The 70,400-nt window shown below is 48.3% G+C and overlaps 4 protein-coding genes and 1 long non-coding RNA gene across 6 annotated transcripts; 2 read left to right on the top strand and 3 right to left on the bottom strand.

The window, feature by feature from the left end:
* Positions 1-30,277: 30,277 nt before the first annotated feature.
* Positions 30,278-32,861, bottom strand: LOC123160547 (uncharacterized). 2 transcript variants are annotated; one of them, XR_006480249.1, is made up of 5 exons: positions 32,493-32,861; positions 31,605-31,710; positions 31,149-31,261; positions 30,991-31,054; positions 30,278-30,738 (listed from the first exon to the last, which is right to left on the bottom strand). XR_006480249.1 is itself a non-coding variant. In XM_044578352.1 (3 exons), exons 1-3 carry the CDS (start codon positions 32,669-32,671, stop codon positions 31,151-31,153), a joined length of 396 nt encoding a protein of 131 aa, XP_044434287.1. In that variant the 5' UTR covers positions 32,672-32,861; the 3' UTR covers positions 30,278-31,150. The 2 variants fall into 2 exon arrangements, 1 of the variants encoding a protein (XP_044434287.1); XM_044578352.1 differs by having other exon boundaries at positions 30,278-31,261.
* A 3,925-nt stretch (positions 32,862-36,786) lies between these two features.
* On the bottom strand, positions 36,787-38,379 carry LOC123160050 (uncharacterized). Its single transcript, XR_006479963.1, has 2 exons — positions 38,222-38,379; positions 36,787-37,659 (listed from the first exon to the last, which is right to left on the bottom strand). It is a non-coding gene; the product is annotated as an uncharacterized lncRNA (long non-coding RNA).
* Positions 38,380-38,452: 73 nt separating this feature from the next.
* On the bottom strand, positions 38,453-39,910 carry LOC123158204 (uncharacterized). Its single transcript, XM_044576285.1, has 4 exons — positions 39,878-39,910; positions 39,304-39,595; positions 39,018-39,148; positions 38,453-38,908 (listed from the first exon to the last, which is right to left on the bottom strand). Exons 1-4 carry the CDS (start codon positions 39,908-39,910, stop codon positions 38,837-38,839), a joined length of 528 nt encoding a protein of 175 aa, XP_044432220.1. The 3' UTR covers positions 38,453-38,836.
* Positions 39,911-40,335: 425 nt separating this feature from the next.
* On the top strand, positions 40,336-42,908 carry LOC123157866 (probable xyloglucan endotransglucosylase/hydrolase protein 23). The gene is made up of 3 exons (XM_044576056.1): positions 40,336-40,941; positions 42,028-42,221; positions 42,327-42,908. The coding sequence occupies exons 1-3, from the start codon at positions 40,351-40,353 to the stop codon at positions 42,742-42,744; spliced, it is 1,203 nt and encodes a 400-aa protein (XP_044431991.1). The 5' UTR covers positions 40,336-40,350; the 3' UTR covers positions 42,745-42,908.
* Positions 42,909-63,402: 20,494 nt separating this feature from the next.
* Positions 63,403-64,663, top strand: LOC123162241 (xyloglucan endotransglucosylase/hydrolase protein 24). Its single transcript, XM_044580018.1, has 3 exons — positions 63,403-63,753; positions 63,848-64,041; positions 64,137-64,663. Exons 1-3 carry the CDS (start codon positions 63,472-63,474, stop codon positions 64,516-64,518), a joined length of 858 nt encoding a protein of 285 aa, XP_044435953.1. The 5' UTR covers positions 63,403-63,471; the 3' UTR covers positions 64,519-64,663.
* The last annotated feature ends 5,737 nt before the right edge of the window (positions 64,664-70,400 follow it).

The following is a 70,400-nucleotide window of genomic DNA, read 5'->3' as shown; positions in this document are numbered from 1 at the left end:
ATGTGATAAGATTGTTGCTTATGTTGGGGCCCTGGTGGGAATCACTTTAGAGGTGGATATGTCAACCATTAATCGTCCCACATCAGTCCGTGCCAAGATTGGTTGTAGGCTGGTGGATAAACTTCCCAGCTCTGCCGAGGGGGTGTTAGGGGGCCGTTTTTATAGATTTACCTATGAGGTTGAGGAGATTTTGGTCAAGAACCCTGTTGTGGAGGATATTAATGCTCACATCCCCAACAATGAACCTACTAAGCATGAACAAACCCCAAAGAGGAAACGAGATGATCCTAAAGATGGTGATAGTCGTTCTGAATCCCCTGATCATGACAGAAGTGGCACTTCCCGCGGTGGCAAAACCTGTCGTTTGCTGCCAGTTGAGAATGAGAGGTCTGCCTCCTCTGAAAGTGAGGTGGACGGATCTCTTCTCATTGAAACTTTGGCGAGAGAACAGGGCATGTATGATCTGGAGGATACACATGGTGCCTCGAGCTGGTTGGTGCTAATTGGCCCAGCTGTGACCAGAGGAGGTGGGACACCTGGGACTGATTCCCACATGGTGCAGGTAAAAAACAAACCTGTGGTTAGTCGCAGTTTATCATATGTTGTGGCTGTTACTAATATTACTCAGGTCGTGGAGGTTGATGGAGAGGTGGACCCGAAGCTGAAGATATCTACTGATTATGTGGTACAACTCCCTTCGCTTGACTGCATTGAGGAGATCATTCTCACTCCACCTCTCATCCCAGAAGGCATACACAGATTCAGCAAGCGTAACGCTCGGGGCATGCAGGAAAATGTGGAAGCTAAGGCTATGAGGATGGCCAATAGAAAGATGTGGCAGGTAACAAACCAAAACCGAATAAAAATTCCTTTGCACTTCTCTCTGATAATGATTTGATGCTAAGAGCTTCTAAAATGGGGGTGAATATTCCTGACAATGACTTTACCTGCATTGATGTGATTCGGGAGTTGGAAATAGTTAGAAGGAACTTAGATGAAAAAAATAGTATAGAGGATAATAGGCAGAGTGATAATGATGACATCATCGTCACCAATGAGTTGGGAAAGAAAGCCCCTGTCAACCTTGATTGGCTTGAGCAGGATGAAACTATGAATGAACAATGTTCTGCTGGCAGATCCAATAAGAAAAAACAACATAGATCTGCTGTTAAGCTCTCTAGGCCTGTGACTAGGAGCCAAAAGAAGAGGAACCCCATAGGGGATGAAGCCTGTGACCCTACATTGCTTCCTAGTAGGGTTGTTAGGGCCCAACATCATAAAAACATTCTAAATGAAAGGTGTCATATGGAATTGCAGGGGGGTAGGCAAGAAGGGAATGGCCACCTGCCTCTCTGATATGATTATTGACCATTCTGTGGATTTCCTGGGTCTTCAAGAGACCATGAAGAAAAACTTTTCTACTGGTAGTTTGAGGAGAATTGATCCCTTTAGTATCTTTAGTTGGAATTGGATTCCCTCTGTTGGGAAGTCTCGGGGTATCTTATGTGGTGTTAGAAGTGATAGCATGGACATCATCTCCTGTGATAAGGGCAAATACATTTTGCAGCTAGTTTTGTTCGATAAGAAAAAGAAAACTAGCTGGGGCTTGTTAGTAGTCTACGGATCTGCTCATGAGGAAATGAAGGAGGAATTCCTCATTGAGCTCGCTAATATGTGTGGCTGTATGCAAGTCCCATGCATTGTGGGTGGGGACTTTAATATCCTTAGACATCCTGGGGAGAAAAACAAGAACATGGCTAGTCACAAATCTTCTGATATATTCAACTCCATTATTAATATGATGGCACTTAGAGAAATTCACATTAGTGGTGGAAAGTACACCTGGACTAATAACCAATCCCATCCCACTTTGGAGAAGCTTGATCGCATCCTGATGTCTGAATCCTGGGAGGATTTGTTCCCTTTGGTCTCTGTCAGAAAGTTGGTTCATGAGATTTCAGACCATAATCCCATGTTGTTATCCACGGGTGAGGAGGGACGTCAGGCTCCAAAACCAAGAGAGTTTCGGTTCGACCTATCTGTCGGATTTAGGGTTCCGGCAGACCCTTGAGGTTCGAACACTGGGGTGCACACAGAGGTTTTGCCTTCTACCTACCTGTTCCTCGCCGAATCGCTAGGATCTAAGCTACGAGAAGAACAACACAAGAGACACAGGGTTTATACTGGTTCAGGCCACCATTGTGGTGTAATACCCTACTCCAGTGTGTGGTGTGGTGGATTGCCTCTTGGGCTGATGATGAACAATACAAGGAAGAACAGCCTCGCGAGGGTCTGTTCTTGTGGTGGTGTTGCCCCTTTGGAAGGGTTGATTCTAGATGCCTATCTTATCTTCAGCTTCCTATCCAGCTCTCTTTCTCTTGCCGGATCGATCCCCCCTGCTACCCTGTGGGTGGCTAGTCCTATTTATAGGCGAAGGCCCTGGGCCTCTTCCCAAATATTGAGCGGGAAGGGCGCCAACAATTGGCCAATTTGAAGGGGAACATCTAGTACACTTATCCTGACTAAAGTTGGTCCTCGCCTGTCAAAGGCTCTGGTGGTGACGCCGTCTTGGGCTCCACGGTGACCTCCATCCTGCCGTTGGACTGGTCTTGGTCTTGTTGCACTGAAATGGATGCCTTTGCTTGATGCTCTCGCCTGCGCTTGCTCCCCTTGCACCAAAGAGGAAAGAAGGACACTGCACGGGCTGGCGCCCTTGGTTGTCATGGCTTGCGTCACGGGCACCTCGCGAGGTACCCTGTCTTGAACTCTTCGCCTCCTCGTGAGCCAGCCCGACGGGGCCGTGCCTGAGGAAGCTCCTTGTCGTCCGCCCCACGAGGCTTGGCCCCTCGCGAGGGTCTTGAGCTTATGCTGATGAAGATGGGCCGTGCTGGGCCCCCTTTGAGCCACGCCGCAGGCCGCAGGCAGGCAAGTCTGGGGACCCCCGTTCCCAGAACACCGACAGTAGCCCCCGGGCCCAAGGCGCGCCCGTACTTGGCCGAGCAGAGAGGCGAAAGGGCAAGTGCGAAGCGTCGCGGGCCCTAACAGCCTGCAGCCTTGGGCACCGCGTGGCGGTTGATTGGACGTGGGCGGCTCCGCTCCCCCACGACGCCTCGGCAACTGCACGAACTGACAAGTCCCTACATGCAAAAATGGGTCATGATTACCTGCGATCGTGGAAGCCGATGGTTGGCCTCCTCCGGCTATAAGTATGGAATGGCGCGAGCCATTCTAGTTCATCTTCCTCTGCTACTCCCCCTCTTCTTCATCTTCACCATTGCTCCGTCTCACGCTGATGGCGCCCATCCGCCGGTTCTCCATAGGAGAGAAGGGAAAGGCCCCTCGAGAGGGTCCTGACCCGCTTCCGCCGAAGAAGCGGTTGGTCCTCTGCCGCCGAGATGAGGGCACGCGGCAGGAGGTGTCGAGGCCTTGGTGCGAGCGACCGCCGCCGGGGTTCCCGCTGCCTCTGTACGCCCACCATGGGGGCCCTGCTGGAGCTGGTGTCGAGCGCCATGGACGACGCCGCCGTCGGCGTCGGCGAGTCACGGCGGTGCGCGTTGTCCCTCCTGGAGTCCACGCCGAGGGCTCCTCCCGAGAGTTTGTGCTCCACGCCGCCATGCCTCCTCGATCTTGGATTCGCCTTCCTCCTTCCTTCGCCTTCGAGATCCCGTCGAGGGGGCCTTTTAGGCTTTGGCTGCAGCACGCCGATTGCCAGACTCCAGCGACCGATGCGGATGTCGAGGTCGTCGCCCCAGGTAAGGTCTTCATGACCCGGGACTGGAGCGAGATCACCCGGGTTTGCAGTGCAAGGGGCGCCCCCGTGATCCACCTGGAGTTCGATGGCGCTTCCGTGATGCTCTTCAAGGTCTTCAATGAAGAAGGGCGCCGGCTGGAGTGTTGTCCCAGAGGCAGCGGCAGGAGCTCTGGAGCGGCGGGGACCAGGCCTGCCGCCACGCTTTCTTCCAGCAGCTCCTCAAGCGGCGGGGGTGCCGGAGGATCCAACGACTCCGCCGAGCTCTTCGCAACTCCTGAGACAAGCGATGACAGCTATGAGCCCCCGAGTCTGCGTCGGTCTCGGAGCAGGACGGCCCGTTAGGCCGCCGTCGTCCCTGATCTGGATGAGGCTGGCGCCGAGCCTCACGCGGCCCACTGTTGATGATGGCGTCTGCCACGGCGGTTCCTGTAGTTAGGACTCCTTAGGATGTGCGTATTTTGTCCCTCCGAGGAGCCAAGAATACACCCCGTGGGGGGCTTGTAAGGTGTCTGTAGCTCTTTTTGTCAATATGATCCTCATTATGAAGCAGTGCGAAATGGTTATTCCGTCTTAGCTTAGTTTCTTCCTGTCAGACCTCATGAGGGCTTGGTGCTCTGCGCTGACAGGTCCCAGTGCCAAGGCGGCTTCAGCCGTCGCTGGTATGCCAGGTTGTGATGCCATGGTCAAGGCCAGGAGGTGAGCGGCCCGAGGCCCGATAAGAGCCCCTGAGTCGCGATGCTCAGGAGGTCCCCCTTGGCGCTCAAGCAGCCATCATTCGGTGAGAAAGGAGAGCGACGTTGCTAAGACGGAATGGTATTAGGTGCGGGGGTGGTGCTGCGATAGCTAGTGTTCCCGGAGAGTGACTTATCTCGAGGGTCAGGAATGCTTCCTGGTGCGGCGCTAAGTCCATGTCTTGGCCGTCGGAGGGTTGTTTGGCGAGGTCATCACGTGCTTCTCTCCTCTCGCCTCCGCTCCCCTTTTTGCTCTACGTCCTCGGGTCCTGGCCCTCGAGCGAGTCTCAGCCGTCGCTAGTATGCCAGGTCGCGATGCCATGGACACGGCCAGAGGGTGAGGGCTGGAGAACCAGTAGGAGCCCTGAGTCATGATGCTCAGGTACCCCCCCCCTTTAACGTGCAAGCGGTTTGCGTGTACGAGGGTGAAGAAGACACTGTGGGGGCCTCGCATGATGATGTTCCTGGGGGGAACCCTTCGCCTAGAGTAGGAGGACGGCATGAAGGCTCGTGAGGCGGCCGTCAAGGACTGGGACGCCAAGCTCAAGAAGCACCATGACCGCCTAGGCGCGCTGGAGAAAGAGCTGGAGGCGAGGAAGGTTGAGTTGGACGGCAAGGCACGGGTTCTTGCCGAGGATCGTGTGGCCTTTGCGGAGATGGAGGAAAAGGCCCGAGCTTCACTTAAGACGCTTTATGAGAGCGGCCTGGAGAGCCCGCTGGCCGGTGAGGAGGACGGCCCCGCCAAGCTGCTTCCTTTCCTGGTTCATGCCCTTGACGATGTCGCCCTTGGCCTCGGCCCTACGGCTGAGGCTGAGGCACGCGTCTTGTCTTCTGCGGCGCTGACGCGGGTGTTCACCCACATCTATCTTCGGGACCCCAACGTCGACCTCGACAGCCTGCTGGAGCCGGCGAGCAGCGAGCATGCCGCTACCGTTGCTGAGGCTGTGAAGGGTCGTGCAGAGGCTCTGATGGGGAAGTTCCGGGCCTTCAGCACCAGGCCGAAGCGGAGCGCTGCTAGCCCGGCAGCTCCACAAGGCGAACCCACTCCGCGCAACTCCACGGCCGGCAAGTGACTCCGTTGTGGCTCCCGCCCTGCTTTTTGTTTTTGCACATGTATCAGGCCTCGGGGAGGCGTTAAGACTTGCATTTGGTGTTGTGATAACAGTATGGACTGTAATATTTGCTTTTGAATTCCTTGAAATTTGCACTATTTCCTTCCTACTTGCTTGTGTCCTACGCCGGCAGAGCCCGGCCCCACGCATACCTCAGCCGCCGTTAGCCCCGACCGGAAACCAGGACGGGACCAAGGAGTGAGGGGCTACGGGACAAGTTAGGCTCCTGAGTCGCGATGCTCAGGAGTCCCCCTTGGCGCCCGAACAGCAAGTAGGGAGGTGAGATGTGGGGGTGGATCTACCGTTCTACGTCTGCAGAGCCCGGCCCCGCGCATACCTCAACCGCCGTTAGCCCCGACCGGAAACCAGGACGGGACCAAGGAGTGAGGGGCTACGTGACCAGTTAGGCTCCTGAGTCGCGATGCTCAGGAGTCCCCCTTGACGCTCAAACGACCTTCATACCTTGGCTCTGCTCGGGGAGGGACACGCGACGAACCAGGCCCGGGGGGCCTGGCTGGGTGGCGTGCGCCTAGGCGTGACCTAGGCGTAGCCCCCGTGCCCAGCCCCCTTGCGCGGCACTCCTGAGGGGAGGCGTTGCGATGAGGCTGGACACTAAGCTCTGGGCTCCCTGAGGTTGATGCGGCCCGGGGGGCCACCCTCAGTTGTTTATCACCAGCGCGGAGCATAGCGCTTCCGTATGCGTACGGGCATAGCCGCTCCTCGGCAGTGTCGTCAGCCAGCGCGGAGCATGGTGCTTCCACTGGTGCGTGGGAGGGGGCTCCCCTCTGGGAGGAGCCCCCGGGGCGTGTACAGCCCCGCCCTGACACGTGGCCGGCATGGTAGGGCTTGACGAGGTGTATCTGGGCACCCGTGAGCCAGCGCGGGACTCACGGGGCCCTACCTCAAGGCGGGTTGCGCCTGGCTCTGGGCCTTATCTTGGAGTGTGTTCCTGCAAATTTGGCTAGATGCCGATGCTCTACGTCCTCGGGTCCCGGCTCTCGGGCTGGTCTCAGCCGTCGCTGGTATGCCGGGGCGCGATGCCGTGGGCAGACCAGAGGGTGAGGGCCGGAGAGCCGGTAGGAGCCCTGAGTCACGATGCTCAGGCAACCCCCCCCCCCTTTAACGCGCAAGCTTGTGACATCCAGGAAGAAAGAAGGTACCATGGACCGGCACCAAATAACAAGCATGACGGGTCGAAAACACGGCCCTAAGATAAATGCAAGAGGGGTACATGCCACTGGGTCTGACCCGAGCGGCTTGGGGATAATGCAGCCCGAGGGGCGCCCCCAGCAGAGTGAGCTAAGAACATGAAATAAAAGAGATACATGCCACAGGGACGGACCCACGCGACCTGGGAATAATGCAGCCCTGGGGGCGCTCCCAGCTGGAAATGAAACTAGAAAGATGTCACCTGATGACGCTGAAGACGAAGGGGTGTTGATGCAGCAGACTCGGTGGGCTGCGGGAGCAGATCCTCACGAGCCCCCAGGCCCTGGGGCCTTGGGAGGCTCCGGAGGCGCTGGTGGCTCCTCGCGGACCGTCTCCATCTCCACCAGGGCTGCGGAACGCATGACCTCTTGGGGCTCCAGGATGGCCCTCATGACGCGCCGGTACGCAGCAGCCGCGTTCGGCGAGCCGTAAGGCATGCGAACGTAGCTGTGGGGCGTGCCCTCGCAGCGTCCCACTCGCGAAGGCCAGAGGCGCTCCTGAGACGCGGCTTGGTTGAGCCCTGGTATGTCGATGCAGACGCGTAGCCCACCATCCTCGCCTGGATGGGGGGCCACAGCGGGTAAGCGGCGGCTGCCTCTCATGACCCTTGACTCCTGTAGCTCCTGAATGGCCTTGCTGACGAACTCCTGAGGGTTTGTCCCTCCTTGCCTTGCTCCTTCTTGATGGAAACATGCTTCGAAGCACGCCTCCACGTGGTGCCCAAGCGCCTCCCTCGTGACCTTGGCGAGGTCGACGGCCCTCCAGGGGAGAGCCCCCGAGCCCTGCATGAGGAGGGCGCCGAGCGTGCTTCCCTATGCGATGGCAGGAGGTTCCCCCTGAGCAGGCGCGGGCCCAGAGGGACCTGCCTCCTGAGGGACCGAGCCGGTCGATGTCTTCTTCTTCTTGGGGGCGGCCTCGGGAAGCCTCCTACTTCCGCGATCCGGGTCTTCCAGTGATGCGGCCTGAAAGGCTCTCTCCAGGGAGCAAACTGCGTCTCTCTCTTGGCAGGGCACCGTGATGACCCCGCCACTTCCTGGCATCTTGAGGACGTTGTAGCCGTGGTGGGTTATGGCCATGAACTTGGCCAGTGTTGGGTATCCGAGGATGGCGTTGTACGGCAGGCGAATGTGGGCGACGTCGAAGTCGATGAGCTCGGTGTGGTAGTTGTCGCGTGCCCTGGAGGTGACAGGGAGGCGGACCTGCCCAATCGGGACCGTGGAGCCGTCGGTGACTCCGGAGAAAGGCTTGGTGGGCTGAAGCTGACTGTAGGGTACTTGGAGATTGTTGAATGTTTCCATGGACAGGACGTTGAGCCCTGCCCCGCCATCGATGAGGGTCTTGGTAACTAGCACGTTGCTGATGATTGGGGAACAAAGCATCGGGAGGACTCCGGCTGTGGCCGCGCACTTGAGTTAATCCGCTGAGCTGAACGCGATGGCCCACGCCGACCAGCTGAGAGGGCGCGTGGCCTCGAGCTTGGGGAGGACTGCATTCACTTCGCGGGTGAACTGCTTGAAGATGCGCTGAGAGGCTGGAGCTTGAGCTCCGCCTAGGATGCAGGCGATCGCACGTGGTTCCTGGAAGCCCCGGGCCCCTTCGTCCTGATGACGGTCCTCATTTCTCCTTGGTTGCGGCAGTAGCGGAGGGAGGCCTGCGTTACCTTGCGGGCGATCCTCGCGAGGCTGATCCCTCCAGCCTCCCTCGCAAGGCGGGTCCTGCCAGCGATCCTCGCGAGGTTGGTCGCGCCACCCTTGACGTGGGCCGCGGTCTTCCCAGCGTCCTGCGTTCCTTCCTCCTCCTCATCCGTAGCCCCGATCATTGCGGTCGGGACGCTGGCCAGTCCGTCCTTCACGCACGGCCCTGAGCTCTTGGCATTCATTTGTGTTGTGGGTGTGGAGGTTGTGGTGCACGCAGTACCGACTGTCCTTGGAGGATTCGGGCTGATCTCTGCCCCGCTTGATGTCTGGTTCTGCCGCGAGCACGGCAGCCCCCTTGCGCTTCACATCCTTGGCCTTGGGCTTCTTCTCTTCAGGGTCTGCGGCACGCAATTCGAGGAGGGAGAGACGCCCTTCCTCAGCCCTGGCGCACTTGGTCGCCAGGTTGAACAGCTCCAAGGAAGTGCACAGATCTTCATGCATTGCGAGCTCCTCCTTCATTTTGACATCACGCACGCCGTCAGAGAAGGCTGAGATGATGGCCTCCTCGGTCACCTTGGGAATCTTGAGGCGCGCGTTGTTGAAGCACTGGATGTACTTCTGCAGGGTTTCCCCCGGTTGTTGCTTTATGCGGCGCATGTCGCTCACGGCGGATGGCCGGTCGCGAGTACCCTGGAAGTTTGCGATGAAGCGGGTGCGCATCTCATCCCAGGAGGAGATCGTGCCTGGGGCCAGGTTCAGAAGCCAGGTGCGGGCCCCGTCCTTGAGAGCCATGGGAAACCAATTCGCCATGACCTTCTCGTCTCCGTTGGCAGCCTCGATGCCCAGCTCGTAGAGCTGGAGGAACTCTGCAAGGTCTGCCGTGCCATCGTAGCGAGGAGGCAGGTCTGGCTTGAACTTCCCGGGCCACGCGACGGTGCGTAGCTCGATGGTGAAGGCGTGGCAGCCCGCTGTGGCCACAGGAGGCCTTGGAGGACGAAGAGCTCGGTCTTGTGGGTCCCCGTGCGCCGCAGCTGGGTGCAGCGCGGGGTCTTGACGTGCTGGAGCAGGAGCGTAGTCGGGACGAGCCGGAGCAGGGAGCGCTCGGGCAGCTTCTCGAGGGCGTGGGACCTCTTGGCAGCTCTGCTCCTGCCGCGCTGGTTCCTGACGGGGCGGGTTCCGCCCAAGGGCCGTGCGCCTTGGAGCCAGGGCGCCTTCTTGAGGGGGAGGCGGCTGAGGCGCCCCAGGAGCTTCATTGCCCGTGCATGGCGGGGCGCGGTGCAGCGAGAAAGTTGGCGCGGGGGAGCCCCCAGCGGCGCGGACGAGTTCGGCGACTCGGTCGAGCCACTCTTCGTAGACGTCATCGACTGGGCAGTAGTTCAGGAGCTTGTTTGCCGCGATGAGCGCAGCTCGGGCCACCATGGCCGTGCGGGGCGCGCGGGATAAAGAACCAGCGGGGGTGAGCGAGGGCGTAGCGGTGCGGCCGTCTCGCCTCATGGACGGGTGCTGGGATGATGCTTGCTGCTCGTTCCCCGCCGGGCCGGTGGCGCCGTTGACGGCAAGCGACGGGGAACGACGAGGGCGCCCGCCGACGGGAGCCATCTGGGCGACGCGGGAAGCAAGGGCAGATCGGCGCTCGGCGCGAACCCGGCGTGCGTCAGACATGGTCGCGACGGTCGGAGAAGAACAAGGCGGCGGAAGAAGAATTCCGGCGCACCCCTACCTGGCGCGCCAAATGTCAGATTTAGGGTTCCGGCAGACCCTTGAGGTTCGAACACTGGGGTGCGTGCGGAGGTTTCACCTTCTACCTACCTGTTCCTCACCGAATCGGTAGGATCTAAGCTACGAGAAGAACAACACAAGAGACACAGGGTTTATACTGGTTCAGGCCACCATTGTGGTGTAATACCCTACTCCAGTGTGTGGTGTGGTGGATTGCCTCTTGGGCTGATGATGAACAATACAAGGAAGAACAGCCTCACGAGGGTTTGTTCTTGTGGTGGTGTTGCCCCTTTGGAAGGGTTGATTCTAGATGCCTATCTTATCTTCAGCTTCCTATCCAGCTCTCTTTCTCTTGCCGGATCGATCCCCCCTGCTACCCTGCGGGTGGCTAGTCCTATTTATAGGTGAAGGCCCTAGGCCTCTTCCCAAATATTGAGCGGGAAGGGCGCCAACAATTGGCCAATTTGAAGGGGAACATCTAGTACACTTATCCTGACTAAAGTTGGTCATCGCCTGTCAAAGGCTCTGGTGGTGACGCCGTCTTGGGCTCCACAGTGACCTCCATCCTGCCGTTGGACTGGTCTTGGTCTTGTTGCACCGAAATGGATGCCTTTGCTTGATGCTCTCACCTGCGCTTGCTCCCCTTGCACCAAAGAGGAAAGAAGGACACTGCACGGGCTGGCGCCCTTGGTCGTCATGGCTTGCGTCACGGGCACCTCGCGAGGTACCCCGCCTTGAACTCTTCGCCTCCTCGTGAGCCAGCCCGACGAGGCCGTGCCTGAGGAAGCTCCTTGTCATCCGCCCCGTGAGGCTTGGCCCCTCGCGAGGGTCTTGAGCTTGTGTTGATGAAGATGGGCCGTGCTGGACCCCTTTGAGCCATGCCGCAGGCCGCAGGCAGGCAAGTCTGGGGACCTCCGTTCCCAGAACGCCGACACTATCTTGGGTGAAAGATGACAGATTCTTACCGTTAGTCCAGAAAATTTAGTCTCGTAGGGTTTTTTCTTCTGATCCCATTGATGTTTTAAACATCAAGCTCAAGAGATTTAAGTCGTACTTTAAAGGATGGGGTTCGGATAGATTTGGTCATGATAAGAAAAGAAAGGAAGACCTTCGAATGGAGTTGGAGATGCTGGAAGAAGTAGAAGAAGATGCCCCTCTCTCCCGTGAGCTATATAGTAGAAAGATTGATATTTGTTTTGAGCTTCATGAGTTGCTTGTCAATGAGGAAATTTTCTGGCTACAACAATCGCATGAGCGGTGGTTGCTCAAAGGGGACTTGAACACTGATTATTTCCATCGTATAGCGAATGGACATAAACGGAAAAACACGATCCACTCCCTTAAGGTCGGTGACATGGAGATAGAGGGCACTGGTAAGCTGATTGAGCATGCCACGAAGTTCTATAAAGAACTGTTTGGTCCTGCTCCTGGAAATCAGTTTCATCTTGACCCTAACACCTGGGCGCCTGAGGAAAGGCTGAGTGAGGAGGATAACAATGACTTGTGTAGAGAGTTCTCGGAGGAGGAGGTCAGGGAGTCTCTGTTTGACATGGCATCCAATAGGGCCCCAGGTCCTGATAATATCCCGGTAGAATTCTATCAGGTATGTTGGGATATAGTTAAGAAGGATATCATGGCCTTGTTTAGACACTTTCATCAAGGAAAGTTGGATGTTCAACGGTTGAACTACGGGATTATCACGCTGCTCCCGAAGCTCTCCGGGGCTGACGAAATCCAAAAGTTCGGACCCATATGTTTGCTTAGATGCCCATATAAGCTCATCACAAAAGTCCTAGATCGCCGGGTTTCGGTGTATGCTGACAAGCTAATTAGCCCAGTCCAGAATGCCTTTGTCAAAGGGAGAAGCATCATGGATGGTGTTCTCTCACTTCATGAGATCCTAAACTACACACATGTGAAAAAAAGGGTTGGCGTGGTGTTGAAACTGGACTTTGAAAAGGTGTATGATAAGGTTAACTGGGACTTCTTGCTAGAGTGTCATAAGCTGTGGGGATTCAATGAAACCTGGTGTGGGTGGATTAACCAGATCCTTCGAAATGGCATGGTTAGCATTAAATTGAATAATTGTGTGGGTCCGTATTTCCAAAATGCTAAAGGGCTGCGGCAAGGCGACCCCCACTCCCCATTCCTGTTTAACTTAGTTGTTGAATGTCTCACGAAGATGATTAAAAATGCACAACATAATAAGTTGTTGGTTGCCTTAGCTGCGGATCTGATCCCTGATGGAGTTGCGGTTCTCCAATATGCGGATGACACAATTATATGTCTCAAGCATGACATTGACAAAGCAGTTAATCTGAAGTTGATGTACATGTTTGAAATGATGTCAGGTTTGAAAGTTAATTTTCAAAAAAGTGAGATTTTGACTGTTGGGGGAGACGATGCTGTAATTAAGCAATATGCTGACTGATACGTCTCCAACATATCTATAATTTTTGATTGTTCCATGATATTATATTACCTGTTTTGGATGTTTATGGGCTTTATTCTACACATTTATATCATTTTTGGGACTAACCTACTAACCGGAGGGCCAGCCCATATTGCTGTTTTTTTTGCCTATTTCAGTATTTCGAAGAAAAGGAATATCAAACGGAGTCCAAACGGAATGAAACCTTCGGGAGCGTTATTTTTGGAACAAATCTGATCCGGAGAGCCTGGAGTGCAAGTCAAGAAAGCTCCGAGGGCCCCGGGAGATAGGAGGGCGCCCCCCCCCCCCCTGTAGGGCGCGCCCCCTGTCTCGTGGGCCCCTCGGGCGTCCACCGACGTACTTCTTCCTCCTATATATATCCACGGACTCCGAAAACATTCAGGAGCACCACGAAACACAATTTCCACCACCGTAACCTTCTGTATCCGCGAGATCCCATCTTGGAGCCTTCGTCAACACTCTGCCGGAGGGGGAATCGACCACGAAGGGCTTCTACATCAACACCATAGCCTCTCCTATGAGTTGTGAGTAGTTTACCACAGACCTACGGGTCCATAGTTATTAGCTAGATGGCTTCTTCTCTATTTTTGGATCTCAATACAATGTTCTCCCCCTCTCTTGTGGAGATCTATTTGATGTAATCTCTTTTTGCGGTGTGTTTGTCGAGATCCGATGAATTGTGGGTTTATGATCAAGTTTATCTATGAATAATATTGGAATCTTCTCTGAATTCTTTTATGTATGATTAAGTTATCTTTGCAAGTCTCTTCGAATTATCATTTTGGTTTGGCCTACTAGATTGATCTTTCTTTCCATGGGAGAAGTGCTTAGCTTTGGGTTCAATCTTGTGGTGATCTTACCCAGTGACAGAAAGGGTTGCAAGACACATATTGTATTGTTGCCATCGAGGATAACAAGATGGGGTTTATATCATATTGCATGTGTTTATCCCTCTACATCATGTCATCTTGCTTAAGGCGTTACTTCGTTCTTATGAACTTAATACTCTAGATGCAGGCAGGAGTCGGTCGATGTGTGGAGTAATAATAGTAGATGAAAGCACGAGTCGATCTACTTGTTATGGATGTGATGCCTATATACATGATCATGCCTAGATAACGTCATAATTATTCGCTTTTCTATCAATTGCTCGACAGTAATTTGTTCACCCACTGTAATACTTATGCTCTTGAGAGAAGCCTCTAGTGAAACCTATGGCCCCCGGGTCTATCTCTTATCATATTTGCTTTCAATCTACTTTTATTTGCATCTTTACTTTTCTGTATCTATATCACAAAATACCAAAAATATTATTATCTCTCTATCAGATCTCACTTTCGTAAGTGACCGTGAAGGGATTGACAACCCCTTTATTGCGTTGGTTGCGAGTTCTCAGTTTGTTTGTGTAGGTGCGTGGGACTTTTGAGGAGCGTCCTACTGGATTGATACCTTGGTTCTCAAAACTGAGGGAAATACTTACGCTACACTTTGCTGCATCACCCTCTCCTCTTCGGGGAAAACCAACGCTAGCTCAAGACGTAGCAAGAAGGATTTCTGGTGCCGTTGGCGGGGAGGTCTTCGCGCAAGTCAAGACATACCAAGTACCCATCACAAACCCATCTCCCTCGCATTTACATTATTTGCCTCTCTTTTTCCTCTCCCCCACTTCACCCTTGCCGTTTTATTCGCCCTCTCTTTCCCAATCTCCTCCTCTCTTTTTGCTTGCCTTTTCCCATGGCCCGTGTGTTTTCTCGTTTGCTCCGTCATTATGGCTAGTCCTCCTATCCTTGTTATTACTCCCGAACATGAAATCCTCAATTTTAAACAAAGGGAGGGAGAAAATTTAAAAGATGCTTGGCATAGAATTTGCAATGCTCAGAATAGATATACTAGGAAGCTTTCCACTTCCGTTCTTCTCCGCAATTTTTATGTAGGAATCACTCCTTGGAATAGATGTGTTCTTGATACTATCGCCGGAGGTGATTTCTTGAGTAGCCATATGTTTGATGCTTATAATGCTATGTTAGATTTGTTTGGCTCACCACCTCTTTTGGTCAATGGAACTGTTTTAAGCTTAGAACACGTTATGCAACGGCTTGATATTGTTGAAAATAAAATCGCCACTTTTGAGTTGGTTGAAAATTTGGATAAAAAGATTCATAATCTTATCACTCAATATGAATCTAGGGTTGGAGTCACTTTCAAAAATCTTAAAGAGAAAGAACCTATAGTTAAAGAAAAAATAGATCTTGATTCTGCTAGAATTGGTAAACTTGAGGATATAATTACCAACTTAGGTTCAGCGTTTTCTCCCATAAAAAACACGCCAAAACCCCCTACAAAAACCACCAAGTTTATATACGTTCCTAAAAATAAGAGTGAAACCTCTAGTAAGGAAGACACGGACCTCAAATCCATAAGTGTTCATCCCAATTGTCTTTCTATCGTTAAGGAACCTTTTGCTACAACCGAATTTCTTGAATTTTTCCCAAAGGTTTAATCATTTCTGAAAGGGGAGAACCTCCTAAAGATTATAAGTGCTCCATTGAAAAATCTAGTGCCAAAGATCGCACTAGTTAAATATATCCTTCCTTTTTTGCCTAGCTAGGGGCGTTAAACGATAGCGCTAGTTGGGAGGCAATCCAATTTTTCTTTATCTTCTTTGTTTTTGTTCCTGTTTAGTGTTAAATTTTGCATCTAATCTCTGTTTAGATGTGTTTTTATCTTTTGTTTAGTGTTTGTGCCAAGTAGAACCTATAGGATAAACTATGATGATAGTTGATTTGATTCTGCTGAAAAACAAAAACTTTGCGCTCACGAGAAAAGAATTCAATAAATCACAGAAACGTGATTTTGCATTGATTCTTTTTGCTGCTGATCAATAGACAAATTTTCCAGTACGTCCTATTTTGGTAGGATTTTTAGAGTTCCAGAAGTTTGCGTTAGTTACAGATTGCTACGGACTGTTCTGTTTTTGACAGATTCTATTTTCCCTGTGTTGTTTGCTTATTTCAATGCATCTATGGCTAGTAAATTAGTTTATGAACCATAAGGAAGTTGGAATACAGTAGGTTTGACACCAAAAGAAATAAAGAATGAGTTCATTGCAGTACCTTATGTGGTGGTTTTGTTTTCTTTCACTAACGGAGCTTATAAGATTTCCTGTTGAGTTTTGTGTTGTGAAGTTTTCAAGTTTTGGGTAAAGCCTTTATGGACTATGGAATAAAGGGTGGCAAGAGCCTAAGCTTGGGGATGACCATGGCACCCCAAGATATTCAAGAGTAGCCAAAAGCCTAAGCTTGGGGATGCCCCGGGAAGGCATCCCCTCTTTCGTCTTCGTTCATTGGTAACTTTACTTGGAGCTATATTTTTATTCGCCACATGATATGTGTTTTGCTTGGAGCGTCATGTATTATATTAGTCTTTGCCTTTTAGTTTACCACAATTATCCTTTCTGTACACACCTTTTGAGAGAAGCCTATTTGATTAGAATTAGCTAGAATACTCTATGTGCTTCACTTATATCTTTTGAGCTTGATAGTTTTTGCTCTAGTGCTTCACTTATATCTTTTAGAGCACGACGGTGGTGTCTTAATTTTGAAGAAATTGCTAGTCTCTCATGCTTCACTTATATCATTTTGAGAGTCTTTTAGAACAGCATGGTATTTGCTATTGTTACAAAGTTGGTCCTAGAATGATAAGCATCCAAGTTGGGTATAATAAAAACTATCATAGGAAGTGAATTGGACGCTATGATCAACTTGATACTTGATAATTGTTTTGAGATATGGAGGTAGTGATATTAAAGTTATGCTAGTTGGGTGATTATGAATTTAAGGAATGCTTGTGTTGAAGTTTGTGATTCCCGTAGCATGCACGTATGGTGAACCGCTTTGTGATGAAGTTGGAGCACAACTTTATTTATTGATTGTCTTCCTTATGAGTGGCAGTTGGGGATGAGCGATGGTCTTTTCCTACCAATCTATCCCCCTAGGAGCATGCACGTAGTGCTTTGATTTTTGATGACTTCTAAATTTTTGCAACAAGTATATGAGTTCTTTTGATTAATGTTGAGTCCATGGATCATATGCACCCTTTCACCCTTCCACCATTGCTAGCCTCTTTGTGCCGCACAATTTTTGCCGGTACCATACACCCACCATACTCCTTCCAAAAAAAAGCCACCATACCTACCTATTATGGCATTTCCATAGCCATTCAGAGATATATTGCCATGCAACTTTCCACCGTTTCGTTTATTATGACACGTTTCATCATTGTCATATTGCTCTTTGCATGATCATGTAGTTGACATCGTATTTGTGGCAAGGCCACCATCATAATTTTCATACATGTCGCTCTTGAGTCATTGCATATCCCGGTTCACCACCGGAGGCATTCATATAGAGTCATATCTTGTTCTAGCTTTGGGTTGTAAATCCATAAAAGTGTGATGATCTTCATTATTAGAGCATTGTCCTCGTGAGGAAAGGATGATGAAGGCTATGATTCCCCCACAAGTCAGGATGAGACTTCGGACTTTAAAAATAAAAAAATAAAAAAGAGAAAGGCCAAAAAGAAAAAAAAAGAAAAAAGGCCAAAGAAAGAAAAAAGGAAGAAAAAAAGAAAAAGAGAAAAAAAGAAAATGAGAGAAAAAGGGAGAAGGGACAATGCTACTATCTCTTTTTCCACACTTGTGCTTCAAAATAGCACCATGATCTTCATGATAGAGAGTCTCATATATTGTCACTTTCATATACTAGTGGGAATTTTTCATTATAGAACTTGGCTTGTATATTCCAATGATGGGCTTCCTCAAAAGTGCCCTAGGTCTTCGTGAGCAAGCAAGTTGGATGCACACCCACTAGTTTTCTTTATTGAGCTTTCATATATTTATAGCTCTAGTGCATCCGTTGCATGGCAATCCCTACTCACTCACATTGATATCTATTAATGGGCATCTCCATACTCCGTTGATATGCCTAGTTGATGTGAGACTATCTTCTCCTTTTTGTCTTCTTCACAACCACCATTCTATTCCACATATAGTGCTATGTCCATGGCTCATGCTCATGTATTGCGTGAAAGTTGAAAGAGTTTGAAATTATTAAAGTATGAAACAATTGCTTGGCTCGTCATCGGGGTTGTGCATGATTAAATACTTAGTGTGATGAAGCTTGGGCATGCTTGATACGTCTCCAACGTATCTATAATTTTTTATTGTTCCATGCTATTATATTACCTGTTTTGGATGTTTATGGGCTTTATTCTACACATTTATATCATTTTTGGGACTAACCTACTAACCGGAGGCCCAACCCGTATTGTTGTTTTTTGCCTATTTCAGTATTTCGAAGAAAAGGAATATCAAACAGAGTCCAAACGGAATGAAACCTTCGGGAGCGTTATTTTTGGAACAAATCTGATCCGGAGAGCCTCGAGTGCAAGTCAAGAAAGCTCTGAGGGCCCCACGAGATAGGAGGGCGCGCCCCCCTGTAGGGCGCACCCCCTATCTTGTGGGCCCCTCGGGCGTCCACCGACGTACTTCTTCTTCCTATATATATCCACGGACCCCGAAAACATCCAGGAGCACCACGAAACACAATTTCCACCGCCATAACCTTCTGTATCCGCAAGATACCATCTTGGAGCCTTCGCCGGCACTCTGCCGGAGGGGGAATCGACCATGGAGGGCTTCTACATCAACACCATAGCCTCTCCGATGAGTTGTGAGTAGTTTACTACAGACCTATGGGTCCATAGTTGTTAGCTAGATGGCTTCTTCTCTCTTTTTGGATCTCAATACAATGTTCTCTCCCTCTCTTGTGGAGATCTATTTGATGTAATCTCTTTTTGCGGTGTGTTTGTCAAGATCCGATGAATTGTGGGTTTATGATCAAGTTTATCTATGAATAATATTGGAATCTTCTATGAATTCTTTTATGTATGATTAAGTTATCTTTGCAAGTCTCTTCGAATTATCAGTTTGGTTTGGCCTACTAGATTGATCTTTCTTGCCATGGGAGAAGTGCTTAGCTTTGGGTTCAATCTTGCGGTGATCTTAACCAGTGACAGAAAGGGTTGCAAGACATGCATTGTATTATTGCCATCGAGGATGACAAGATGGGTGAGGGAGTCCTGGATTAGGGGGTGTCCGGATAGCCGGACTACCATCATCAGCCGAACTATCATCGGCCGGACTATCATCATCGACCGGACTCCAAGACTATGAAGATACAAGATTGAAGACTTCGTCCCGTGTCCGGATGGGACTTTCCTTGGCGTGGAAGGCAAGCTTGGCGATACGGATATGTAGATCTCCTACCATTGTAACCGACTCTATGTAACCCTAGCCCTCTCCGGTGTCTATATAAACCGGATGGCTCTAGTCTGTAGGACAACAACCATTACAATCATACCATAGGCTAGCTTCTAGGGTTTAGCCTCCTTGATCTCGTGGTAGATCCACTCTTGTAAAAATCCACAATATCAATATCAATCAAGCAGGACGTAGGGTTTTACCTCCATCAAGAGGGGCCGAACCTGGGTAAAACATCGTGTCCCTTGTCTCCTGTTACCATGCGCCTAGACGCACAGTTCGGGACCCCCTACCCGAGATCCGCCGGTTTTGACACCGACATTGGTGCTTTCATTGAGAGTTCCTATGTGTCTTCACCGATAGGCTTGATGGCCTCTTCAATCGACAACGACGCAGTCCTGGGTGAGACTTTTCTCCCCGGACAGATCTTCGTATTCGGCGGCTTCGCACTGCGGGCCAACTCACTTGGCCATCTGGAGCAGATCGAAAGCTACGCCCCTGGCCGTCAGGTCAGGTTTGGAAGCCTAAACTTCACGGCCGATATCCGCGGGGACTTGATCTTCGACGGATTTGAGCCACAGCCGAGCGTGCCACGCTGTCACGATGGGCACGACCTGACTCTGCCGCTGGACAGCACCTTGGAGGCCGCACATGAATCCGCTCCGACCCATAGTCTGGAGCCGATCGCTCAGATCGAGGACGGATGGCTGGACACCGCCTCGGGAGCTGCAACTTCTACGGCGATGGAGCCGAACACTTACCTTGTCCCGCATAAAGCTCATGACTCCGAGGTGCCGGACTCTCTGCCGGACTCCGAACCTCCTGCGCCCCTGCCGGTCGAATCTGACTGGGCGCCGATCATGGAATTCACCGCTACGGACATCTTTCAGTACTCACCCTTCGGCGATATCTTAAATTCGCTGAAGCATCTCTCGCTATCCGGAGAGCCCTGGCTGAACTACGGCCAGGATGGTTGGGATGCGGACGACGAAGAAATTCAGGGCCCACCCACCACCCACTTCGTAGCCACCGTCGACGATCTAACCGACGTACTTGACTACGACTCCGAAGACATCGACGGTATGGACGACGATGCCGGAGACTATCAAGAACCAGTGCCTACAGGACACTGGAAGACCACCTCGTCATACGACATATATATGGTGGACACCCCAAAAGATGGGGACGGCGAAGAAGCAACGGAGGCCGATTCCTTAAAGAAACAGCCCAAGCGCCGGCATCAGCGGCGCCGCTCTAAATCCCGCCACAGCAAGAATAGAGATTCCGGCACTAGAGATAATAACATCCCAGAAAGTGCCGAAGACAACCCCCTCCAGCACGATCCAGCGCAGGAGGAGGCGGAAGCAAGCCCTCACGAGAGGGCGGCAGACGAAGATGTCGAGGATGATAATTACTTACCTCCCTCCGGAGACGAGGCAAGCCTCGACGACGACGAATTCGTCGTGCCTGAGGATCCCGTCGAACAAGAGTGTTTCAGACGCAGGCTAATGGCCACGGCAAACAGCCTAAAGAAAAAGCAGCAACAGCTTCAAGCTGATCAAGACCTACTGGCCGACAGATGGACCGAGGTCCTCGCGGCCGAAGAGTATGAACTCGAACGCCCCTCCAAAAGTTACCCAAAACGCAAGTTGCTCCCCCGACTAGAGGAGGAAGCGTACAAACCTGCATGACCAGCGCACAATACGGCAGACCGACCACCTCGTGGCCGTGACAGAGAGGCATGCAAGCCCTCCACCAAAACCGTACCCCGGCATCGCTCAAAAAGCATGAAGCCACGGGGGAACACGCCGGACTTGCGGGATATATTGGAGGACAAGGCAAGACAATCCAGATCTATCTATGGATCACGTGGGTGCCCCAAGACCCACGACGAATACCGTCGCGCCGGATACAACTACTCCGGTCGGGCCGAACACAGCAGACAACGCTCTCTCGAGCTACATCGCGATAGTGCTTAATACAGAGGCGCCGCACACCCACTATGCTTCACTGACGAAGTAATGGATCATCAAATCCCTGAAGGGTTTAAACCCGTTAATATCGAATCCTACGATGGCACAACAGACCCCGTGGTTTGGATTGAGGATTACCTCCTCCATATACATATGGCCCGCGGCGACGATCTTCACGCCATCAAATATCTCCCGCTCAAGCTTAAAGGACCAGCTCGGCATTGGCTTAACAGCCTGCCCGCAAAGTCAATTGGATGCTGGGAAGACCTGGAAGCCGCATTCCTCGACAACTTCCAGGGCACGTATGTGCGACCACCGGACGCAGATGACCTAAGCCACATAATCCAGCAGCCAGACAAATCGGCCAGGCAATTCTGGACACGGTTCTTAACAAAGAAAAATCAAATCGTCGACTGTCCGGATGCAGAGGCCCTCGCGGCCTTCAAACATAACATCCGCGACGAGTGGCTGGCCCGGCACCTAGGACAGGAAAAGCCGAAATCCATGGCAGCCCTCACATCACTCATGACCCGCTTCTGTGCGGGAGAGGATAGCTGGCTAGCTTGCAGCAACAACCTTAGCAAAAACCTGACAGTCTGGATACCAAGGACCGCAATGGCAGGTTGCGTCGAGACAAAAACAAACGCCGCATTAACGGCGATAGCAATGAGGATACGGCAGTCAACGCCGGATTCCGAGGCTCCAAGCCCGGTCAATGGAAGAAGCCATTCAAAAGAACCACTCTGGGCCCGTCCAATTTGGACCGAATACTCGACCGCTCCTGTCAAATACATGGAACCCTCGAAAAGCCAGCTAACCACACCAACAGAGATTGTTGGGTATTCAAGCAGGCAGGCAAATTAATCGCAGAATACAATGACAAGGGGCTACACAGCGATGACGAGGAAGAGACCCGGTCGCCGAACAACAGAGGACAAAAGGGATTCCCCCCTCAAGTTCGGACGGTAAACATGATATACGCAACGCATATACCCAAGAGGGAGTGGAAGCATGCACTAAGGGACGTATACGCGATGGAGCCAGTCGCCCCAAAATTCAACCCATGGTCCTCTTGCCCGATCACTTTCGATCGAAGAGACCATCCGACCAGTATCCGCCATGGTGGATTCGCCGCATTGGTTTTAGACCCAATCGTCGATGGAATTCACCTCAAAAGAGTCCTAATGGACGGCGGCAGTAGCCTGAACCTGCTTTATCAGGATACAGTGCGCAAGATGGGCATAGACCCTTCAAGGATTAAACCTAAAAAGTCAACCTTCAAAGGCGTCATACCAGGTGTCGAGGCCAGTTGTACAGGCTCAGTCACACTGGAAGTGGTCTTCGGATCCCCGGATAATTTCCGAAGCGAGGAGTTAATCTTCGACATAGTCCCGTTCCGCAGTGGCTATCACGCTCTGCTCGGACGAACCGCGTTCGCAAAATTCAACGCGGTGCCGCATTATGCATACCTTAAGCTCAAGATGTCAGGCCCTCGTGGAGTCATCACGGTCAATGGAAACACGGAACGCTCCCTCCCAACGGAGGAACATACAGCGGCTCTCGCGGCAGAAGTACAGAGCAGCCTTTTAAGGCAATTTTTGAGTCCGGCCGTCAAACGACCGGACACGGCCAAACGCGCCCGGAGCAACATCAACCAAGACCACCTGGCACGTTCCGAGCACGCGTAGCAATGCGGCCTCAACCCCAGCCCTCGCACAATTGTAAGACAAACTCTCCGCGTACATAATTACGCCCTGGAGATACCATGGGCATAGGGGGAGAGGCACAACCACAACAGACCCAGAGTGCGGTTCGACCACACCAGGGGCTCCCAAGTGTGTCGCTCTTTTTATCTTTTATTTCTCTCTTTTTTATACAGAACTCTGTCCGGCGGCGAACCTGCCGAACTCATGATGCAACAGCCAGGGAGGGACAAAGGCCGCGACGAACACTCAGGTGGTCTCCATTACGAGCATTAAATTTGTTAAATACACCATTCCGCGGCCTACCCCTGGAGGGAGACGCCTTTAATTCATCCAATCCCTTGCTTTTCGCACTATTTGTATCATTCCGCACTCATAGCAGATCTTCTCGAATAAAATGCAGCACTTTTTGCCCATAATTGCATTTCTTTATATATATATATGTTCATTTACGACATGTTGCATCCGTACATTTTGGTACGGCCAAATACACCAGGGGCTTATGTTCCCCGCATTATGGTGTGATAAAGTCCGCACACTTTCACAAGTGCAGCACCCCGAACTTATAGCATTATATGAATCGGCTCCGAATCATGTCTTGGGTCAATAGTTGGGTTTGCCCGGCTCCCAAGTTTGGCACCTTACGTTCCGTTCTATCGGCTAAGGTAGCACTGGGAGAACCATTGCGATTGCGCCCCGGTTGAGCCGGGTTAACGCCTCAGTGGAGAAAGCTAAAACTGACTGTCATGATAAGGTGAGAGACTGGTCGTTGTTCGAGAGGTCTTTTCGGGTCCTTAAAGACCTGCGCCGCTTCGAGCGAAGTTCCGGATAATGTCCGACGAAGGCGTGGATAGCGCCCCGAATTCAGTCTTCCGAATACTAGGGGCTTCGCCGAAATTTAAAATTATAGAATTCTATGGCTAAGTGAGAGTGTTCAAGCACTATAAGTCCGGTTGCCTTGTTCGTTGTGTTGAGCGCCTCCCTAGATGGACCCAAAAATGGGAACAAGAGTGCTCAAGTTTATCCCGAACACCCCAGCACTTGTGGCATGGGGGCTGAAGCCGACGACTTGCCATCTCTCAGATTTAATAAACGGCCGCACAGAAGGTAATACTTTAAATTAACAAGCATTGCTTAGCGCATATGAACAAAGTTTTCAGCGCACAGGATAACACATTGCGAATTTACTCAATAATTACATCCCTGGGGCACTCATCCGCAATCTTGCGGGCACCCTTCAGAACAGTCTTATAGTACATCTCGGGCGTACGATATTCCTTGCCCACTGGTGGCGCATCAGTGATTAGCTTCTCCGCATCCAGCTTGCCCCAATGCACCTTTGCGCGGGCAAGGGCCCGACGAGCACCTTCAATACAGGCGGAGCGCTTGATAACCTCCACCCAGGGGCACGCATCCAACAACCATCGCACGAGGCCAAAGTAGCTCCCAGGCATGGCCTCTCCAGGCCACAGCCGGACTATGAGGCCCTTCATGGCCTGCTCGGCCGCCTTGTGGAGCTCGACCAGCTGCTTCAGCTGGTCGCTAGGGGGCACCGGATGGCCGGCCTCAGCATACTGAGACCAGAAGACCTTCTCCGTTGAGCTCCCCTCCTCGTCTCGATAGAATGCGGCGGCATCAGACACGCTGCGAGGCAGATCTGCAAACGCCCCTGGAGAGCTCCGAATTCGGGTAAGTAACACATAATTTACATTCACATGCTTGCTTTGCATGAAAAATGCCTTACCCGCCGCTATCTTCCTCACCAACTCAATCTCCTGAAGGGACTTATGGGCATCGGCCTTGGCAGTCTTGGCACTTTCGAGAGCCGAGGCAAGCTCGGACTCTCGAGTCTTTGAGTCATGCTCCAAACTCTCATGCTTTTCCATGAGAGCCTGGAGCTCTTGCTGAACCACCGCCACCCGCGCCTCCTGCTTTTCTCGCTCTGCCCGTTCCGCGGCCGCATTGCGTTCGGCCGCAGACACGGCCTCCTTTAGGGTCGCCACCTCGTTCGTGGCCCCTGTAGTACCCATGTTATCCTTGTTATTTTTGTTGCAACCTAAATCCTTTTCTGTAAGGTACAAGTTCAAAGTGGTGTTACTCACCTTCTTTGTCCTGGAGCTGCTTCTTGGTGCGGCCGAGCTCTTTCTCGGACCGCTCGAGCTCCTGCTTCAAAGCACCAACCTCCGCAGTCAGTGCGGCAGAGGTCAGCAGCGCAGCCTGCAACCCATATTGACATAATTTTTTAGCAACCCTGCGTATATCTTCTTTTTTTTCAGATCCTCAGTCCGGCTTTTCTTTCCGAACACCGAACCGAGCATCAGGGGCTACTGTCTATGCGGTATTACATTGCATATTTTTATCTTCTTACCTCAAAGCCTGATAGAAGGCTACTGCAGGCTTCGGTCAGCCCGCTCTTGGCGAGCTGTACCTTCTGAATCACCGCACTCATAATAGTGCGGTGTTCTTCCTCGATGGAAGCGCTCTGGAGCGCCTCCAACAAATTGTCCGGCGCCTCCGGTTGGACGGAAGCCGCCGGCATCACGGTCTTGCCCTTCGTGCGAAGGGGCCGCCGGCCGGACTCCGGAACCACTACGGGTTCTGATGTGGAGTCCGGCGCAAAGTCCGGGAAGCTGCCTTGTAGCGCCTCCGGAGCCTCCCCCTGATGGGTCCCTTCTTGGGATCCCACCTCGGCGTCCTCAGTGTCGCGAGGGGTGAAGGCAGTCGGGATGGAGTCTACATCCGACGGAGCCAACCACCCGCTCGATGAAGCGGGGAGATCATCATTGGCCGGACTACAGACAGCATGCGACATCAGAATGACATTATGTGACGCAGAAAAAGAAATTATAAATCATTCAGGAATCCGGATACTTACGATCTCGCCGGAGGCCTGGCCCTTGAAGGCCATTCTTCCTCGCCAACATTGATGTTGGCGGAACTGTCCGGGGGAATAGTCCTTCCCCTCTTGGACCCTTCGGCCTCCCCTGTTGGGGAAGCCTTCCTCTTCCTCTCTCCCTCCTCTGGGAGAGATTCCTCCTTCTCCTCCTCGTTTTTGGGGGAGGAGTCCGCCCCGGAGTCGTCGGACACCTGAAAGCGGGAACTCTTTCGAGCAACCGTGGCCTCCTTCTTGGCCTTCTTCTTCGGCACCACGTGCGGTGCCGGAACCAGCAGCCTCGCTAGACGGGCGTCTACTGGGTTTTCTAGCATAGGAGCCGGGCAGATAATCTGCTCCGCCTTCCTCGTCCAGTCCTATCAAAGGAAAAGGGGAAATTAAAACCCGCATAGAATCAAACTATGAAAAGCAAGTGTCCCGTAAAGGGATAGAATCACTTACCTCGTCGGCTTGGCGCTACGAGCGAAATCCGCGATCTACAGTCGCGGATGCGGGGGCTTCGGCGCCCTTAAACAGCACCCTCTAGGAGCCTTCGTACGTCGTGTCGAAGATCCCGCTCAGCGCCTGGTGCTGTTCCGGATTGAACTCCCACAGATTGAATGCCCGCTCTTGGCATGGGAGAATCCGGCGGACGAGCATGACTTGGACCATGTTAACCAGCCTGAGCTTCTTCACCAGCTTCTGGATACAGGCTTGGAGTCCCGTCACCTCCTCCGAACTACCCCACAGCAAGCCCTTCTCTTTCCAGGAGGTGAGCTGCGTGGGGATACCAGATCTGAACTCGGGGGCCGCCGCCCACTTAGGGTCGCGCGGCTCGGTGATATAGAACCACCCCGATTGCCACCCCTTGACGGATTCCACAAAGGCCCCTTCGAACCAAAGGACATTGGGCATCTTGCCCAACATGGCGCCTCCGCACTCCGCTTGAGTGCCTTTCACTACCTTCGGCTTGACATTGAAGGTCTTGAGCCACAACCCGAAGTGGGGCTGGATGCAGAGGAAGGCCTCGCACACGACGATAAACGCCGAGATGTTGAGGATGAAGTTCGGTGCCAGATCATGGAAATCCAGGCCGTAGTAGAACATGAGCCCCCGGACAAAGGGGTGAAGTGGAAAACCCAGTCCGCGGAGGAAGTGGGGAAGAAAAATGACCCTCTCATGGGGCCTGGGGGTGGGGATGAGCTGCCCCTCGTCGGGCAGCCGGTGCGCGATGTCGCCGGACAGGTAGCCGGCGCTGCGCAGTCTTTCGATGTGCTCCTCTGTAACGGAGGAGGTCATCCACTTGCCTCCCGCTCCGGACATAACTGGGGAAGGTTGAGACAGGATGTGCGGGCTTGGGCGCTGGAGCTCGAGTGCGCGGAGATGGATAAGCAAAGGAGGAAGAAGGTGTAGGTGAAAAGGTGAATCCTTATCCCTTATATGGGCGGGCGAAGTCTACGCGTCCCCCACCGGCCTGATAAAACTCGCTTATCCCCCAAGCATCACCATCAATGGCGCGGTTGGGTTACCCACGTCCGTATTGATGAGAATCCCGGATTAAGGGGGAACACGATCTCTGCTTCGACAAGACGTGCCAAGGAAACCGCTTCGCTAAATGCGCCGAGGTGGTAGAGTAAAAAACGATTCAAGTAATGGCTTGGTAGTGGCGTGACGTCATGCCGTAAAAACGTCAGTAGATTGAACTTGTGTATATATTATTCTCTCTACGGTGGAATGTGGAATTTATTTTGCAGAGCTGGACACTATCCTGGTGTCCACAATCTTCTATTATTCGGAGGAGGAACCTGCCTTGCAATGCCAAGCAATATACGCGCCGGACTTATTGTCATTGAAGCCTGGTTCAGGGGCTACTGAGGGAGTCCTAGATTAGGGGGTGTCCGGATAGCCGGACTATCATCATCAGCCGAACTATCATCGGCCGGACTATCATCATCGACCGGACTCCAAGACTATGAAGATACAAGATTGAAGACTTCGTCCCGTGTCCCGATGGGACTTTCCTTGGCGTGGAAGGCAAGCTTGGTGATACGGATATGTAGATCTCCTACCATTGTAACCGACTCTATGTAACCCTAGCCCTCTCCGGTGTCTATATAAATCGGATGGCTCTAGTCCGTAGGACAACAACCATTACAATCATACCATAGGCTAGCTTCTAGGGTTTATCCTCCTTGATCTCGTGGTAGATCCACTCTTGTAAACATCCACAATATCAATATCAATCAAGCAGGATGTAGGGTTTTACCTCCATCAAGAGGGCCCGAACCTGGGTAAAACATCGTGTCCCTTGTCTCCTGTTACCATCCGCCTAGACGCACAGTTCGGGACCCCCTACCCGAGATCCGCCGGTTTTGACACCGACAATGGGGTTTATATCATATTGCATGTGTTTATCCCTCTACATCATGTCATCTTGCTTAAGGCGTTACTCCATTCTTATGAACTTAATACTCTAGATGCAGGCAGGAGTCGGTCGATGTGTGGAGTAATAGTAGTAGATGCAGGCAGGAATCAGTCTACTTGTTATGGACATGATGCCTATATACATGATCATGCCTAGATAACGTCATAATTATTCGCTTTTCTATCAATTGCTCGACAGTAATTTGTTCACCCACTGTAATACTTATGCTCTCGAGAGAAGCCTCTAGTGAAACCTATGGCCCCCGGGTCTATCTCTTATCATATTTGCTTTCAATCTACTTTTATTTGCATCTTTATTTTTCTGCATCTATATCACAAAATACCAAAAATATTATTATCTCTCTATCAGATCTCACTTTCGTAAGTGACCGTGAAGGGATTGAGAACCCCTTTATTGCGTTGGTTGCGAGTTCTCAGTTTGTTTGTGTAGGTGCATGGGACTTTTGAGGAGCCTCCTACTGGATTGATACCTTGGTTCTCAAAACTGAGGGAAATACTTATGCTACACTTTGCTGCATCACCCTCTCCTCTTCGGGGAAAACCAACGCTAGCTCAAGACGTAGCACTGACCTCTTCAACTGTGATGTAGGTAGCTTCCCCATCAAATACTTGGGCATGCCTGTTAGTTATACCTCTTTGAGAAACGCTGACTAGGAGTTCATTATATGCAAATATCTGAAAAGATTTGAAGCTTCGGTGGGCAATGTTGCCTCCATGGGAGGGAGACACACCCTTTTAGACTCTGTTGTCACCCAGTTATCATTGTATCATATGTCTATGTGGTTGATGAACAAAACATTCATTAAAAAACTGGATAAGCATAGAAGAAGATTCTTCTAGCAAGGTTGTAACAAAAAGAAAAGATATTATCTTGTGAAATGGAGCAGAATTTGCAGATCCAAAGAGAAGGGTGGCCTAGGGATTAAGGACTTGCATAAACAGAACATCAGTCTGATGGTGAAATGGTCGTGGAAGCTCGAAACACAAAGTGGGGTATGGCAAGATATTATTCGTGCTCGCTACTTGCGGAATAGGACAGTAGCGGATGTTGCCCCAAGGTTTTCTGACTCTCCGAGCTGGAAAGCCCTACTGAAAGTCAAGGAAATTTATATGGCTGGTAGAAAAGTTATTGTTGAATCACAGAACATTGCTAGGGTGTGGAGCGATCCTATTAACGGACTGCTTACGTTCAAGGATCAATATCTGCAGCTCTTTAATGTTTGTAATGTCCCTAAGTGCACCATTAAACAAGTGCTAAGTGTGGAGACCGACTCCTTTTTCAGGCGCAGGCTTAATCCTGCTCTTGCTGAACAATGGGGGGCAGTTTTAGATACAGTTAACAAACTACCTCTTACTAAGAAAGAAGATCGAGTGGTTCGAAGTTTGAACCAGAATGGTAAATTCAGTACCAAATCTGTTTACAAATGGCTTGAAAAACCTCTCAATGGGTGCCATTATAAGTGGATTTGGAAGGCCAAAATCCCTCTCAAGATCAAAATTTTTATGTGGCAGCTTTCGCAAGACACGGTGTTGACTAGACAAGTGATGCGCCATAGGAATTGGCCTGGGAATCCTGTGTGCTCTTTTTGCAATAAGATAGAGACTTCCCAACACTTGTTCTTTACTTGTTCTATTGCAAGAGTGGTGTGGCGATCTATTGGGGTGGCCATTGGCACCGATAAATGTCCAGATAACTATTGGCAATTCTTTGCTTGGTGCCACTCCTTTCTTCCAGGAGGGGGCAAATTCTATATGGTTGGACTTGCAGCCGCGTGCTGGGCAATCTGGCTCGCTCGCAATAAGGCTACGTATGAAAAAAAGCAAATCAAGTCTCCTTTTGAAATCGTGTTCTCCATGTGCTCTTCTCTTTTGTACTGGACAGGACTTCAGAAAGGTGAAGACGCCGACAAGCTTCGATCAGGTGCCGAGATGATCAGGGCCGGCACAATGCAGCTGATGAAGCTTTGCGGGGTTGCCGCCCAGCCAATTGGAGGAGCTTGAAAGTACGTGGTGGACTCGTGCTGCTTTTGAAGTGAACGAAGGTGGCGTGCAGTTGGGAGGGCCTTCTTCCTTCATAGTGGCTTTTAGTGTGCGCTTTGTGATCTTTTGTTGTGTTAGCCTGTTTATCTCTTTGGGTGTACTAGAGCTTGATGCTCATGAATTGTATGTGTTACCAGGTTTTCGCCCCACAGCGTTCGGGTTGACGGCGATCAAATTGCAGTGGGTTTCCTGGTAATGCCTGAACTCGGCTTACCTCTTTCCCTCTTCCTGACTCTGTACTCGGAACTGGTTGTATTTCCGTTGTTTGCAATGGAAAGGGGTAATGCCCGGTTCAAAAAAAAGCTAGTGAAACAATGGCCTACTTTATTACAGTTCCTCCTAGCAGAAGTAAAACGACACACTTCAAAGTTTTGCTTTAGATATTTCTTGAGCTCCTCTAAGCCTAGGTAGACAGCATAGAGACCACATTCATCATTGTTTAACTCTTGCTTCAACAACACTGAATATGTTTCAAGGCCAATGGCTCTCACTCCTTTATCCATTCCTAGCTAGGCACCCCGTATAACAGCCTGATCTCGGCATGTAAGGGATTAATAATATTCTCCAATCTCCCTGCTCCACATACTTTTACCTCTCCCCCAACCACCAGTGTTTGGTTCAGGGTGGAAAGCGCCATCAATATTAATCTTCAGTTCATTCTCCATTGGAGGGATCCATCTGATGTGTACCCTCTCCAGTTTGTTTTATAGGTTGTTTTTAATCTTACTTCAAATGTCAGCCAAAGAATGATTGTTTTAGTTATCACCTAGTAAACCTGTGAGAGCATATTAATTCAGTTAGAACCTAATAAATTGGTGGGGCATATTAATTTAATTAGCACCTCAATTCATCTAGTTGTTCAATGAGATTAAAATTGTTTATTTGATCAGCTAGGGAGAGAAGCAAACTGTCATCAAAATAACCCATATATTTGGCAAAATCACTACTGATTTGTTTTCATATAAATTAATTAGCCCAGATGATGTATTTATGCAAAACTTAAGGTCTAGGGCTGGGCAACATTCACCATGCACCAGAGTCCATCAGCCTTGCTAGGAAGATACAGGAGCTTCCATCAAAAGGCTTGAAACCTGCAAAGTAATGTACAATGAAACTCTAGCTCATGCATAAGCTTTGTCAGTGTCACACTGTTACTACAAAAAACATTATTTACATACTTCCTACCATTATATCAAGAATGCCATGTTCTTCACCGTCCGAGGTTTTTCAAGTGCATGAATATTGGCACTGCCCGCAATATTCACAAGCAATAGTTCAGATGATTGGCAATGCCATATCTGAAATATTATAGGTAATTATTGGAGAAGCTTACAGAATGAAATGAACTTATAGAAACAGAGAGCAGATCTATTGTCATTTGAGATGAATAAAAATTTATTTCTTGTTCTGTTACTGGTTTGCAGATGAGAGTCTTCACTTTTCACTTCTTAAAACGACTCATATTGGAATACCAGAACCAAATTTATTTTCTTGCATCCATGGCTCTAGAATTCTTGAGTACAAACCGAATAAACACAAGTAAAATTTAATGCTAGGAAAGGAAATCCATAGACAAAATCTACTTTACTTGAAGAACTCATGAAAACTTATTTTCGAAAGTCAAGCAGAGCAGGCACAAACCAGTGCACAAGGCCGCCCTCGCACCGTCAGGCACCGAGCGGGTACACTGGCGGCCACAGGCCACTGAGGCTCGCCATGAGAGGGAACATGTCCAATGAGGCAAGGACTGCATATACGCATGGCATGGAGTGGTCAGAGGAGCAGATGAACAGAGGTGCAACGATATTTTGCATAAAAACTAAACTGATATCTAATGCAAACACTAAATACTCCCTCCATTTTTATATACAAGGCCACTATCAAAATAACAATTTGCAGATATACAAGGCCACTAACACTAATCGATGCAATATTAATGGTGTTTGCTTCGTAATACTAGCAAAGGAGGACATTAACTATCCTTTGCATGCATGCGGGAGTAGGAGCATTGGCTCGATGTGCATGAAAGAGAAGAATACACATTAATTTACACGGCAAACAAGGAGACAAGCTGGCTTGCAATATTTGACTTAGAAGACATTAACTTTTGTCTTGGTACCTGTAATATGAGTTTGTGGCCTTATATACAAAAATGGAGGGAGTATGTAATTAATTAGGTCGATTAATTGTCTGTTCTTACCGCTCTGCCCACTGCAAAATTCTGTCCTGCAAAATAAATCCCATATACTAAAAAATAAACAACATGAGATCAACCTCTTCTAACAGTAAGAAACAGCAAAAATCATCAGATCAATCAAACTTATCTCAATCAACATATTTCACTGGAACCACATGAAAACCTTGTAATTTTAAGAAACAAATTAGTCACACCACACATCCATCCCGGAAACTGTGTAGATCGAAAACTTTAAGCAGGAGTCTACACCCAACCATGAAGCTCATAGCACAACACTGGTGGAAGCAGCGTGTCATGCGATCGGAGTCTAGTACTGCTCGGATATGGGTTACCTCCGTGACTTCCATGATGAACCGGACCTTGAGCAGCCACATCGCCCCCTGCCGTGACGACTGACGACTGGATGCCCGCGGTCGCCTCCAACCGCTCCCGCCGCCGCCGCCATGCCAACGCCTCCTCCGGCCACTGCACCATGCCCGCTCCTCCCCACATCCATATCGCACCTCTCCATCACTGAGGCGGTGAGATGGGTAACTGGGGCGCCTCCATGCCTCGGCAACGACCCTAGCCTAGCCAAAGCCACAACTCCCTCCGACGTCCGACGACGACGTGGGAGAGGGCTCCGATGGTGAGGGTCACTGGCGGCATGGGCGGGCGCATCCGCGAAGAAGAGAAGGGGATGGGGATGGGGATGTGGCAGGAGGGGGCACAGAGAGATGATGCGAGAGTCTGTCTGATGCCCTTTTATATTGGGAAAGTGCGGCGTAGCGGTGTCACGGAATTGGGCTCGAGGCTTCGAGAGAGAAAAGAAAAGTATCTACGAAAATCGCAGCGTAGGACACGTAAAGCCTAGAAGGTCACACGCGTCAAGTCCACACGGTGGGATAGAAAGTGGCAAACCAAGGGCACGAAACACTTCGGTCACACGCGTAATTTTTACAGCTACCGTGAAAAAAATTCCAAAAATATCAGGTAAATCGAACCCTTACGGGCCTAGTATTCTAGTTATTATTGTTATATGTGCATCCTATTTTCTTTCTGTTAACATTTCTAAAAATCATGAGATAATTACTTCACATTATATAAGTATTCACTCTTGAAAAAAGCTGAAGAAAAAAAGGGTAAATACATTGAGTGCCTAAACTTGCGGTCACTTTAATACTAAACTTGCAGAATACACGAAACGCGTGCTCGAACATGACTCAACGTGTAAATACGATGCCTCCTCATGTATCCAATCGTATGACCTGCTCGCATGGCGCGGCAACACAACAATGACCCACACGTTAGTGGCTAGGAGAGGGGGTGGCGTTGGGTGAGAGCGTGATGTTTTTTTGTATAAAACCCCCTTACTATGTATTTAGTTACCCAGAAAAGCCTCAGAGTTAACTTTGACTAGGTCAATCATGGAAGAGGGGCTGGGTGGAGCGCGGTTCTTTGTTCCTCCACAAGTGGATGGGTGGGGCATTGTTGTTTCTCCTCGAGGGGGTTGGGTGGAACGCAATTGTTCCTCCACGAGTGGCTGGGTGGCGCATTGTTGTTTCTCCTCGAGGGGGATGGGTGGAGCACAGTTGTTCCTCCACAAGTGGATGGGTGCGGCGTTGTTGTTTCTCCTCGAGGGGGGTGGGTGGAGCACAATTGTTCCTCCATGAATGGCTGGGTGGGGTGTTTTGTTTCTCCTCGAGGGGGCTGGGTGGAGCGCAGTTGTTCCTCCACGAGTGGTTTGGTGGCACATTGTTGTTTCTCCTCGAGGGGGATGGGCGTTGTGCTGCCACTCCTCCATGAGGCATTGGCTTTGGACGTGTGATTGTTGTTGCTTCACAAGGTATTGCTACTGGGTGTGTTGTTGTTGTTCGCATCAACCTCCTGGATTTCCGCCTCGAAAGCGTAAACATGGGGCCCAATCCCTTGCTCTTATTGTTTCTCATCTTCCTAGGGTGTTGTTCTAGGTTTGTTGATCCTTTTGTTCTTCCATGTTGTTTGACCCTGGTTAGGTGATAGTTAGTTTTCCTTATCTGAGTACGTCTGGAAAGGTCTCGAAACACAAGAAACAGATTAGGGGGTACGCATTGACTTGCGTCGTTCTTGATATGCAAGTGTGTGTTTTAGATTGACGGTTGTTGGTTATTTGGATGTACCTTTGCATTATCTTATTAGTTTCCGCATGTTGTCTTAACGCATACTGTCAAAGGACCCCGCCAAGAAATTGGCAAGGTTTTCCCGTTGCGTTTGCTAAGTCCCTTAAAGGTATATATAGGCCATGCCTATGTCGATTTGATTAACGTAGTTGTCTTAACATGTTCATTGTCATGTGCTTTACGTTTCTATCTCCGTATTCTTGGGGTTGCTTGCTTCATATGCAGACATCTACGACCCTCCTATGCTGATATTGTGGCGCCTCTTTCTGGTTTGCCAATAGGTTTAAAGGAAAGTCATCTTGGTTAAAACGTGAAAGCATTTACAACCTTAAAGGTCCTCGGGTCTACATTCCTCCTTCAAGGACTGTCCACCTTATTTGTGGGAGCTCCTCCTTTTCGATGGAACTTCCAATGAAAAAAAATCCTCCGGAATATACATTAGTATGTATGTTCGCTTTCACTTCCATGGATGGTATCCTCAGCAAAAAAACGCAACTCCAAAAAACGTGAATAGTAACTTTTATATAGTATCGACCCGCAATTTCTTTTTCTCAAATACGCATAGCAGCGTATCATTGCATTCATAGGGGAAGTAGAGAGTATAGGGGGTAGCACCACAACCATGTACAGAAAACTGGCAAGCCTATGGCGCCAAAATGAGTAGAAGACAGGAGGTTGCTCAGCCCCCAAAGCTAACAATCAGGTTACATGTATACACGTGTTCATTCCTTGAGCTCCTGTCGCGGCCTAGGAGCGAGCTTCATCTTTGATTGCCCCGATGAGAGATGAAGAAAAAGGAGCGATTTTGTCGAAGATGACGGCGTTCCGATGCTGCCAGAGAGACCAAGCCGTGAGGGAGGCGATGGTGGCCAGACCGCCCGCCGTGGTGCCGGTGTAGCCAGAAGAGTCGCGGAGAGCTAGTAGAAGATGCCATCCGGAGGAGTGGTAGTCAATCATTCAGAGTCATATTTGGTAGTACAAAAGAAGTTTTAGATTTTTTTTGACTCTTTCTGATATGATTTTAAAAAAAATTCCAATTGGGGTGCAATGGGACCCGAGACCCATTTGTGATTTCCGTCGTAGCTATGACATATTTTGGCATTGTTACGATCGATCACCGTTTCATCCGGCCCGCATTCACAAATTAGCCGCACCCGTGCATGCCCGGTGTCACACGAAGGAAGAAGCTAGCTCTTTCGAGGTCAATAATCAAGAACACGGTACACACTCGAAAATGCTAAACCTACGAAGGCTCATAAACTTACAAAATATGCCAAACTAATCTAAACATCCCTCTTCGCCCCAATGGGGTGGGCCCCACCCTCCCTAAAAACCACTCCTAATCTTTCACATTGGCTGTTACGTAAACATAAGTAGCTTCCTTAGGTAAGTCTAGCATAGCCGTACACACTGGCGCAGCCATGTGAGATGCAAAAATGCTACACCTAAGTACCAGCTTTTTTTTAGGGAAAGGCCTTACGGCTAGCTTTATTAACTTTTAATAATGCTTACATCATCCGCAAGTAATTCAAGGATAAAGCCCGGTGGGGAGTCCAACCACAACGACGATGGATCATCCGGACCATGCTGAGCTAGCGTATAAGCTACCATGTTTGATTCTCTATTACAAAACTCAAAAAAAAAACTTCCCGAAATCTGCGCATAATTCCCGACACTCCTTCAGTATAGGGCCAGCCACCATAGAGTGACCAGTATGGTCCGCCATTGCCTCCACAATCGTCATGTTATCCGCTCAGGCGACTAGTGAGTTTGCTCCCACCAAAAGCGCAAGCTTCAATCCCTCCAGAAGTGCCGCCGTCTCAGCTGTTTCAACTTCACCCACATGCTCTAGTTTTGCCGTAGAGGCCGCAATAAAGAAACCAGCACCGTCACGAATAATTGCACCACATGCTCTAGAGTAGCTTTCGTAAAGTCACGTACCAGCTTACGTAAAGTTACATTTCCTTTCTTTCTAAACTACTAGTAAGCATGCACGTGCAACGCATGTCTAAATCAAAAGCAACCTATAAAATTCATGTGGGTATTATTCTTAATTCATATTGAAACTAATTAACTTCCATGTTACGGAAGCTCTTCTGGGTGAAATGAAGCTTACTGTATACTATTCTCTTCATTTAAAAATATAAGATGTTTGTATATTTCAATATAGACTATACAAACTAAAATGAGTGAACAAACACATAAAACGTGTCTATATACATTCAATCCGTACAAAAGTTAGAATATCTTGTATTTGTGAATGGAGGGAGTGCTAAGCGTGTATGTATGTTGTCTTGATCAACGCATTCTGAATTCATATTCCAAAATTTTGGTGAGGGGTGGCGGTGGGGGTAGAATATATGTAGTGTCTGATGATCCCCATGTCTCATGAGGTTTAATACAAACCCCATGACTTATCTATTGATGATGTCATGTAAAGTGCTAGTAGACAAGGAAATCCCAAACCAAGAAATCATAGTCAGATAGTAAAGTATGCAACATATCTAATTTCTTGTGTGAACTTGGAAGGACATATAATAGGTATAGTCATTGTCCAAGTGAACATGATAGAGATGCAAACTTTGATTAAAGATACTAAAAGAGGTGCATATAATTTGTTCTCTCCTGGGTTCAGCCTACATGTTATCTTCATAAGTTGAATTGCTGGACTCGAATACAAAGGGAGTCGGTGAGATAGAAGAGTTCGCCAGTGGTCAAGACCATTTTGCCCCCATCCTGAGTTTCTCGCATCACCTGTAGTGCGACATTTGTGACCAAAAATGAAGGGAATTTAACATTTCTACATGACATACATGGTATTCAAAATTAGTTATGTGAAGATTAAACACAAATTAAACTTGTCATATCAACATCTCAACTGTAGAGGACTGTTGATGGGCATATCTTTCCCCGATTGACAGGTTTGAATTGTTGTCAGTGATAGGACCAAATGCACGGGCAAATTCATGTAAAAATGTAAGTAAAATGAAAGAAAAACAGACTCACCTAATTGAGCAACGCGCGACCAAGAATACAATTGCAAACATGGTGCTGGGACCGTGGGGGCAAGAGTACGTTACTCTATTCAGTATGAAAATACATTAGACATGCATACAATAAACAAGGCTCTGTCATAGTTCTTCACAAGTACATATTGCATACATAAGTTGAAGGGGTTTCTTAAAGAAAAGCAGCATGCTGTACTTTGTCACTCCTGAGTGGCAAGCACGTTGTTGAAGTAGGATAATCACAATCGGCATCCTTGAACGAGCTATCACTGGCTTCAAGTACAACTTGTACAAAGTTTATTAATTTGTCTAGCTTTTTGCCTGAATCATGGGTGCTCTCAATACACGCACCTCTGAAAATAGAGAGCACCCATATAAGCTTAAATTGCTTGGCTGTGGTAGGATATTAAAAAACAGACTTGTTCCTTGTTGTTATAGAAATGCATGGCATGAGCTGCAGTTATTTTATATCTTCTATTTTGGATTGCCGGGGTTCATGTTCCCGTCCAACCCGCATTAGCAAAATATGTAGGCCTTATCGGTATAGTGGACAACTCTAGAGCTAATGGAAGTGCATAACCTCCATACATCTGCATCAGGCTTGCTTACCAACTACTCGGTAGAAGTTGAAACCGAGCTCAACATAATGAAAAAAAAGTTCAGGAAATACACCGTGCCCTTGTCGACAGTATGTAAGAATCATACCTGAACACTATATGCAGACATGTAGACCACAAAGCAGCTAGTCATTCCTATTGTATAGATTTCTAAGTCTTAGGATGTGGTAAAATTATAGGTAAGCAGGTTAGCCCTGTCATTTGGATCAAGATGGTTGTTATACATCTCTCACCTCCACCTCAGTCCATCAGTTATAAGCAAATCATGCAAGGCTTTATTTATAAGCAAGGCACATACCTGCTTCACACCAGCATGTCAACTGCTCACGTACATGCTAAAAATGAGCTCATAAGCTTTACTGCCATTGCACCTACTGAAGAGGCTAGGCTGTACTATCCCCGCAAACACCAGTACTGGGCATCAGGCAGTCGAATAGAACATGCATATAATTAATTTTCCTGCATGTAAAAAGCAAAAATCAGCCTAGGCAGCGTGGTGCTAGTATTGGTAGGGCGTCAGAATCATGCCTGAAGGATAGCCACATAGTGGAGGGCAGTAGCGTCGGCTGAGGGGTGTGGCGAATACGTCCGTGGGGCAGCAGCCGAGCGTCAAAGCCACGGATGGCTATGGCGACCTACGCTCCAGGAGTGGCCAGAGAGTAACACAGGTGGGTTACACATCCGCCTAGCCGTCGATTCTATCTTTCTCACCATCCCCTGCGAGTAACAGCAAGAGGCGGCGGCCTTGACAGGGACCTTCTTGTTTACTGGCTGCAGGGCTGCCTGCGCTGCTGGAGGAACAGCTACGCCGTTCTGAAAACCACCAGAGCAATTTAGAATCCATCATCAAGAAATTGCTTTAGAAGGCATGCAAGAAGAAACGGGATGGTATCTGTGCCTTGGATGGATTGGTCTAGGCCTTCTTCAAGAGTTGAGCACCAAACCTCTTGATGATTGGACGATTGATCCCTGTCGGTAGCTGGATCTTGTTGTTGGAGCAAACAAGACAGGATCCAGTTCAACACGAAGAATGGACAAAGAGGGGAAGAAAGTAAAACAGGATGGGCCTTCGATCCTTGTGTTGATTTTCTTACCTGTCGAAGACCTGGGCGTGGACGACGCTGCCAATTTCCCCGAGGCCCGAGCACGTGCATGTTTCCTCCTGCACCGGGGCGGCCGACGTCGGTGGCGATGGCCTTGAGCTTCCCTGCGGGTAGTGCGACACCTGAACATCACCAAGAGAAACATGAGTAAAGATCAAGGAGTTGCTTGTTTGACGGACGAATCCGGCAAGAAACTCGCTCTCATCAGTCCGCCCTGGTTGGATACGTAGATAAAATCCGATCTTGGCAAATTATTAGAGTCGTATGAACAACATACTGAGAGAGAAACCCAATGGCGCAGGCGTGACCAAACCGAGAGCCACTACAGAGGTGTTCTTGACGCGGCACGGTGGGAAAGATAGAGTCGACGGCTCGCTAGATGTGTAACCCACTTGTGTTGGCCGCCGGCTGTGGAGCGGCCATTGGTGCTTGTTGTTTCGGCTCCTGAACGGAACATGGCGGAGCGACGGCCTCCAATTCCTCTGATCTAGGCGGCATCGCGTGGGCGTGGGGAGCGAGAGGAGTGGAGGAGGTTGGTGATGACTCCGTGCGGCGGGCGTGCATGCCTCCTATTTGATTGGAAGAGATTTTTGGTAGGGGAGGAATTAACAGATGGAATAACGTGATTAGTGGGAAACGGCATGTGGAATATTCCTATGCGGGTGGAGTACGGTCAGTCATTCTAAATTGCTAACTACACACATGACTCGGGATTAAGTTAATCATAACCATTAGATTTTATTCAGTGGGTTTAATCTAGCGGTGCTAATCAATCTGGGTACAATTGTTGTGTGGCGTTAAGAAAGAAATTGTTCGATTGTTTAATAGTAGTATAGATATAGATTAATCACCTCTCTGATTTTAATGGGGTGGGCCTGGGACATTATTTGCTTCCAACCAGATCTAGCCACGTGAGCTCGTGCCTAAGTTTCGTAATACGTAGATGTAGCAAAGCTCATGTGAAAGGTGCCGTAGTACTAGCACGTACCACTGCCACGCGAGGCCGCCTACGCCGTTCCCGCGGATCGCCGTCGATGGGCGTCCAGCCGCCTCTTCCTACACCGCGCACGTTAATGCTTGCCACAGCTCGATCGACCCGGCCGGGATGATATTCGCATTCAAAGCTCCGAACTAACCGGCCGCGGCCGGCCCGCCGAGACCTCACCCCCCGCTCGCTTCGTGCTGCGCACTCATCTCAGTCACGCAGCCTGCCCGCCCGCCCGTTTTCAGCATGCCACCGTGAAAGATACGAGTAATCATTTACGCGACTGCCACGTCGTATCGCACAGCAGCCACGTCGTAGTACCTGCCGGCTGCCGGAGAGATGAGCCAGCGCGACCCATACAGCCACGAGCACACAGCACGTCCCACAGATCCGATCCCCCGCTGCCGTCGACTCTGTAGCCCCGTCGTGTTGCCGAGGCACGACGTCCCGGCCACACGGCCGTGGCCACATAAAAGCGACGCCCATGCCATGCTCGTCCCGTCCCCGCACCCGCTGGCACTTGGCGAAAGCAACCACGACGGTGCCCATAAATTGGGCGTGAGCCCCCGTCGCCCCACTCCTCTCGCTTTCTCGCGACATCTCGCCGTCGATCGCCACCCCATTTCAAAAACCACAAGAGAGATGCTGCGCGGCTCGCTCTGGTGGCTGCTGGCCGTGGCCGTGGCGCTGGCGGCGACGCGGGCGGCGGCCGCCATGAAGACCGGCGGCCAGAGCCTGCACCGGGACTTCGACGCCGTGTGGGGGAAGCGCAATGCGCGCTTCTTCGACGACGGCCGGGTGGTGGAGCTGGCGCTGGACCGGGAGACCGGGTCCAGGCTGGAGTCCAAGGACCGGTACCTCTTCGGGCGGTTCGATCTCGACATCAGGCTCGTCGCCGGCGAGTCCGCCGGGACCATCACCTCCTTCTACGTAAGTGTACATGGATCTCTCTGCTGGTCGACTGCATTTTCCTTCTCGTTTCCGCCTGCCTGTTTAACCGGCATTGGGCATTTCGTTAACTGGGAGTGGTAAAAAAAGAGCTGGGACTGTTCAGACAACAGCTACCAGTACCCACACGAGTTCGACCCTTGTCATTCCTAGAGTGAATTTTGGTTCAGAAAGCAACGGGTAAAAAATCTCAAGCAAATTAAGGTGAAAATGACTTGTTTGGTCCCCTGCATTTGTCGCTAACGTAGTCCCCGGAGGGAACAAGTGTGGATTCAGAAGCACGCAGCTTAGCCGATTGGGAGGTTAACTGACGCCCAACTGCAGTGAATTCTGTTCTGGTTGACGCATAAATGGAGTAGTAATTGATGAATTAAACTGGGTTTCTGCAATGAATTGGGGCGCGAAGTACTACAAGTAGCTATACACAGATCTGCCGTGCTACACTTAATTTTGTGTATGTACATGTCCTAAAGCATAAGGATACGACAGAATTTCATTTTCTTTTGAAAATTGTGAGAGCGTCACCTTAAGAAAAACAGAGAGAGCATCGTCCTCTGCCAGCAGTTAATACGTGATGTACAGTGGCTTAATTAAGTCATGAATTGCATTAAAGAAACGTCCATGGTTCCCCTCAAAAAAAAGAAGAAGAAACGTTCATGGTGAACTAGCCAGGTCTGTCTTAGACGTGAATTCCACTAAGCCCGACTAGACACCATCTGGATAATGTATTCTTCAGGTGATAGAGTCTGAATTCTGCATTATTCAGGAGACAGAATCAGAAATTATTCTGCCGTTTTGAGGAGGGAAAAACAATAATTTTCCTGAGCATATCTAATCATGTGAACTAGCCAGGTTTTTCTTAGACGTGGATTCCACTAAGGCCGGCTAAACACCATCTGAATACTGTATTCTTGAGGAGATATAATCTGAACTCTGTGTTCATCAGGCCACAGAATCTGGAATTATTCTGCCCCTTTGAGGATATGTAGTCATGGTGTCCACGTTTTTTAAATCTTATATCTGCGTTCCATTTTATTATATAACTAAGAATGAAGATCGACGGTGCAGATCTGCACGGGTGGCGCGCGGCACGACGAGGTGGACTTCGAGTTCCTGGGCAACGTGAGCGGCGAGCCCTACATCCTGCACACCAACATCTTCAGCGACGACAAGGGCGAGCGGGAGCAGCAGTTCGTGCTCTGGTTCGACCCCACCGCCGACTTCCACACCTACTCCATCCTCTGGAACCCGCTCAACATCATGTACAGATCTCTTCTCCACAGCACCATCGTCGTCAATGATCCATCTCTCCATCCATCCATCCTTCCTGACATGCATGATCTTGTTGATTGATTGATTGAATGCAGCCTGTACATCGACGGGACGCCGATCCGGGTGTTCAAGAACAACGAGGCGAACGGGGTGCCGTTCCCGACGCGGCAGCCGGTGCACGTCTTCGCCAGCATCTGGAACGCCGAGGAGTGGGCGACGCAGGGCGGCCGCGTCAAGACGGACTGGTCGGAGGCGCCGTTCGTGGCCGCGTACCGGCGGTTCGACGCGACCAGCGCCTGCGTCTGGCAAGGCGGGGCGTCGCCCACGCGGTGCGGCGGCGACCACCTGCCGTCGTCGGCGTCGTCGTGGATGGCGCAGCGGCTGGACTGGTGGAGCTGGATGACGCTCAACTGGGTGCGCATGAACTACATGACCTACGACTACTGCGCCGACCGGAAGCGGTACCCCCACGCGTTCCCCACCGAGTGCATCATCCCCATCGGGAGGATCTGATCAGATGGCGTCCATCAATTCGTTCATGCGTAGCATAGGCTGTAGAGGGTACGCTTTGTCTCGTGACTCGTTTGCGGGGATTGGATTTGCTGCCAGCAGAATGTAAAGAACTTCTGTGGAAAAACATGATCGGAGAATTGTAGGTCGCAGTTTCTTGTTTTTAACCTGAGTTTGCCCCTTTTCGTTTTTTTTCCCCACTCGTGACTATTGCCGGCTACTATCACCGAGCCCACGGATTCACCTAGCCTCTTCCTGCCGCTCAGGCAGCCGTTGGCGGGGAGGACGACCACAGTGCTTCACCTCCAGCTTTTCTTTTGGGAAAGGAGGCTCACCCCCGGCCTCTGCATTCGAAAAATGCATGCGGCCATATTATTAAAAGGTTTGAATGAAAACATTGTCTTAGATTCATTACAACTCGTAAACGGAGCTAAAGAAAAAAAATTAAAACTCATTGCCACAACCGGCGGGATAATAGGACAAGATCACGAGAAGCACATCTCATTATGAGACCGTCATCCAAACCGATTGAATATAGCCCATGCTATCCTCTTCCACTGGTTGCACTTAGTAACCAAAGGCTACCTGAAGTTCGTAGGAGTGAGTAAGGACCACGTACGGATCCATGTCGTAGCTCTGAAGACAACCTGCAAGAAAGTTAAAATATTTTGTCTGTTAAAGATCGTATCGTTCCTGCAATTCCATATAGCCCAAATAAGCGCACATATTCCAATCCGTATACAAGCCGTAGTAAAAAGATCTACTCCAGCTAGCCACGTCCCAAATAACACGCTTCAATGCTAGCTGAAGGGGTAATGTTAAAGGCTATATAAATCGTTCGCCAAAGTAATTCCGTGAGAGGGCAGTCTATGAATAGGTGTTGTATTGTTTCGTCATGATCACAAAAACAACATCACGGACTACCTACCCATCGTCGCTTTAGTAAATTATCTTTGGTAAGGATCACTTGCTTGTGGACAAACCACATGAAAATTTTGATACGCAAGGGAACCTTAATTTTTCAAATATGTATCGATCTCGAGAGCTAGAATTAATTAGATTCGTATACATAGATTTGACTGTGAACACTCCGCTTCCAGATAAAGGAGTAAGGTTGGTCGGATAATTGAATCTCTATCAACCTCCGCAACAAGTGTAGCTAGGAATTCCAATGCTCCCCAATTAACGATCTCCTAAACTGTATATTTAAGGGCACCACATGTAATACTGTAGCCACGTAATACTCCTTACGTTGTATAATATCATATAAGGTGGGGTACTGTAAAGCTAGAGGCATCTCCCCTAATCATGTATCCTTCCAAAACCTTATTGTCATCCCATTGCCAACAAAGAATTTGGCCCTACAAAAGAACATACCTTTCATTCTCGTAAGCCCCTTCCAGAATGGCGAATCATTAGGTCGTGCGGTAAGTTGGGCCAGAGATTTAGATTGTAAATACTTGTTTCATAATATATGCGCCCACATACCATCAGTCTCTACTGATAACCTATATAGCCATTTACTCAGTAGGCATTTATTTTTAATCTCCAGGTTCTCAATTCTGAGACCCCCCTGGTCCTTGGGTCGGCAAATGATATCGCATCTTGCCAGACGATATTTTGTCTTAACATCATCTGACTGCCAAAAAAACGAGATCGATAGAAATCTAGTCTCTTCCATACCCCTTTAGGTACTTCGAAGAACGATAACAGGAACATCGGCATACTAGTTACCAGTTAGTACTGAATTAACGAGCACCGGACGACCTCCATAAGACATAAGCTTGCCCTTCCAGCAGCTTATTTTTTTTTTCAAATCGATCTTTGATGAATTTCCATTCTTTGTGTGTAATTTTACGATGATGAATCGGGATGCCCAGATAGCTGAAGGGCAGAGATCCCAATTCACATCCGAACAAGTGTCTATATGCATCTTGTTCCTCTTTGGCCCCACCAAAGCAGAACAATTCGCTCTTATGAAAATTAATTTTTAGTCCCGACAGTTGTTCAAAGAGACACAACACCAGTTTCATATTTCGAGCCTTCGCAAGATCATGCTCCACAAAAATAATAGTGTCGTCGGCATATTGTAAGATGGATACGCCCCCATCGACCAGATGGGGAACGAGTCCACCAACTTGGCCGTTCTCCTTGGCCCGGCTAACGATGACATGTACCTAGGGTAGGGTCCTAGGCTCGACCTACATACCCTACCCAAGGACACTACACCAACGTGGACCCTAAGTCGCCCGCAACCAGGTGTGTGGCCGAAGTTGCGCAACACGGCATAAGCCACTCCATGTTCGCTCAATCGAAAGAGGCGCCAGCCTGATGGAGGCCTGGGCCAGCGATCGACCCATCGACACCCCGGAGACGGCTGCACGGCGGCGCAGCCGCCTCAACTAGGAGCCTGCCAAGATCGGCGAGGACTGGTCGCTAAGCAACAACCAGGACACCGTGGTTGCCTTCGGCATTGGTCGAAGCGGCCCTCCGCATAGAAGAAGCGGAGCGGCTCCTCTGCAAGCGCCAAGCGGTGGTCTATGAGAGTATGTAGACACACTCTCCCCTCTCGTTTCTATGTTTCTCCTAGATAGATCTTGTGTGTTCGTAGGAATTTATTTGATTTTCATGCTTCGTTCCCCAACAGGTCTAAGGAACGAAGACTTGACATGAAGAAAGTTGTAGCAAATAACTAACTGATCTGATGCTAAGCTTAGGGTTGGGTCTATCCATCACATCATTTTCCTAATGATGTGATCCCGTTATCAAATGACAACTCATATTTATGGTTAGGAAACCTTAACCATCTTTAATCAATGACCTAGTTTAGTAGAGGCTTACTAGGAACACTGTGGTGCTTATGTATTCACACATATATTTAAGTTTTCGGTCAATACAATTCTAGCATGAATAATAAACATTTATCATGAACGGAAAATATGATAATAATCATTTTATTATTGCATCTAGGGTATATTTCCAACACGGGTGGCTCTTTGTTGGTTTGGGGATTTATGTGAATTTGTAACGCTATAATTAGGTCAAATGGAGTTGTGTAGGACCCATGAGCGCGCACCCTGGGGGCGTCGTCTGAGCTCGTGACTCTTCTGTAGATCTTCTGGCCTCCTCCTGAACGTTCTAGGGTCCTTCCTGGTCCAGAAAACACCGTAAAGCTTCATCGTGTTTGGACTTTGTTTGTTACTGCTTTTTCTAAAAGTCAAAAACAAACAAAAAAAATTGTCACTGGGCACTGAGTTAATAGGTTAGTCCTTAAAAAATAATATAAAAGTGCATATCGAAGCACATAAAACATCCAAGATTGATAATATAATAACAAGAAACTATAAAAAAATATAGATACATTGAAGACGTATCAGGTATCCGTGGGCTATTTGACACGAGCTCCTATACGCCAAGCGATTGCAACGATAACTTAAACCACGTTCACGTGTGTTTTGTTTCTATTCCTTGTATTTTCCATTTTGTATATATTGTAGCTAGTCAGAGAACTGTAGCGATCAAGCCACTCTAGCATGTGGGGTTTTAAAGTCAACATTTTTTAAACGTAAATATTTTCTAAAATTATTTTTTTTGAAATTGCAAACATTCTCCGAAATTGCTGAAATATTTTTTAAAATCCAACATTTTTTAAAATTGTGATTTCTCTAGAAAATGCAAAAAAATTGTAATTCTTAACAACTTCTGAAATTCTGAACATTTTTTGGACAGCATAACAATTTTGGACTTTGTGATTTTTTCAATACACAATTTTTTAGAAATTTTATTGTTTTATAAATTGCAAATAATTAAAAATGCAAAATCTTTTTGAAATTGTGAATAATTCTAATTTTATGGAATATTTCGAATAATTTAGAAAATTTTAAACATTTCTAAAAATGTAAAATTATTTAAAATTTTAAAACTCATAAAAACTAAAAAGGGAAAAAGAGAAATAGAAAAAAATTGAAACCTTTTGGAAGGTTACCAAAACTGAAAACTGTAGACGTATAATGGACCAGCCCGTCTCACCGTTTATGCCCCGGCTACTTGTGCGAAACAACGACATCTTGACACATAATGAGTCAAATTGGAAATACCCTAGTTGCCCCAAAACAAGGCTTTGGAAACATATAAAGGGCGTCCAGTTTTTGTTTCTTTGTATGGAACGGGCATCAGCTTTTCATTGGAGTTTCAAAACATTGAGATGTCTGATATGATAATGATGAGTTGATGACGATGAGCGAAAGGCAATGCCCACGTGACATGGATATCAATATGAGAGATATGGTCATTCTTTCCGTATAGGAAAAATGCATCCTACTACCGGGTGTAGCTACACCCATTTCTTATATACTACCATGTGGTAGTATATACTCTAATTTATTATTTTTATTATATTCATATAGTATATCTAAGATACTTCAAAATGAGTTATATGAAAAAAAATTGCAAGTGAGCCCATAGTTTTATTGTATTTGTGAAATATGTACATATTTGTACGCGAAATGAAGTATGCACAAAATATGGTAGATACTACCCCTAAACATTCTTATATACTACATACTACGCGTACATACTCTCCGATATAATAGATACTACTTAGAACGTATGAAACAAAAGTGGGAGTAACTACACCCGGTAGTAGGGGTCGCGATGTTAAAATAGAGGAGGGTGAAGAATAACTATTCCTCACCCAGGGTTACGTATAGCGCGATATATATATGAACATTTTTTCATATATGTGAATGTTTTTTCTTGCAACACATGAACATTTCATTCCACATACAAGAACATTAATAATTTATAGGCACTATTAAATTGCATAAACCATTTTTATTTGTGTGACCATGCATTTCCTGAAACACATTAATATTATTGCTTATTTATTACTCCCCCGTCCCAAAATAAGTGACTCAACTTTGCACTAAATATAGTACAAAGTTGAGTCACTTATTTAGGGACGGAGGGAGCAATTGATAAAGATTATTAAACATAATATATTTTATTATGAATATTTATATAAAGAAAACAAAATTTACTTGCCCATGGGTACGCTGAAGGCCAGCCCATGTATGTAAAAGGTAGGCGAGCTAGGTGTTTTTTTTTTTGAACTCCTGTAGGCGAAGCTAGGTTTATTGCTCGCTACAAGCAACACGAAGAGGGAACACTTTTCGGGATGACATTCGACCATGAAAACATGTACTAGGTCGAGACATCATATATCATGTGGTTTGTGGAGAAGCAGTGGCGGAGCTAGCTCCCGGCGACCTAGGGCAGCCGCCCGGACTGCTCCAGCCATTCTTTACTAAACAATACAAAGAAATCATAAAAAATCATAATTAGCATTACTAATTACTTGGGCAAATGCTAGGCAACAGTGCTGTGTAAAGACTTTGCCCCGGCTTCTTTAGCTCGCTGGCTCCGCCAATGTGGAGAAGATGGAAACTACCAAACAAATTGATCTCTGGACTCTACATCCTCTGCGAATCCTATTTTACACTCACTTCCAGTTTACGCTTGACCAACATACCCATCCGTATTGGGGCTCAACTCAATTTCAGTTACGCCGCTCTCTTTTTTTGGGTTAGCTTTTCTCTTTTTGTTTGTTTAATATTTTGTTTAATTCCGTTTAGTTTTTCATACATATTTTCTTTTCAATTTCATTTTTATCATCGAATTTATTTTCCATGTTTTTTCTTGCTTTTGTTTTCATTCACATTTGTTTTACCTTTTACTTACTACCTCTGTCCCAAATATTACTGTTCATTAATATATTTAGAAAAATCTTATATTTTGAGACGTACTCCCTCCGTCCCATAATGTACGACGTTTTTTAACACTAGTGTAGTGTTAAAAAGTGTCTTATATTATGGGACGGAGGGAGTAGTTCGTAGTAATTAAAATATTATATTCTCTTTGGCTCATGCTTTACCTTCTGATAATGTGGGAAAACATACTATTGTTCACTGATATGTATTTTTCACTATTAATATATGTTTTTGATAAGAAAAAATCTCTACCTAATAATAAAGCGAGTAGTGCTTCTGCCCGTCTATCGCTCATTTTATGACCCCCACCCCCCTGTTTTCTCAAAATCAACCCGCAGTCCGGACTTAAGTGACAAAAATGAATCATTTTTTGTAAAAAAAAGAAGCAGAAACCCCCTTCTGTTTTCGTGAAATAAACCAGCGGTCCGGACTTAGATAAAAAATGAATCTTTTTTCATATTTTTCTAGAAAACCCCCTACCATTTCTATTAATTAATACACAGTTCAATTATAAATGGTAAATGCTTTTTAAAAATCATATATTTTAAACCGTTACTCCAATTTTAAATTATTATATATGAAATTCGATTAGAGAAATGTTTAGAATCTGACTTGATGCTATTTTACCTATTTAAAAAAATTCACGATTATATTTATGGTGTAATTTGAATCAATAGCGATGTGTACAATCTGAATATGATGTTATTTTACCTATTTCACATTTTTTAAATTCTATTTATGCTGTAATTTTAATCAATAGTGAATCCATCTTTTTCCATACCGAGGCTGATTCGTGTTGCGATTGAACACCGCATCAAAATTAGATTGAAGACAAAAGAAAAAATCAATAACTACACATGCATGCCTCGGCAAAACATCACATGGAAGAGAGAGAGAGAGAGAGAGAGAGAGAGAGAGAGAACATAGATGGGATGCCATGTTTAAATAAATGACATGGATCTATTGGGGTCTTGAGTCATGATTATTGGGTTAGGGGCGTCTCGTATTGTTTCCTCCCATTACAACGCACGGGCTCTTTTGCTAGTAAGTCTAACCTATGGTGGAATATATTTAATTTGTTTTATTTTCATATGTAGCACTTTAGTGATTGAAACAATTATTAAAGGCAAAATAGATATTTTATTTGACACACATAACATATTAGTTGACACAAGGTCATGATTTCTTTTTCTAAAATACATGAACACGTACATTCCATGGACATTGGTGTGATAAAAGGTTTTAGTTCAGATGATTATGTTCCTTGTGGTGGTGTCAGCCTAGTCCCTAGTGTATGTGCGTATATGTGAGCATCTATCTTTGTATTGTATTTTTTGAAAAGAAAAGAACATGGAGATATTTTCACCATTTCTAAGAAGTTTCATCTCCTCTCCAACTCTACTGTACAGTTCGCAGCAATATAAATAGTTAATTTACTCCTGTGCTTATCCAGATTATACAGTACCTTTTTCTGGTCATTCCAGCGAAAATCCAAAAACAAAGAAAGCGTCATGTATTCATGCGCGACCATACACTTAGTCCGAGTCGCGTCTGCACAGTACACCATGTCTGCCTGTCCATCCAACGTTCCCATCAAAGGCATCAACTCGCCACCACACTTGACCAATAAACAGAAACGGATGTGCAACAATTCAAGAATTCTCTCAGCGTGAAAGGGCGAGGGCGAGCAGGTCACAGAAGCGGCGATTGCAAAATTCGCACAGATGTTCCAAGGCCAACTGCCAGATATTGCCGTTGCGGCCCTCCGCGCGCTCTTCCAGCTGGACTGCGACCTCTCCTCAGCAGTGGAGGAGGCGCTGGTGCAGCATGGTGGAGAAGGAGGTCCAGAGCTGGACGAGACTGCCTCCACGGGTGCCTGATCTTGCAGCTTTCTCACTGTTGTAGTTCAGTTCCTGATGATAGTACACCAAATCCCTTTTAGATGTACGCCTGTTTGTAGCTGCTGTCACATGACGCTGCCCCTGGTCCTGGCGAGACCTATGATTATGTGGATGCTGTTATGTTTGCTCCCCATTTGTAATCCTGATGTATCTTTGGTGAACCAATGTTAGATCAAAACATCTCTATTCTGTGCTGGAACGTCCGTGGTTTAAACTGCCCTGAACGTACAGCCACCGTCCATGAAACAATTGCTACATCTTCCTGTCATCTGGTCTGCCTACAGGAAACTAAGCTTCAAGTGATTGATCCTTTTACAGCTGCTTATCTGGGTGGCCAACGTCTGAAGAATTTCGCCTACAAGCCTGCTGAGGGTACTAAGGGTGGCATCTTGCTGTTGTGGGATGAAGCTGTGATCGAAATATCCAGCGTCCAGCTCGGATCATATTTCCTCTCGGCGTTTGTTGCAATCAAGAGTGCTTCGGATAACAAATCTTTCAAGCTTACCACCGTCTACGGGCCAACTAGAAGCATTCACAAAGATGCTTTTTTCCTTGAGCTATCATCTCAGAAGCCATTACCAGGAACAAAGTGGCTGGTTAACGGCGACTTCAACCAAATATACCGGACTCGAGATAAAAACCGCACAAATGTGAATCGCAGCCGCCTAGTTAGGTTTCGCAACACCTTAAACTCTTGCGAGCTCAAGGAGATCCATCTACAGAATCGAAGATTCACATGGAGCAATGAAAGAAACAACCCAACACTATGTAAACTAGACAGCTTTTTTTGCAATGAGGACTGGGATATCGAATTCGCCAATCACATTCTTCATGCCCTCTCCTCCTCACTTTCAGACCACTGCCCACTTTTACTCGCTAATGAGGATGGGCCCAAGCGACCGAAGTCCTTCCGGTTCGAGAACCATTGGACCAAGATGCCGGGTTTCCAAAAGACGGTCAAGGATGCCTGGGATGAAGAATCAATGCACACCGAGCCATACCAGAGGCTGTTTCATAAGCTCAAAACTACTAGCAAAAGACTACGCTCCTGGAGCAAGTCCCTTTTCGCCAAAGCCAAGGTCCAATTACATATGGCGCTGGAAGTCATTCTACATCTTGACCTGGCTATGGATCAAAGAGTGCTTTCCCAACAGGAATATGATCTTCGGAAAAGACTAAAGAGAAAGATCATCGCGTGGGCTGGGCTTGAGAAATCTAGGAAGAGGCAAAACTCCAGAATCACCAATCTGAGGGAGGGTGATGCTAACACCCGTTACTTCCATCTCCGGGTGAACCATCGGAGGAGAAAAAACTTCATTCATCGTCTCAAGAACAATTCTGGTTGGATCACGGAACACAACCAGAAGGAGCAAGTGATACATAGTCATTTCAAGAACATTGCTAAAAAAGGTCCCACACGCAACATTGACATTAATTGGGGGATCATTCCAACTCCAATTTGCGACCTTCAGGAGTTGGATGCAGCCATCACTGAGGAGGAGGTCAAAGATGCGGTTTTTGCCTTACCTTCTGACAAAGCTCCGGGCCCGGATGGCTTCACCGGTGCTTTCTTTAAATCATGCTGGAACATTATCAAGGAAGATCTCATGTCGGCCATTTGTCGCTTCTCTGACTTGCATGCCACCCATTTCCATTGGCTCAATTCCGCGGATATCGCCCTCATTCCTAAGAAAGATGGGGCTGAAGATATATCGGACTTCCGACCCATCAGTCTTATCCATGCCATCGCGAAAATCATTGCCAAAGTGATGTCCAACCGGCTCGCCCCACACATGAACGACCTTGTTTCACAGGCGCAAAGTGCTTTCATCAAACGACGATGTATACATGATAACTTCACGTATGTGCGCAATCTTGCGAGGCGTCTCCACCGAAACAAAACACCGGCGTTGCTTTTCAAGTTGGATATCAAGAAAGCCTTTGACTCGGTTCGCTGGGACTATCTCCTCGACCTTCTCAAACACCTTGGAGTTCCTCCGCGCTTTCGTGGTTGGGTCTCGACTCTTTTAGCTTCGGCATCTTCGCGAGTCTTGCTCAACGGTATTCTGGGCAACCCTATCAAGCTTGGGAAGGGCTTGAGGCAAGGAGATCCTCTATCCCCCCTTCTTTTTGTTCTGGCGATCGATCCTCTGCACCATATTCTCAAGAAGGCTACTGCCCAAGGAAAGCTGCACCCTCTTGGTAACGCCATGACGATCAGGGCGTCCCTCTACGCGGATGACGCGGCTGTTTTTCTTGCTCCCATCAAAACCGAAGTCAAGTTCTTTGTGGACACGCTGGCCCACTTTGGAGAGGTTACGGGCCTGCATACCAACTGTTCGAAAAGCCTTGTTGCCCCAATCCGATGTGACAACTTGGATCTGAATGATATCCTCCTCTTCTTCCCGGCCAACCGCTCATCATTCCCTATGAAATATCTGGGTCTGCCGTTGTCGATCAAAAGATTGAATAGAATCCACTTCCAACCTCTCGAGGATAAGATTGCGGCACAACTTAAGCCTTGGATGGGCAAACACGTTGCATCGCCAGGAAGGGTTGTTCTTGTCAAGTCGGTTGTAACGGCGATTGCTATATATTACCTGACGGTGCTAAACATCCCTGTGGAGGTACTGAAAAAGATTGACTCCCTGCGGCGTGCATACCTCTGGGCTGGTTGTGACAAGGTTTCTGGGGGAAAATGCAAAATCAACTGGGAGCAAGTGTGCAAATCTAAACTGCATGGTGGCCTAGGTATTCTCAACTTGGAAAAATTTGCTACTGCCCTTCGCCTCCGGTGGTTGTGGGGAGCTTGGACGGACCCAAGCAAGCCTTGGGTAAACTTGGGGAACCCGTGTGATGACAAAGATAAAGACATATTTGCTGCTGCCACCAAGGTTCTGATTGGAGATGGGATGAGGGCCTTGTTCTGGGAGTCTGCTTGGCTGAACGGTATGAGACCCAAAGACATCGCGCCAAATATTTTTGCGATCTCTGCAAGAAAAAACTGCACTGTCCAGAAGGCCTTACATAATAACTCATGGGTCTCCGGAGTGGACATTGGCGGGAACCTTGATGTGAACCACATAGCAGAGTTCGTCAACCTTTGGAGTGAGCTATCACGCATTCAACTCAACCCCGATGTGGCTGATTCAATCTCCTGGAAGCTCACCAATGATGGCCAATATTCGGCGGCAACGGCATACCGTGCACAATTTCTTGGCCTTATCGACTCAGATATGCCTCTTTTGGTGTGGAAGAATTGGGCTCCTTCCAAATGCAAATTTTTTGCTTGGTTGGCCATCAACAATAGGATTTGGACGGCGGACCGGCTTCAGCGCAGGGGCTGGCCCAACTGTAACCTTTGCCCGCTATGTAAACAAACGCAAGAATCAGCAGCTCACCTTCTCTTCCAGTGTCGTTACACGGTTAGAGTTTGGGGAATGATCAAAACATGGCTCGGTTTACATGATGTCCATCCTACAGATTGGGGAGGCATGGTTTCCGTCAAGGAGTGGTGGCGCAACATAGCTTCCGGGAGGTCAGAATCTCGAAGGGCGCTTCTTTCCCTTATGCTTCTTATCTCTTGGGAAATTTGGAAGGAGCGAAATGCACGTGTGTTCCGCAGCACGGCAATTCCGGTAGGGGTGCTTGTGACTCGCGTCAAAGCGGAAACTTCGCTGTGGTGCCTCGCGGGGGCGAAATATTTGTGTAACATAATGCCGCGAGAGTGATGCTTGTAACCTGGTCTTTTGGCCAAGACTATTAAACCTTCTTCTTATTCAATGAAAATGGCAAGCCTTTTGGCTTGTTTCAAAAAAAAAAAGAATTCTCTCAGCGTTATCTTCATCAGTTCACCACCCTCCTCAAAATTGAGCTCCCCACGGTTCTCCCACGCTTCCCTTTCGGACAGTGCTGGCGATTTACTTGCACGCACGGCGACCACCACCAAATACCACTGTTGGAGACCAACGGAATTGGTCGACGACAGAGAGGGTCTAGTCCCGGCCAGCTGCCTCCAGCTCGCCTCCTGAATACGGCGTACAGAACGTCGTTCTCGTGATAGGTCGGTATACGGCTTGTCATGCATGCAAGCAAGCACGGGAGAGATACAGTATTAGGTCTGGCAGGAGCATTCATGGGATGGGACGGACGTTGGGCGTGCCTCCGTCCAATCCAAGCCTCTCGTGAACTCGACGTGTGTGCATGTCCTGGTTGGCGCACAGTCCGGTTGATGGCGCGTACATGAAGGATTATGAATGGTCTGGCCGGGGTGTCATCTCCACACACGCATGCAGATATGCTTCACAGATTAGGGTTCGCGTGACCGGGCACGCGACGTAGCACCGGTAGGCCAGGGTTTGATTAATATGGTCGGGCGTTGGAGGCTGGTCTTCCATTCCGACAATTGATTTGGTGTGACACTCTGACAGGTGCATGAACAGAGCACGCTTTCGTTCACGTCCTTCCTTCCTTCCTTTCTGCCAGGTTAACTTCAGCTTTGCCTGGACATATGCAGTACATTCGTGCGCTGCTCGAATGCGCAGAGCATCTAAAAGTGTAAGGTTTTGCACCGCCGAGGCTGAGTGGAAATTGAAGATAGATCTTTGCTAGAGCCTACAAGATGGTGTTTGTTCCAGCCTAGAGGAGCAAGTGCGAGCGAGCACCATGGAGAAAAGTTGACGGTGATGGCCGGTAAGAAAATGGCAAATACACAGGGAGACAGGTCGACAGTGATGTTTAATTCTGGAGGTGTGGTCTAGTGATTTGAGTGACCACCAACGGCCGATCGAGCCGCCCTTCGCCCCATCGGCTGCCCATGCTCGACCGAGCTCATCAGCATCACCCAACAATCATTCTCGATTTCTAGCTCATGTGTTGGGAATTGGGCGGGATGCAGCTAGCCTGCTACGCATAACGTGCACAAATTATTCCTCTGTCTCTGCCTACAAACGCATCTGATGTCAGAGATGCCCCTCCAAACTACTCCCTCGTCCCAAAATAAATGTCTCAACTTTGTACTAGCTCTAGTATAAATTTGTACTAAGCTCAAAACATTTATTTTAGGACCGAGAGAGTACAAAGCATCATGAGCCGTGAAATTAGTAGATGGTAGACGTGAGTCGTCATCAAGTTATGAGTTTTCGAGCGGCACGGTTGAAAGGAGGCACTAAAGCATCTCCAACAGCCGCGCTATATAAGCGCCGCGCCGCAAGTTTGTCGTTTTTAGCGCGCTCGCAATCGCTAACCGAGCTTCAGCGGAGGCGCAATAATCACACGCGCGGCATAAGTAGTTTAGCGCGCGGGCGAAAACGACATCGCGCGCCGTTTATTTCCTGCGCCCGCTCCCGCGCGCTGCACACTTGAGCGCTCGCTCGCGACTTCCACCTACCCCTAATCCAGGCGCTGACGCCGCCGCCCGCACCACCCCATTTGTTCCGGCGACCATTCCGGCGCTTCCCCGGCTTATTCCCGCGCAGCCGCCGCTTCCTCCTTCTCCCTCCGGGCGTCGCCGCCCCTCGCGCGCGCCATTCCTTCGACGAACAGTGCCGCCCGCCCACTACCGCTCGGCGCCCACAAGGTGTTCGACAAAACGCTTGCAAGGTATGTATTGCTTCAACTTCACATTTTTTACATAAATTTGGTGCATGTTGTTGTTTTTATAGCCTAGTTTAAATTGAACATTGTAGATGAATTCATCATCTGATTCTTCCGAAGAAGAATTTGATATTGAACAGGAGGAGGATCTTGCAATGATCCTAGCTATGCACATCAATAAAAAACGAAGCACGGTGGTTCAGTTATGGGTTGGCAGAAAATTTGGAGGGATCGGATCGATGCCCACAACAGATTGATCGTGCACTATTTTACGGATAATCCCATGTACCCCAAGTCGTACTTTCGGCGCCGGTTTAGGATGAGCACCGAGTTGTTCAGATACATTACAGAGAAACTAGCGAGAGACATGACCGGTTTTTCAGCAAAGGAGGAATGCCGCCGGAGAGCTTGGGCATAGCACCTTTCAGAAGGTGACAGCCGCTTTGCATATGTCGGCATATGGTACTCTCGCTGATCTAGTTGATGACCACTTGGCCATGGGTGAGAGTCAAGCCATCATGTGTGTCAAGCGCTTCGCAGTCGGAATTGTGCAAGTGTTTGGCCAGGAGTATTTGAGATCTCCCAATGCTGAAGACGCTGCAAGGCTATTGGAGATGAACAAAGCTCGCGGCTTCCCAGGTATGCTTGGCTCAATAGATTGCATGCATTGGAGTTGGAAGAATTGTCCTAAGGCATGACATGGGCAATTCCACGGCCAAAAAAAGGATTCCACTATAATCCTTGAAGCGGTGGCCGATCAAGAGACTTGGATTTAGCATGCTTTTTTTTGGGATTCCTTGATCTTTGAATGACATCAACGTTGTTAATTGGTCACCACTGATGAATAAGATTGCAAATGATAAACTGCCATCGGTGCAGTTTGTAGCAAATGACCATACATACAACTGTGGCTACTATCTTGCGGATGACATCTACCAAAAGTGGCAAACATTTGTGAAGCTGTTGAAAAAACCGGAAGGTAAGAAAAATCTTGATTTCCACAATGCTCAGGCGACGGCTAGAAAAGATGTGAAGAGAGCTTTTGGGATTTTGCAAGCCTAATTTGCTACTGTGAGAGGACCGGCTAGATTTTGGGATCAAAAGATGCTTCGGTACATCATGCACGCTTGTGTGATCATGCACAACATGATCATCGAGAATGAGCGTGACCAAGATTTGGACTACTCTCAGTATGAGCTCTTGGGACATCCCGTGCGAGTGTGGCGCACGGCTGCTAGGGTGGCCCGTTTTGTTGCCTCATATCATGCCATTCGATGTGCCGAAATGCATGATGATCTTCAGAAGGATCTCATCGAGGAGTGGTGGGCATGGAATGGCCAACAAAGAGCATCATGATTTATGTGTTTGATGTTGTATTGTTGAACTATTTGGTATATTGCAAGATACACTATTTGTTTGAGTTGTAATAATGAAATTGAACTATTTATTGCTGATTTATTTTGTTTGTGTTTGATCTTCTTGATTGTGTTTGGAGTGCATATGTTATTTGTGCGAGAGCGCGCGCACAGTTTTTTTGCAGCGGCTGCTGGAGCGGCTCGCGCGCGCTAAACTTTGCAGCGGCCGCTGGAGCAAGCGTTCCGCGCAACGTAAAAACTCGCGAACTGCGTGCTGCAAACGCTTTTTTAACGCACCGCGCGTAGCATGGCTGTTGGAGATGCTCTAAGGTCATCCCCAACGTGGATCCTAAACCTCATGCAACCCGACGGCGTGGTAGGAGCCGCGCAACGCGGCATGCCGCTTCGTGTTCGCCAAATCAAAATCAAAAGAGGCGTTGGCCTGGCGGAGGCATGGGCCAACGACCGATCCATCAACAACATGGTTCATCATGTTTGATGAAATTTGTATAGTTTTTTTAATGGATGCGGGTATGCTTGGATGGTTGGCTCCTGGCTCCTGCATCATTGTCTGTGGACTGGTCCAGACCCATTCACGGACGTGTACTGTTCCGTTTTGAAGGTCAGTGTTGCAGATACCTTAATTAGGCCCACGTTTGTAACACAGAAATAGAAAACATAGGAATAGAAAATACGCAGAAACTCAAACCACGGTAAAGCTATAAAATTGTTATTTGAGTGTCGTGCAGACATTGTAGATACAAAGAGAAGAAAACATGAGGTAAGACCTCCTATTTAGTTTCCTCCAAAACTCCTATGAAACAACACAGTCCATAGGAACTTTAAAAGATCCTATGAAATAACACAATCCTATTTGGTAGCCTAATTTTTTTGTGTTAACACTAATCAACTCGTACAATAGGATAAATTGATAGTCAGATGTGGTATAACAAATTTGCGGTCCCGCTGTTTTTGGTTGACTGAACTTTTATTTCGTTTGTCTCTTTTTTCCTTTGTGTTTAGTCTTTTGTTGGGTTCTTTAGGGCATGTACAACGCATAGCCTCAAGATGATGCCTCGCATGCCATGTAGGATCGGGTATGACGTAAAGTAGGTTCGGATAGGGAAGCGGGATCCTCTTCAGGAGACGGGTGCTTGAATAGGAAAAGTGTGGTCCGGTGACAAAAGCTGAAAAAGTTGGAGTGAAAAGTGAAGATGCATGTGTATTAGAGTCTTTATTTTCTATTTTTTAATGAGGCCCACTAGTGATAGCTTGCATCAGGGAAAAAAAATAAATATAAATGCCTCAAATTACTTTTTATCATGAGGCATATGTATCCATATGCCACCATTGTACATGCCCTTACGAAATGTGGTTGCTTCTGCCTCTACATCACTGTGACGTACTATTTTTCTGGTGTGCGCATAAAAAAGATCACAGCACGTCATGAAAGAAACTACTAAGTTTATTTGCGTGTACAGTGGATTTTCCAGAAGGTGGTTGGATTCCGACAATTTTTCTGTCACTTTGTTTTTTGGTACTGCAAGTTTATTAGTTTCATCATAATGCTGTTAGATTTGAAGTCTTTGTGCATCGATCCATTCATGAACTGGGAGAGAACTTCTCCTTTATGAAAGGACGTGAATGCCTAACAAACGTTCGCTGAAAGCAAAATTGCAGCGAACGCCGGAGTTGTCATGCCAAAACAACTAAAAAGATCATGCGTTTGTGCACGATTATAGGATCGCACGAGGCGATCAAGGAGGCGACCAAGTTTCCCTTGTGCGCCGCCGGTGACACCGTCGGTTCCCTCTCTCTCCGTCGGCCGCTCCGGCGGCGGGAGGGAGGGGGAACCTCGGGTATGTTCGCTAGGTGGGTGTGTGGTAGGGTTAGGGTTGAGGGAGACACTGCCGAGACCGTTGCGGTGGTGTCGCGTCGGAATAAGTTTCTCCGGGCTCCGTTCGCGGTCAGGCGAGGCTTTTGCCTGCGTCTAGGAGCCAACGGTGTTGGGGATCACCGGATCTCGTCGAGGTCGCGGGATATGGTGGCTGGAGGTCCATCGGCACTGGCCGTTCGGGTCCTTAGATGGGCGATGGATGCAGCGAGACGAAGACCTTTCTTCTTCCTTGTTGGTATGATTTGCTGCTGTTGTTCTTCTTCTTCCTCTCGCTGATGCTGGTGAGAGATCCTGCTTTGCTCGGGCGGATGGCCCGGCCGCGGTGCTGGACCGGTCGGATGATTCGAGTTCTCTTTCTTTCGGAAGGGACACTTTTCGCGGTACTCAAAGCCAAAGATGGCGACGGCTGTCGCAGGTGTGTTGATTGATGTCCATGCCCTCTTAGCGCTGGTGTCAAGAAAGAAGGAAGCAACGTGGCGGCAATTCTACCGTGGTCGAAGATGATGACCTGTTTGCGACTGGTTGTAGATCCTTCTGCTGGAGGGGTCTTCTCTCAAGATTTAGGGATGATGACACTGGGCTCTGGAGATCTTCTTGTGTTATGATTGTTATAGGGTACTCTAGGTGTTCATGGTCTTTTGTGTTTGCATTTCAGTGTGCTTGTAAGGGTCAACTACTTTGTACTGATTCGTGATATGAATGAAAAATTCTCAATCTAAAAAAAAAATCATGCGTTTGTTAGAGACTTGCCATGTACAAAAATGTAGGAAAGAATAGCCAGGGAACGCAGTGTATTTTTAGAAATAAAAATGTCATTTGTCTGATACCTGTCACATGGTTGTGCGGGTGTTCACCGAGACCTTCCTCAGCGATCGTTCGCCAGTTAACATTTCCTTGTAGGACAAAAAAGAACTCGGAAAAAGAAAGATGGCTGGTGCAAGAAACCAAGTACCAGGTATTGGGCATCGGGAGTACGTGTTCGGTGTTCCTTGGTCATCATTACTTTGGGCTTACAAACAACACGACTGTTGCACCATTATCTGTTACCTAAAGCTCGGAAAACAACGTCTCATACGTGTCCTTCCGAGCAAAACCCGCCGGTCAGCAACAAGACGTGATCTCGTTCCATTAGCAGTAATCATGTCGCTAGTGCGGCCAATGGCGATAACAGCCTAGTGGCACGAGGCTAGAAAAGACACGGGAAGTTGCCCAACTTTAACTAACGGCCGACCCATGATCATCACCCGCTTAGCTAAACTAGCCTAGGGATCGGTGGCTCCATTTGATCGACGGCGACGTTCGGCCGGTCCCCAACGCTGTTGCAATACGAGTAGTCCTTTTTCTTATCGGAAAAGATGGGTTTAACAAGAGCTAAAGATAGTGGCGAGGATTGAATGAGATGGGCATTTGGTTGGGTGGATCGACGATAAGGCTATGTGGAGTGGAGTGCTCGGCCAGGGCACCTCTGGGACAATCGATCGAGATGTGCGTGCATGCATGCTGATTATACGGGCGGCGGCGGCGTGCGTTGGAATTTCTGCAGGATGTTGATGGCACCGCGACGTACGTACGTACGTACGTGTACGTTGTCAACTATTTGATCATACTTGGATAGAAGGCAGCGTTTGTGCCATTCGATGGAAGTTCGATCTGGGAAGCAACCCGTGTACGTACTCCTTCGGTGATTGATTACTTGCACCGTGCATGCACGCGAGAGGGGGTCAGATCGACACGGGAGGCAAAAAGAAATGATCGTCATCAGCATCAGGGAATTGTTACTGGCCGGTGTCGCATGCACTGGGTTGCATGGTGTACGTACTACTGTACGTGTCTACGGTGGATCGGTGGTGTTCTAGTTGGAACTTCAAGGAATCAAAGTGGAGGCGCCGGCCTGGCCATGGTCGGCATAAAATGCAGTATTCTAGCAGCTAGTTTTTTTTTTGGAGGGGTTCTAGCAGCTTTTTCTTGTAGTGTGCGTGGTGCATGGTGTGCAAATTAAGTGGCCCGATGACCATACCCCATAATCACATTCCCATTGGTGATTGCTCTTGGACTCTCCACGCAGCACAATTATGATGCCCACCCAACTCTCTCTTGAACGCGTAAGGGGAAAGTGTTTATGCTACTTCGACGCAAAAGCTTGACTATGTGCTTTGCTTTAATCAGCAAATTTGTTTATTTGGAAAATGAATTATCTAAACAGAAAACGCAAAAGATGTAGTACTATATGCAGATGTGTAGTTCTTTATGCATTAGCCAAATTACAATTAGATTGACCCAATAGAACACCAAATTCCTATTCCAAAAAAAAGTTTGAACACCAAATTCCCTCTATATATAGCAGCTCATCTGAGTGGTTAGATTCCTTGTGGTGAAGCCACCAGAGTTCAATTCCTAGACTTGGCACCGGTACTCACATTTTCCTGAATTTATTTCAGGCTTCCCGGCGTCATTCAGCGAGTGGAGATGTTCCACTCGATTACGAGGTGACTTTGTCAATCTCAAAATGTTGTGCCAGCTCAATATCTCAGAGGCGCTCATAGGTAAGGTGTGCGTGTGTTTATATGGTGAGTGTATGCACGTCTATATGGGCATTTGCGTTTGTATTGTGCTAAAAAATGTTCGCTACCCCGTCCTTCCCTAAATATATTGTGAGCTTGGCTTTTATGGTCTTCGACATACAACTTTGAGTATGATTTTCATTTATAATATGTCTACAAGTACGTAAAGGGACAGAAATAAAATAAAAGTATTTGCAAGGTTAATACAACGATACCTTTCCCATATCAAAGTCAAACATTAAACACCATGAAAAGTCGCAACAGAATATCAAGTGTAGTCGAAATCTTGCAACCATGACTAGTGTGTGTGTGTGTGTGTGTGTGTGTGTGTGTGTGTGTGTGTGTGTGTGTGTGTGTGTGTGTGTGTGTGTGCAAATGTTAGACCATGCTTTTTTTAAACGGAGCCAAAATATTAAGCTACCCGATTAATTAACAGAAAACCAAAAGAAAAAAAATCGTCACAACTTGTTGAACTGCGCACACAAGATACCCTACATAGACCAGTACGAAGAAAGTCTCGTCGAGGCAGGTAGCATATTGGCATCATCGTCATCACACATGATATGAACCCACAAACACATCGGAGAAGAGCCGACTACCGCAACCATGTCATGACCCTGACATCACTCACCCCCACTGCTTGTTGCTACAGAAGCCCCCATGCCATCACCGCCGACTTCCACCGGGCATCACTGCCGCCACAACGCACCATTCTCCTGCCGCCCACCTCATCCTGCTAGTTGGGTGAAGCTAAAAAAATGATGCCCCCGAAAGGGGAACTATATCGAAACACCATCATCGTCCCGACCTGATCGGGTCTGGGGTTTCTCGGAGCTGTCTCTAGCAAAGAGAAGTTGAGCAGCCCTTCGACGCCTTCAAGAAGGTCACGGCGTCCGCAGACCATGCAATTAGATTCTTCATAAATATGCGTTGATACATGATTGTCATTCCTAATTAGCCCACAATTAGGTGCTTCATAAATTCCCCTTATCAGATGAGCCTGCATGCAAGGCTGGCTCAAGCTAGTTGATACTTGATACAGGACATGACTCGCAAACAACTTGGCGTACTGGATGGAGAGATCATATACGTGTTCCTGGCCTAATCATAACTTTGCTCGTCATATCTAACAACAATGCAGAATCTTGCTCCAAACTGATAACGTGCCGGTATCGAACACTGATCAATGATACATTGATGCAAGTACATGCAGTGAGCCAGTGAGTCATCTACGCACGGCTGTTGAACTGGGACCAAAATACGTGAGTCACCGGACCTGCCGAACAAATGAGTGCAGCCCGATCACGCGGGCGCCAATGTTTCCACGCCATCCAAGGATTTCCTGCTGGAGACGAAGAATTCCAAGGGCCAGAAGCAAAATAACTGGCAAACAAAACCGTGTGGTTTGTGATGGAGTCGATCGGGTCAGCATCGCCGGGCTATTGATCGATCCAGCTCACCTACAACCTTCCTCTCTTTCTCTGGTCCAACCATCCTCCTCCTACCCATCGAATGGAATCGAAGGAATGGAATGAGAGGATGTCATCCTCCTCCCAGTCCCGGTGGCCTATAAAAACCACAACTTGCACCCGGCTCGCCTCACACAAACACACCGGAATATAATACCGGGTGCAGAAGAATTCAATCCCAACGATGGCGTCGAGTCCCAGGAGAACAGTCGTGTGCTCTGTGCTGCCACTGCTACTGCTGCTTGCCGGCGTGGCCCGCGCGGCGGGCAACTTCTACCAGGACGTGGACATCACGTGGGGCGACGGGCGCGGCAAGATCCTCGGCGGCGGCGACCTCCTGACGCTGTCCCTGGACCGGGCCTCCGGCTCCGGGTTCCAGTCCAAGAACCAGTACCTGTACGGCCGCTTCGACATGCAGATCAAGCTCGTCCCCGGCGACTCCGCCGGCACCGTCGCCACTTTCTACGTACGTTTCCTTGCACGACCACACGTGGACGTACGCGTTGACTGACACCATGGGGAGCACTGTACTGATCCGTGCGTGCGTGTGGGTGTTGCAGCTGTCGTCGCAGGGGTCGGCGCACGACGAGATCGACTTCGAGTTCCTGGGGAACGCGAGCGGGCAGCCCTACACGGTGCACACCAACGTGTACAGCCAGGGCAAGGGCGGCCGGGAGCAGCAGTTCCGCATGTGGTTCGACCCCACCGCCGACTTCCACACCTACTCCGTCGTCTGGAACCCCACGCACATCCTGTACGTAGCATGCACACAGCACCAGTCTCTCTCTTCTACCTCTTCTCCTCGACGTAGAGCAAGATCTCATGCATGCACCGTTCCTCCCCATGCAGGTTCTACGTGGACGGGACGCCGATCCGGGAGCACCGGAACCGGGAGGCGGCGACGGGGGTGGCGTACCCGCGGAGCCAGGCGATGCGGGTGTACGCCAGCGTGTGGGACGCGGAGGAGTGGGCGACGCAGGGCGGGCGGGTGAGGACGGACTGGTCGCGGGCGCCGTTCGTGGCGTCGTACAAGGGCTTCGCCGCGAGCGGGTGCGCGTCGCAGGACGCGGCGGCGTGCGCCAGGTCCAACGGCGCGTGGATGTACCAGGAGCTGGACGCCACGGCGCTGGACCGCCTCCAGTGGGTGCAGAAGAACTACATGATCTACAACTACTGCGCGGACACCTGGAGGTTCAAGGACGGCGCCCCGCCCGAGTGCGCCACCAAGTAGATCGAGTGTTCTGTCTGGTGGCGACGTTGCCGGGGTCGGAGTATTTTTATAGATTGGGTATAGAATCTGTCACACCTACGTATGGATGTAAATGTAACTGTGCAACTATGTAAATGATACAATAAATTCAGCGTACACTACTTAATTAGAGCATGTACAACCGCATATGACAAATATAACCCCTCAAACGCCCGCGGACACGCCTGACCGAGCACTCATCAAATAAATACAACTGCATCCGGACATCTCATACTAGATTTTTAAATCCATATAAAAGCATGCAAACTAAAAAACCTATGTACTACGTAGATGATCTATCTACTCCTCGTCGGAGATGTCGACAATCTCCGAGCCTGACTCCGGCAGCATAGGCGGCAACTGCAGCTCCGGCTGCTCCACTTCGGCCTCCTCCTCCTCTATCTCCGCGTCGAGTTCGGCGAAGAGCGTGTTGGACGCTGCCTGCTCCCGTCGAAGGAACTGTCGGTTGGCTTCCACATATGCCTCATCCAGGATGAACTCCAGAATGGCCTGCTACTCAGCCATCTCCGCGGCTTGGGCAACGGCGAACTCCACCTCCTCCTCTGTCATGGTGAACCCCAGAGCAGGCTGCTCCGCCTCCTCCTCCTCCGAATCTGCCACCTCCATCAGCTCTGGTAGGTGCTCTCCCTTCTCCTCCTCAAGCTGCTGCTCTTCCTCCTCCTCCGACTCCGGTTAGTCCGGAGGCAGCCCGGCAGCGATGCGGCCGACGCGCCTCGCCTGGATCTCCTTCGTGATCTGCCTTCGGCGCTCCGGCGTCAGCATAGCGTACGTCGGGATCTTGCGTCGAGCCATGGCGATGCCGGAGAGCGTGGGAGAGCGGAAGAAACGAGGCGGACGGGCTCGGGTGGCGGTGCAGAGAGGGAAGAGGTGGATGGGCTAAGGTTGGGGAACGCCGGCCGACTTAAATAGCTGGATTTAGTCTCGAGCGGCGAGCCAGAGCGGCGCCACGCGGCGTTCACACCACGATGAGGTGGCGTCCGTAGGACCGCCGTGTTTCCGGGCGATTCCGCGTGGGAGCCCATCGTCAGCCCTACGTGGCAGGCGCACCCGGGCGCCTCATATTTGGGCTGGATATGAGGGGTGCCGGTCAACCCGGACGTTTGAGGCCCGTTTGTGGCGCCCGTCTTGGTCAGATTTTCGTGATCGGTGAGTGACTGGGTGGGCCGCCTGGGCGTTTGAGGCCGGTTTGGGGCGTGCGGCTGTAGATGCTCTTAGCTTAAGCTAATTATCGGCTGCATGTAATTTTGATATAAATCATTTTTGCGAGGTAATTTTGATTTAAATAATAACACATAAACCATCTTTTTGCAAGAAAAAACTTTATGACTAATTAGGATAATAGGTACAATCTTGAGCAATAAATTTCTCTATACAACTTGATTGACTCAAACTGACAAATAACACAAGGTCAACGCTAGGCGCAAGGTGATCGGCCCTGAGTCGAGCCCCCCCCCCCCCACCCCCACCCCCGCCCCAACTCTCGTGGTGAAGGAAATATGCCATAGAGGCAATAATAAAGTTATTATTTATTTCCTTATTTCATGATAAATGTTTATTATTCATGCTAGAATTGTATTAACCGGAAACATGATACATGTGTGAATACATAGACAAACTGAGTGTCACTAGTATGCCTCTACTTGACTAGCTCATTAATCAAAGATGGTTATGTTTCCTAGCCATGGACAAAGAGTTGTCATTTGATTAATGGGATCACATCACTAGGAGAATGATGTGATTGACTTGATCCATTCCGTTAGCTTAGCACTTGATCGTTTAGTATGTTGCTATTGCTTTCTTCATGACTTATACATGTTCCTATGACTATGAGATTATGTAACTCCCGCTTACCGGAGGAACACTTTGTGTGCTACCAAACATCACAACGTAACTGGATGATTATAAAGGTGCTCTACAGGTGTCTCCAAAGGTACTTGTTGAGTTGACGTATTTCGAGATTAGGATTTGTCACTCCGATTGTCGGAGAGGTATCTCTCGGCACTTTCGGTAATGCACATCACTATAAGCCTTGCAAGCAATGTAGCTAATGAGTTAGTTACAGGATGATGCATTACATAACGAGTAAAGAGACTTGCCGGTAACGAGATTGAACTAGGTATTGAGATACCGACGGTCGAATCTCGGGCAAGTAACATACCGATGACAAAGGGAACAACGTATGTTGTTATGCAGTTTGACCGATAAAGATCTTCGTAGAATATGTAGGAGGCAATATGAGCATTCAGGTTCCGCTATTGGTTATTGACCGGAGATGTGTCTCGGTCATGTCTACATAGTTCTCGAACTCGTAAGGTCCGCACGCTTAAAGTTAGATGACAGTTATATTATGAGTTTATGTGTTTTGATGTACCGAAGGTTGTTCGTAGTCCCGGATGTGAGAACATGACGAGGAGTCTCGAAATGGTCGAGACATGAAGATTGATATATTGGACGACTATGTTCGGACACCGGAATGGTTCCGGGAGGTTTCAGGCCTATACCGGAGTACCGGGGTTTACCGGACCCCCCCAGAAGCTATTGGGCCTTATGGGCCTTAGTGGAAAGGAGAGAGGGAGGCCAGGAGGTGGTGCGCGCCCCCCCTTGCCCCAATCCGAATTGAGAAAGGGAAGGGGGCGGCGGCCCCCCTTCTCCTTCCTTCTCTCCACCCCCTCCTTTCCCTTCTCCTACTTGGAATAGGAAAGGGGGGGGGCAAACCTACTTGGAGTAGGATTGCCCCCCCTTGGGCGCGCCTCTCCCGTTGGTCGGCCCTCTCCTCCTTCCCTCCTTTATATACGGAGGAGGGGGGCACCCCATAGACACAACAATTGATCCCTTGGATCTCTTAGCCGTGTGCGGTGCCCCCCTCCACCATAGTCCACCTTGATAATATCGTAGCGGTGATTAGGCGAAGCCCTGCGTCGGTAGAACATCATCATCGTCACCACGCCGTCGTGCTGGCGGAACTCTTCCTCGACATTCGGCTGGATTGGAGTTTGAGGGTCGTCATCGAGCTGAACGTGTGCAAGAACTCGGAGGTGTCGTGCTTTCGGTGCTTGATCGGTCGGGCCGTGAAGACGTACGACTACATCAACCGCGTTGTGCTAACGCTTCCGCTTTCGGTCTACGAGGGTACATGGACAACACTCTCCCCTCTTGTTGCTATGCATCACCATGATCTTGCGTGTGCGTAGGAATTTTTTTGAAATTACTGCGTTTCCCAACAGTGGCATCCAAGCCTGGTTTTATGCGTAGATGTTATATGCACGAGTAGAACACAAGTGAGTTATGGGCGATACAAGTCATACTGCTTACCAGCATGTCATACTTTGGTTCAGCGGTATTGTTGGATGAAGTGGCCCGGACGGACATTACGCGTACGCTTACGCGAGACTGGTTCTACCGACGTGCTTTGCACATAGGTGGTTGGTAGGTGTTAGTTTCTCCAACTTTAGTTGAACCGAGTGTGGCTACGCCCGGTCCTTGAGAAGGTTAAAACAACACTAATTTGACGAACTATCGTTGTGGTTTTGATGCGTAGGTAAGAATGGTTCTTGCTCAGCCCGTAGTAGCCACCTAAAATTTGCAACAACAAAGTAGAGGACGTCTAACTTGTTTTTGCAGGGCATGTTGTGATGTGATATGGTCAAGACGTGATGAGATATAAGTTGTTGTATGAGATGATCATGTTTGAAGTTATCGACAACTGGCAGGAGCCATATGGTTGTCACTTTATTGTATGCAATGCAACCGTCATGTAATTGCTTTACTTTATCACTAAGCGGTAGCGATAGTCGTAGAAGCAATAGTTGGCGAAACGACAACAATGCTACGATGGAGATCAAGGTGTCGCGCCGGTGATGATGGTGATCATAACGGTGCTTCAGAGATGGTGATCACAAGCACAAAGATGATGATGACCATATCATATCACTTATATTGATTGCATGTGATGTTTATCCTTTATGCATCTTATTTTGCTTTGATTGACGGTAGCATTATATGATGATCTCTTATTAAATTTCAAGATAAAAGTGTTCTCCCTGAGTATGCACCGTTGCCAAAGTTTGTCGTGCCTAGACACCACGTGATGATCGGGTGTGATAAGCTCTACATCCATCTACAACGGGTGCAAGCCAGTTTTGCACACGAAGAATACTCAGTTTAAACTTAACGAGCCTAGCATATGCAGATATGACCTCGAAACACTGAGACCGAAAGGTCGAGTGTGAATCATATAGTAGATATGATCAACATAGTGATGTTCACCATTGAAAACTACTCCATTTCACGTAATGATCGGTTATGGTTTAGTTGATTTGGATCACGTGTTCACTTAGATGATTAGAGGGATGTCTATCTAAGTGGGAGTTCTTAAAGTAATATGATTAATTGAACTTTAATTTATCATGAACTTAGTCCTGATAGTATTTTGCATGTCTATGTTGTTGTAGATCAATAGCTTGTGTTGTTGCTTCCCTATGTTTTTATATGTGTTCCTAGAGAAAACTAAGTTGAAAGATGATAGTAGCAATGATACAGACTAGGTCCATGATGTGAGGTGTATCCTCATTGCTGCACAAAAGAATTATGTCCTTGATGCACTGCTAGGTGATAGACCTATTGCAGGAGCAGATACAAACGTTATGAACATTTGGCTAGCTCAATATGATGACTACTTGATAGTTTAGTGCACCATGCTTAACGGCTTAGAATCGGTACTTCAAAGACGTTTTGAACATCATGGACCATATGATATGTTCCAGGAGTTGAAGTTAATATTTCAAGCAAATACCCGAGTTGAGAGATATGAAGTCTCCAACAAGTTCTATAGCTAAAAGATGGAGGAGAATTTCTCAACTAGTGAGCAAGTGCTTAGATTGTCTAAATGCTGCAATCTCTTGAATCAAGTGGGAGTTAATCTTCCAGATAAGATAGTGATTGGCAGCGTTCTCTAGTCACCATCAACAAGTTACTGAAACTTCATGATGAACTATAATGCAAGGGATGACGAAAATGATTCCTGAGCTCTTCGTGATGCTGAAATCGACGAAGGTAGAAATCAAGAAAAGAGCATCAAGTATTGATGATTGATAAAGACCACTTGTTTTAAGAAAAGGGCAAAGGAAAAGAAAGGAAACTTCAAGTAGAATGGCAAGCAAGTTGTCACTCCTGTGAAGAAGCCCAAAGATAGACCAAAGCCTGAAACTAAGTGCTTCTACTGCAAAGGAAATGGTCACTGGAAGCGGAAATGCCCTGAATATTTGTTGGATAAGAAGGATGGCAAAGTGAACAAGGGTATATTTGATATACAGGTTATTGATGTGTACCTTACTAGTGTTTATAGTAGCCCCTGAGTATTTGATACTTGTTCGGTTGCTAAGATTAGTAACTCGAAATAGGAGTTACAGAATAAACAGAGACTAGTTGAGGGTGAAGTAACATGTGTGTTGGAAGTGGTTCCAAGATTGATATGATCATCATCATACACTCCCTATATTTTCGAGATTAGTGTTAAACCTAAATAAATGTTATTTGGTGTTTGCGTTGAGCATAAATATGATTAGATCATGTTTATTGCGAAAGGATTATTCATCAAAGACAGAGAATAAATTATTATTCTGTTTACATGAATAAAACCATCTATGGTCATACACCCAATGTTGATGGTTTATTGAATCTTGATCATAGTGATACACATATTCATAATATTGATGCCAAAAGATGCAAAGTTGATAATGATAGTGCAACATATTTGTGGCACTGCCGTTTGGGTCATATCGGTGTAAAGCACATCAAGAAACTCCATAAAGATGGATTTTTTGAATCATTTGATTATGAATCAT

This window comes from Triticum aestivum, chromosome 7B (genome assembly GCF_018294505.1).
Source record: "Triticum aestivum cultivar Chinese Spring chromosome 7B, IWGSC CS RefSeq v2.1, whole genome shotgun sequence".
Classification (NCBI taxonomy): Eukaryota; Viridiplantae; Streptophyta; class Magnoliopsida; order Poales; family Poaceae; genus Triticum; species Triticum aestivum.
This window is presented reverse-complemented; position numbering and strand designations above follow the sequence as displayed.

Coding starts and splice junctions, on each gene's coding strand:
- LOC123160547 (XM_044578352.1), bottom strand. CDS start 32,671: ATGGAGAGGTGCGATATGGATGTGGGGAGGAGCGGGCATGGTGCAGTG. Junction 31,711..32,492: donor TCATCATGGAAGTCACGGAG/GTAACCCATATC, acceptor GCGTATATGCAG/TCCTTGCCTCATTGGACATG. Junction 31,262..31,604: donor GAGGGCGGCCTTGTGCACTG/GTTTGTGCCTGC, acceptor ATAATATTTCAG/ATATGGCATTGCCAATCATC.
- LOC123158204 (XM_044576285.1), bottom strand. CDS start 39,910: ATGTCCCAGGCCCACCCCATTAAAATCAGAGAG. Junction 39,596..39,877: donor ACCCCATTAAAATCAGAGAG/GTGATTAATCTA, acceptor CCAATCAAATAG/GAGGCATGCACGCCCGCCGC. Junction 38,909..39,017: donor CACGCCCAGGTCTTCGACAG/GTAAGAAAATCA, acceptor TCCAACAACAAG/ATCCAGCTACCGACAGGGAT.
- LOC123162241 (XM_044580018.1), top strand. CDS start 63,472: ATGGCGTCGAGTCCCAGGAGAACAGTCGTGTGCTCTGTGCTGCCACTG. Junction 63,754..63,847: donor GCACCGTCGCCACTTTCTAC/GTACGTTTCCTT, acceptor TGGGTGTTGCAG/CTGTCGTCGCAGGGGTCGGC. Junction 64,042..64,136: donor TGGAACCCCACGCACATCCT/GTACGTAGCATG, acceptor CTCCCCATGCAG/GTTCTACGTGGACGGGACGC.
- LOC123157866 (XM_044576056.1), top strand. CDS start 40,351: ATGAGCCAGCGCGACCCATACAGCCACGAGCACACAGCACGTCCCACA. Junction 40,942..42,027: donor GGACCATCACCTCCTTCTAC/GTAAGTGTACAT, acceptor TCGACGGTGCAG/ATCTGCACGGGTGGCGCGCG. Junction 42,222..42,326: donor TGGAACCCGCTCAACATCAT/GTACAGATCTCT, acceptor GATTGAATGCAG/CCTGTACATCGACGGGACGC.